The sequence below is a fragment of the Magnolia sinica genome, chromosome 17, assembly GCF_029962835.1.
Source record: "Magnolia sinica isolate HGM2019 chromosome 17, MsV1, whole genome shotgun sequence".
NCBI lineage: Eukaryota > Viridiplantae > Streptophyta > Magnoliopsida > Magnoliales > Magnoliaceae > Magnolia > Magnolia sinica.
The window spans coordinates 59,306,238-59,378,326 of record NC_080589.1 but is presented as its reverse complement, the minus strand read 5'-3'; the positions used below and the strand labels follow the sequence as shown (position 1 = coordinate 59,378,326).

Below are 72,089 nucleotides of genomic sequence, written 5' to 3'. Positions count from 1 at the left end.
ACGCAGTTGTTGATGAGCTAGCTTGAATGGCCAGTGAAGGCTGCCCAGACAGAATATTCTGAACCATTTCTGACCTTCCTCGAAGTGTCAGAGGAGCACTTGTCCTGGACAACTTAGGCATTGGTTCCATAAGAAGGCCATGATCAGGACATCTCGGTTTTTTATCGTCTTCATAGAGGACCTTTTGGATCCCTTTTTTTTTTGTTTTTCTTTAGTCTTTTGAGAGGTGACACGATAGGAGAGGTCCACAAACTTTTTGTTGGGACCCTCCCAAAATTCTGTAAATTTCTCTGATCAATGACACTGATGTGGCATGAATCCACTTTAAAAAAATAATAAATAAATAAATAAAATAAAATAAAAATCGAGTGCCCATGTGATGTGAGTGTGTGTTTCAAAAATAGAAAGTAAGAAAGTTGAACTACGGTCATATTACAAAGTAAAACTACTGGGTGCATGGAGAGAGAGAGAGAGAGAGAGAGAGAGAGAGAGAGAGAGAGAGTCTTTAATACAAGAATAAGACTAAAAATCTTTAATTATGATAATAAGACTAATATTATTACATGAATTATGCAATGTACTAATATTATTATCTACCAGTCAAAACCGGAAAAAAAAAATAATAATAATAATAATAGCTATATGCAATGTACTGGATGTTCTTACGAAAGCAAAGTTACATAAGCTCCTAACTTTTGGTGAAAAGGAAACTTTTCTATAAAATAAAATAAAAAATAAAAAAACTAAAAATTGATAAAGATGCTTGAACAAAGTCAAACTCAAAAACCACTATTGGCTAACCTGAACCATGACTTTTAGACAAGACTTGTCACTTAAAAACAATGAAAGTTTAATATAATGAAACTTGCTAAAAGTGGATTTTTTGACTAAAATGAAAAATTGATTGACCCTGAGGGTAGAAATCTTCTGAGGTTCATTGATTATTGTTGGGAGGGTAATAACTTTCCAAAAACATTTTATCTATGAACCCCAATAATCAGTGGCAAACTCATGGCCGTCGCAGGTTATAGTGTGTCTTTAGACTATTTTTGCCTTGGATCAGACTTTTTAGCCCAACTTCATCTAAACCTAATCATTCATGAAGTTGTATACAATTCATTCTAGATAAGAATGTATTATTAACCATCTGAAATTTCAAATCCAAGTTGGACCACTCATTAATTTGCTTTTAGCCATCCATTTGATAGCAAATAATTGAATTGCTAGGACTGCTTGATCAGTGTGATTTTAGAGATGTGCATCATCCATAATGAGACACAATTTGAATGGTTTGGATAATTGTACATGGAAGCCATGTATGAGGAAGATAAGTCACCACCATTTTGAAAATAGAGCTAAACAAACAAAGGAATCGAGCCCAAGAACTATTTGTTTCTGTGCATCTCCTCGCTCACAAATAAATTATTATTAAAAAACATCATTAAATAGGACGATACCCCTAGTTATTATAAGGGTCCCATGTCATTCCAACACCGCTAGCTAATATTAGGCCCATGTCCTTCTAAAGTCCAATAAATGCCAGCATATCCAACTATTTTGGACGCTTGTGTAATGGCACTGATGCTTACATTACTAAATCCAAGTGTGGCCCACCTGATGAGTGGACCAACCTTTTTTTTTTTTTTTGGCCAGATGATCCTCATGGTGGGGCCATATGTTTGTGCAGTTAGGATTTCCCACAGAATGAAATGTTGGTAGGAAATAGCGGCATGCATGGCAAGTTATGCAATACCATCATGTGTAGGTCATTAGTTCTCCTAATCCAATCGTTAAAAAATGCTGCTTAAATTAAGAAATTGTTTTGTCAATGAAATATTATTATGCAGTCTGGCCCATCTAATTCTCTCTTATTTTATTATTATTATTATTACAAATTTTAAAAGACCACTTGCTCATTAAGAGGTTGGTTGGCTTCGTATAGCCGGGAGCATTGACTTTTATGGCCTCAAGACTGAGGCCGTTTCACATCGCAGATGGGACACAACATACAAAAACAAATGGAGAGCAAGGAGGAAAATTTGTTAACTGCCAGTTTACTCGTACATATTGGGGCCCACGTGGGAGTGAAACGGCTCGGCGGACTTGAGAGTGAAACAGTCCCAATAATTCTAAGCTGAAGATCTAAATATATAGCGGAGCAAACTCGACAGGAAGCCCAGCCCTTGCACGTGGTCTATATTTTGCCATATGTGCATTTATGTGGCAAGGACTCAGATATCCGTGGAATTTGCAGGGGTAATCCACAACCTAGTATGATTCTCATTTAGAATCACGGGGGTATAATGTGTTGGTAAGCTCATACTCTAAGATAATGCGAAGGCCAGAAAACTTCATTATTTGCTACAATGGTAGAAGGCCTATAGCCATGTCAAATCTAACTCGGGACACAACTAATAGAGACCTTTTCAAACTTGTTAGACATGTGTAGGGTCGCAATGTAGTAATAATCTCTGTGAGACCGAGGTCGAATCCATAGGGATTAATCTCGTGTGTTTTCTGAAAGCAACTATAACTATAACTAAAATAATATGGAAACCTAAATCTGGAATATTTGAGAGAATAATTGTGAGAAATTTAATGAAAAACTTATGAAATTCAAAGGTGGGAACTAGGGTTTCCAAGGATCCACTTGTAGAGACCAGAGAGATCTATGCTTGATTCATGGACACAACTGGAATCAGAATCCCATCTTATCCAATTGGAAGATATCTCAGTAAAACTAAATCTGAACTTCTTTTGACCTAATTCTTAATGGATGAGAGGTGTGAGAACTGTAAGTGATTTCATCACAAAACCATGCCCATGAGACAATGGCTCACAATAGAATTTACTAATCACACAATCAATCTGAGAGAATTGTGAAAGTTAGGGAGGATTCCATCGTCCAACCATGCCTAATGGATGATGGTGAACAACAAGATTTTCTAAATTCACAATCTCAAAACATGAAATGAACATACTTAAAGCTATTGTAAATCTATTGTAATTTGAGTCACCACAAACCATTAAAAACTAAAAGTATTCCTTATAATCAAACTATAATCAAAGACAGTTCAATATAAACATGAATCAAGGCAATAGAAACATCCCATCACGCTACAAGCTTCACCTCTTAGCCCTAGCTAAGAGGTTTACCAACCATAGACATGATTGAACTAAAATCTCTTAATAAAAGCATAAAAACAACTAAGAAAAAGGAAAGAAAAACTCTTGGCGAGGGCTTTTCCATGCTTTTGCTCCACTCCTCAAACCCTAGATGATGCCTAGGAGTGCCCTGGAGACTCTTATTTATAATTTTACATCACCTCTTTTTGCACCAACTTGAAAAAATCTAGAAACTGCCTCAATTTTACGCAGCTTCGATATATGAAAGTGTCTTCGATATGTCCTTTGATATATTGAAGATCAGTCTAGAATTGTCCAGCGAGTTTGGCTTGAAATCCTGAATTTCTCGATTAATCAAAGGGTCTTCGATATGTCCTTTGATATTATTTATAGGTCTTCGATATATCGAAGGTCATTCTGGTAGTTTTCCAAAACTAGACTCTTCTAGCCTTGGAATATGTTTTCAGGACAAATTTTAGGATTTCTTTTCTTCACTTCAAATCTTCAATTCTTTTTCTTCATCACTTGGTTTCTTTGGATCTTTAGCATGTGAGTTCTTTAATCTTAGTCTTCTAAGATCCATCCCTTACCTTGGTGATTCTTGAGCATTAAATCAATGCTTTTAGCACCCTTTTCAATCTAAGCTCTTAAATTCACCTTACAACATAAACATGAGTAAAATAGAACATTAAGCATTATCATGTTCATAAAACCAAGATATAAGTGGGGCATAATATGTAATATTTGACCCTTAACAAAGCTCGTCACCCATTCATAGGGCGGCAGTTCGAATAAAGTGTCCTATACCACTATAACTAACTCATAAATCTTTGTAGAATTATAATACACTAACGGTTATGAATGGACTTAAATTGCTGGTGAAAGTGGTATCTTAGATTTCTTTGAGTATTATAAAATCACCAAGCATAAGAATAATCGAGACATGTATTAGACTAATCTAATCGATAACAGAGAACCTTAGATAAAGCCGACATTGGGTGCAAAGCATTATGTGTAGATCCAATTACTATCAATCGTCCATGTTCAACTTTGGTCAACTATATAAGCCTAGGATAACTAACCCAAAGTGGCTATCCACATACTTCATTTATAGGAATACTTATCAAATGTTATAACAAGGTTCTAACATAAGAAATTTCATATTGATTATGCATTTCATTAAATATGTTAACTACTAACAATGATAATATTAGGGTTGACATACTAAAGAAATTTAAGCACAATTATCATATAAATTTTCAATCAATCAACTGAAAATCAATGTCAATCACCCTCAAGGGTTAATAAAAGGAAGTCTAGGAGAATAGTTCACACCTTAAGAAGAGGTTTCTCGATCTCCAACTGTTGAGGGTCAAATATTACATATTATCTCCCATTTATATCTTGGTTTTATGAACATGATAATGCTTAATATTCTATTTTACTCATATTTGTGTTGCAAGGTAAATTTAAAGCTTAGATTGAAAAGGGTGGTAAAAGCATAAATTTGATACTCAAGAATTACCAAGGTAAGGATGGATCTTAAGAGCCAAGATTAAAGAGTTCACATAGCAAATATCCAAGAAAACTAAGTGATGAATGAAGAAAATCAAACATTTAAAGTGAAGAAAAGGAATCCTGAAATCGTCCCAAAAAAGCATATTCTGAAACTCTCAGTCATTTTATGAAATTGCACAGAGTGAAGTCTATTTTGAGAAACTGCGAAGAGTAAAGTCTATTTTAGCAAACTGCATAAATTTGAAGCTGTTGCTAGAGTTTTCTAACTAGGTACGAAAGTTGAAGATCTATAACTATAAATAAGACTCCCTAGGATGTTCTTAGGGATCTTATAAGGTTAAAGGAGTGGAGCAAAAGGATAGAGAAGCTGTAGCCAAGAGTTCTTCTGCTTCTTCTTTCTTTGTTATTTTCATGTTTTTCTTAAGAGACTTTGGTCTAATCATGTCTATGGTTGGCTAAACCTCTTAACTAAGGCTAAGAGGTAAAGCTTGTACCATGATGAGATATTTATATTGCTTTGATTCATGTTTATGTTGAACTCCATGGATTCTAGTTTGATATTTAACGAATACATTTAGTTTTTAATGGTTTATTGTGACTCAAATTATAGTAGATCTGCAATAGCTTTGAGTATCTTCTTTTTCTGATTTGAGATTGTGAAATTAGTAAGTCCTGTGGCTCACCATCGTCCCTTAAGCATGGTAGGGTGATGGAATCCTTCCTAATCTTCATAATTCTCCTACTTTGAAATTGTGGGATTCATAAATCATGTTGTTTGTCATTGTCTCCTGGGCATGGTTTGGTGATGAAATCCCTGCCAATTATCATAGTTCTTCTTCATTGAGAATTAGGTCAATGGAAGTTTAGATTTGGTTTTATTGATATATTTTTCAATTGGATATGATAGGATTTCAATTCTAATTGTGTTACTTGAATCAAGTAAGAGGGCTCCCTAATCACTACAAGTGGATCCTTGACACCCTAGTTACTACCTTTAAATTCATAGTTTTAATTACTTTATTCACAATTACTCTCTCAAATACTTCAGAATTAATTTCACATCTTCTTCTAGTTCTACTTATAGTTAATTTCAGAAACGTACAAATTTTAGTCCCTATGGATTCGACCTCGATCTTACCGAGATTATTACTACATCATAACCCTACACTTAGGCTTATGAACAAGTTATTGGCGCAGTTACCTAGGATTGATGGTTGCGTTTTCTGGATTTGATTAGTTTTGGAATTAAGTTAAGATTAGGATTTATTTACTTTTTATTTTTAAGTTAGGGTTATTTCTAATTTGTTTATAGAAACTAACTTTTCTTTCTATTTCCAGATTTAGAAACTTTCTTATTTTTTTTTTTAGAAACTAACATTTCTTTCTACTTCCAGATTTATAAACTTTCCTAATTTGTTTTTTAGAAACTAACTTTTCTTTATATTTTTAGATTTAAAAACTTTCTTAATTTTTTTTTTTTAGAAATTAACTCTTCTTTCTATTTCCAGATTTAGAAACTTTCCTAATTTGTTTTAAAAACTAACTTTTCTTTCTATTTCTAGATTTAGAAAATTTTCTAATTTGTTTTTAAAACTTTTTTTTAAAGAAACTAATTTGTTTTTAGACTAAATTTTTGTTTTGTTTTTAGTTTAGGGTTTTTTCTGATTTATTTTTAGAAACTAATGTTGTTTTCTATTTTGTAAGATACTAACTTAGAACTCTCCAAACCGGTAAACTCCTTCTAACTTCTTCTCTACTTACTTTCTATATTACTGTAGGATTTTTCTTTTATTCTATTTTAGGATTAGGTTCAGGATTAGGGTTTCACCATGTATATGCAAAAGTGGGAACGTCAGTATGCTGAGCTAGTTTTAGAGAATATGAGAAATTATGAAGGGTTGTCAGATGATTATGTTAGGAAATAACCTATGTCTCAAAATTTTTCTGAAACCATCATCGAGAATCAACCAGAATACAATGTTCCTTATGTGATCATAGGCGGGAGAATAATTACACCCCATATATTAAGAAAACAGTACGTGATTGTTGGGGTTATCATAATTATGGAAGTGAGAACTATTATTACCCTTCAAACAAGAAAAAAATAATGAGAGATTACAGTATGGGTGATAATATGTACCAACAACCATCAGACTCTCCCACCTATGACTCGTACAACTATGATCAATAGAAATATCAACATTGGAGAGATGAACCAACAATTGATTATAATGACTATTCTCATGGATCTCCTACCTTTAAAATGCAACTAGATGTGATCCAAGAGGATTCACGTTTGAATTTCACGGACTATCAAGAACAGTTCAACCAACTTATCGTAGGCATGATGAAATCATTGGAAGCGATTGAATTGCACTTCAATAAGGTTAAAGAGGCTAGGTTATCACAATCTCAACTCAATCTAGAAACACGATGCGAGGAAAGTGATCCTAACTCACTTGTGGAGAGTACTAAAATTGAGAATGAAGAGTTGGATTGTGTTAACGAGCATACGGCTCAATTTTTTGAAGAATCAATCTCGATGACTATTAAAAGGAATGATCAAGAGGACATTGGCGTCTTTCAAATATAATGATGCTGACACGCTCCAGTCATATGACACACTTGACTTCAATGAAAAGGAAGAGGTTAGTTTATTCGATCCTCAACTCAACCTAGGAAAACAGTGTGAGGAAAGTGATCTCATCCCACTTATGAACTGTATTGAATTGGAAGATAAGTATTGGGATGATAATCATGAGTTTACAGCTCAAGATTCACTTAAATCGATTTTAATTATGGTTTTAGAAAGTGATCACGAGACACAGGACATTGTCGACCATAATGATCTATCCCACCAATCTGACACGTTTGATTTACATGTGGAGGAAGAGTCTCTTCCAAGTGAACCGCATGACTCTTTTGAGGTGTGTGTAGACCACTCCCCTAATTTACATTATAATATGAATAAGGAGATGGACAAGTTGCCCAAGATGACTCTGGAATTTGAAACCACTCAATTAAGGCTACCTTCTAAGCCGTCAACACTTGACAATATAATACCTCTACTGAGTAGTAACAATGAATAAAGTCTTTACGTCAATACGCCTACTAATCCACAATCTGTCTATGCAAGGCAGGGTAAGATGTATCCAGTGACAATTGACTCTCATCATGGAGAAAAGTAAGAGATCATGTTTCCCTCTGTTATAAGAGAAGAGTTAGGAATCATTGGGCATATCATCACAGACCTCAAAGTGAAAAATGAGCCCCTCTCAATTGACTATCTCAACTCTCTTAAAGATCGTTCGGCATATTTTGAGTTTCAAATGATTCCATAATAAAAGAAATAATGGATACCTTACAAAATAATACCTCAATGGTTGTTACTAACTGAGAGAACCCTTATTCTAAAGCCCATCCTTCCACAGATCTTGAATATTTGCCATTAAGGGAGGAGGAGCTGAAAGTTAACTAAAGCCTGAAACTTCGAAATATGTTGAGACTACATCACCTACTGATAATTTCTCTAAATTTTATTTACTTGTAGTCTCTGATTCACCATGTTGCGTTAACTCTGAAACTTTCTCTATCTCAGGTGAATCATATGTACTTTGGACACCTCAAGAGATTAAAAGAATACTTTATGCTGAGGTCCACAAATTTCTCTGAAAATTCATGCTCCAGGATATCCAAGCCTTATTGCAAAAAGGACTTTTAGATGATCTTATTGAGAAACCTATTGAGAAATTTATCAAGATATTGGCCGGAGGAGAAACTTTGCAGCATAACTGAGTAGCTTTCTCCTGTTTTCCTAGTTAGGTTTACTACTTTCAAAGAATTTAAGATTAGGATAGTTTACTTTTTATATTTTAGGATAGTTTATTTTCCGCTACTTAGGATAATTTGCTTATTATGTTGAGTCTTTTGTGCTAACCCATCTTCACACTAAGATCATTGAAAAAGTCTCAAATTTTTTTTTTTTCAGGTATTATCTTTCCATCACTTCCATTTTCTTTTCATTACCTCTTTTGCATTACATGCTTATTTCTTTTACATTGAGGATAATGTAGATTTTAGGTTAAGGGGTATAGATTAGACAAGCTAATTAGTATTTTCTTAGTCTTTGAGCAAAAATTATGAAAAATTGGAAAAATTTTGAAAAATTAGAATTACAAAATGATTAATGTTGATGCTTTGTCTCTTGGATTGTAGTCACTTGGGAGATCTCAAAATTAAGTTAAATCATTGATCCTTGATTAGAAGTTTTAAACATTAATTGAGTCATGATTTCACATGTCACATCCAACTTATATATTAAAGTGTTAGTTTGATATTGAATTGTTAACTTGATGATTACTAAGTATGGAAGGAACCAACCTGGGGAATTTGTCCATCATATTCAATAGAAAGCGTTAAAAAGAAAGAAAAAAATACCCAGTTAAAAAACAGTTGTCGCGAAAAGGGCTACCTATTAAAGATCTTTAAAAAGTTTGACATAGCATGAAAGTCATTGATGGAAAAAACAAAAGCTGGAGGAATAAAAGATGAACTGTAAAGCAAGTTTCGGTTTAAGTTTTGGTTGTCCTGAATGCTCTTTTAATTATCAATGTTATCATGAAAGTAATGGATTAAACTTTTGATTATGATAAGTCTAGACTTTAAAAAAAAAAAAAAAAAAAAAAAAAAAACTGTGCATCTCTTTTTCATTTCATAGGAATCAACACCTTTACATTACATAAAATAGGGGGCCTAATTGGAAGATTAATGCTTGGAATGTTTGGAATTGGGAGATTTATGATAAGTCTAAATTTCATTATAGACCCATGGAACTCGATGTTTGGAATTGTTCTAATTGGAAGAATAATGCTTTAAACTTGATTATGAAACTTATCAAGTGCTAGAGTTGAGGAGAAGCTAATGCAAAATATTGATGTATTTTAAAATACTATTATCTGGATTAAATATATATATATATGTATATATATATATAAACACTTGAGATTATATAAATTATTCTGTGATTCTCGAAATATTTTTAGCATACTTTGCTTCGGACTACCAAAAATGCTAGTTGGAGATTGTGTTGAGGGTCAAATATTGCATATTATCCCTCATTTATATCTTGGTTTTATGAACATGATAATGCATAATGTTCTATTTTACTCATGTTTGTGTTGCAAGGTGAATTTAAGAGCTTGGATTAAAAAGAGTATTGAAAGCATGGATTTGATGCTCAAGAATACCAAGGCAAGGGATGGATCTTAGAAGACCAAGATTGAAGAATTCACATGCCAAAGATCCAAGAAAACCAAGTAAAGAATGAAGAAAATTAAAAATTTGAAATGAAGAAAAGGAATCCTGAAATCGTTCTAAAAAAGTATATTCTGAAACTCTGGGTCATTTTATAAAATTACTCAAAGTAAAGTCTATTTTAGAAAAGCATGTAGAGTGAAGTCTATTTTAGCAAACTGCGTAAATTGGACTAGTTTTTAGAGTTTTTCAATTATTTGCAAAAGTTGAAGTTTTATAACTATAAATACGACTCCATAGAATGTTCTTAGGTATCTTTTAGGGTTTAAGGAGTGAAGCAAAATGGTGGAGAAGTTATCGCCAAGAGTTTTTCTTCTTCTTCCTTAGTTGTTTTCATGTTTTTCTTAAAAGTGTTCCAATCATGTCTATGATTGGCTAAACCTCTTAACTAAGGCTAAGAGGTAAAGCTTGTAGCATAATGGGATGTTTTTATTGCTTGATTCATGTTTATTTTGAACTCCATTAATTCTAATTTGATATTTAAGGAATACTTTCAGTTTTTAATGGTTTATTGTGACTCAAATTACAATAGATCTACAATAGCTTTGAGTATCTTCTTTTCTTGATTTGATATTGTGAAATTAGTAAGTCCCGTTGTTCACCATCGTCCCTTGGTATAGTAGGGTGATGAAATCCTTCCTAATCTTCACAATTCTCCTGCTTTGAGATTATAGGATTGGTAAATCTTGTTGTTTGTCATTGTCTCCTAGGCATGGTTTGGTGATGAAATCCCTGACAATTATCATAGCTCTCCTTCATTAAGAATTAGGTCAATGGACATTCAGATTTAATTTTATTGATATATTTTCCAATTGGATAGGATAGGACTCCAATTCTAATTGTGTTGCTTGAATCACATAAGAGGGCACCCTGATCACTACAAGTGAGTCCTTGGTACCCTAATTCTCACCTTTAAATTCTTAGTTTTAATTACTTTATTCTTAATTACTTCAGAATTACTTTCACATCTTCTTCTAGTTCTACTTCTAGATAATTTTACAAACGTACAAGTTTCAGTCCCTGTGAATTCGACTTCGGTCTTTCCAAGATTATTACTACATCATGACCCTACACTTAGGGTTGTGAACACCAGCTTCATAAGATTAGGGTTTATGAAAAAAACATTGTTTCCTAAACAAAGACCAATATCTACTCAAGTTTAATAAAATTAATCTCAAATATGCATAAATCAGAAGGCAGGGTATGATTCTTACCTCTGATCGCATTAAAGACAAAGTCGAAGGAGGATTTGATAGTGGATAGGGTTTGATTTGAAGAAGATCAGTGAGAACGAGCATCGATCTCTCTCTCATACTCACTTTCCTTCTCTTTCTCTCTTTTTCTTGCTCTCTTGTTAGGGAAAATTTGTATGAAGAGAGCGGGTGTGCAATAAAGGGGTATTTATACTGTCAGAAATGTGTCAAATGGCCCTAATGGCAGGGTTTTTTTTTTTATAAGATAACCCTATGGGACGATGATTTTAGCTTTTAAGGCTCATTGGGGAGGTGTACGGGTTGATCTATGTTGTAGGATAGTTGTTCCTAATGATGATATATGTAAGATTTTGATTGCCTCGTATGTGAACATGACAATAGATGAACATAGTTAGAAGTCAGTTCGACGTACACCGATCATCAATTGAGGTCGCGACTATACATATATATATATATATATATATATATATATATATATATATGTGATAATAACCTAAGTTACTATCCTTAATTTGATCATGATCTAACGGTCCAAAAGTCACAACATTGGAAAAGATCAAATAGGGACAATTAGTTTAAATTCCTAACGATTTATGAGGTCATGATTAACATGTCTCATGCACTTTCCTTGTGTGCCAAAGTTGAATGATTCAAAGTGTAATTTTGGCTCGATGTTTGCAATAAATGTCGAGCCCACTAAGATGAACATCTTTTTATAGTTTTGGGTTTAGTTATCCACTAACGAGCTGTTTAAAGCTGGTTCGGTCAAACCAAACATTTTTGGAATAACGTACGTAGCGAGATTTCTTGAGCATGATGAATAGGGTTTTGATTACCTAAGTTCATAACATGACCTATTCGCAATTAAGGAAAACAATTATTCGCTCTTAATTGACATAATTCCTTCAATTTTAGGCTAAATAAGGTAATTAATCGAGCTTGTATGGTTTTCCTACAGTAATACTCGTGGACGTACTAGTGTCTAGTATGATAATTTTAAGGGACGTTACACCACCACACGCTTTGAACAGGAGGGGCCCACATATTTTTTCCACTACCACACAATATTGACATTAGTGTGGTACCATATAATACCGACGTCAGTGATGTGTGCAACACCATGCAATCCAAGTCTTCCCTACAATAGTTGGAGAGGATTCCACCTAGGAACCTACATCCAAAGACATCAATATGATGACATGTGAAGAGGCTTGTTAGAGTACATTCGGGAGTATTGCAATAGAATACCTTATGACTTTATACCTTTTAAATCTAGACCACCTTCAAATGATCTACACCATTGATATAATGCGTCTCACCTTCTATGTGTGTGTAGATGACAAGTAAACACTCTAAATTGAGTATTTATGTTATTTCAACCTTTGGATATTTTGTATCTTTTCCTTTAAATATGGATGGTTACTGTAACCTTTTGCATAATTAAAAGGTAGAAATATTCAATCTGAAAGTATTTTCAAACATCAATGATCCAAAGGTGTAAGCTATGTTCGAGGAAAGTTATTGTCTATCATTGGCCTCTATGGTAGAATCAGTCGAGGAGGCCCGAGAGGCACTAGTTTACGCTATGGCGGATGTTAGCGGTTCGAGTCTACTTATCATCAGCTCATTACCTTAGCCGATACAAAGGTATAGGATATCACCCAATTCTTTCGGTTCGGCAGTTTGATCTATGATTTATCATTCATGGACGTTGATAAGATCCTTCTATTTAACAGCACCTTAGGATGGCATAGCCTTAACGTTAATGGCGAGGTTCAAACGAGGAAAGGCTTACAGTAAATACCTAGGCATCTAGAGATGAGGAAGGGTATATTCCGTACCTTGCTAAAAAACCAATCCTCGTTTACCAACCACACATTGTCTAACCAAATCCAATTCTCTCTCGATACATTCCTCAAAAAATCCGATTCGTGCCGATTCTTCCCCCAACTAATGAAAAGATCTTGGCAGAATTGCCACATATGAAATTGAGCACAATTTTACAAAGAAATGACCCACTTGTTTCTCAAGAAGAGATGGGAAACATGCTCAATATCATTTGATTGAATAGTTTCCTCAGCTCCTTGTTGTTTGAAGAAACCCTCCACTTCAATTGGTCTTTTTTCACGAAAAGCAGACATGAGATAACAAATCAAGTGTTTCACTGAGATTTTGAATTGCTATCCTGAATTCAAGTTGATTAGCATGGCATAAATAGTTTGGGTCATTAAAAGAAAATTTCAAATCCAACTACTAGAGTATTGGCAAATATTATGGCTAGTGTTGATTAGGTGTTACCTTAATGTGGTACCCTTTCATTGGAGTGCAAAAGCTGTCAGAGTGGGACCATCAACTTTAACTGATCGAATATGTATTCGACCCTTATCCGACAAGCGTCTGCATGCCAATGATAAGCACACATCTAGCTAACACCTGATCTGCTCCCCATGGCATATCTTATTGCAATGCAGCTTGCCTCGTATTAGTATTACTAATCCAAGGATTGCCACTTCAACACCAGTGTGGATCACTCCATATCTACTAGTGGGCAAACGTGGAAATATTGAATGTGTGTATAGATTAGATCCTTGCATCCAGGGTGTATAGATTTACGCTCTTATGACCTTACATGATATCGTACTTCTCAATAGTCTATCATATTATTAAGGTGGTTGGCTTAAAATAATTGTTTGAAACGTTAGTTTGTTTTGTACCTTACGTTGTGCCTATTTATGACAATTCTGTGAAAGCCAATAGGAGGGTGACAAGTGCCATTGTATGAGGAATAGGAAGTGGATAAAAAGATCTTTAAAGATTTGACGCACTTTTTGTGGGCTTACAACTGATGTAAGTCTAGTTTTACACTCTAATGGATGGTCGTGGTCGATGTATAAGAAGTGCAAACAAGTTGTTTAAGATATAAAAGAAAACTGAGAGAAACCAAAATAAAACCTTGACTGATAAAAGTGAAGTAGGTGGTCAAGAGCCATTCGGAAGTGGACCTGTCTTAAAGAGAAATGTACTAAAAGAAGGATCTAGAAAAGAGAAGAATTTAGAAAGATTTTTCAAGTGGCGTAACTATTGCAATAATGGAAGAAGGATCTTGAAGAATAAACTACAATAGAAATCTATAAATTACAGAGGAATATGACAGAGAGAAAAAACCAACAAACCAACAACCATTCCAACATAATAATCAAACAAACTTATCTTATCAATTTATTTTATCTTAGCTTATAGTAAGAGTAGCAGTAATCAAGTAGCGGTAATTCTTAGTTATAATCCATAGTTGTAATCTAAGTCTACACTCATATGCTGGATAACAAACAGAACTAAAATAGCACAAAATTGGGTTAAGATTGGTCAAAAAAAAAACGACAATTAGCAATCTCATCTAAAACACTGGCCATAATCATTTTCCTCTTTCATGAGTGAAACCCAAATGTTGAAAAGGAAACGGTCATTCTCACCCTCATTCAGCACTCATAATAGCAGAGACCCTAGCCATTGTAAGCCAACCTTCCTCCAATAGAAAACCCTAGATACAACCCTCTACATTAGGGATGAAAACCCTAGCTACCACACTTCCATTGCCACCAAATCGAACTGTCAACCATCAACCACTGATGGAGAAGGTGGCAGTCAGTGCTGGCTCATGCAAATACTGGAATGAGGATAATAGCCATGGTGGTGGAGCCGAATCCAGCCACAACAATCGAATCAGTGCCAAATGTGAAGAGGAAGGAAGATATGCAGTGGCCGGATTTTTACCGTCATCCTCCATGGAATCCATGACTGTCGAACCCCAAATCACGATGTTACCATTGTTAGCCCTAATCATAGAGCCCAAATCAAGTAGTCATGCAAATCTTTTGAAGATGAGTTCACCATTAATGGTGGAAAGTGATTAGGAGATGGAAGATGAAGATGAAAATGGGTAGCAATTTGGTGGCTATTGGCCATTACTGCTGAAGATTAGGGAGATGAAGCTACAAGGCTCGAAAAAAGAGGATGGTGGCATCATTCTCATTAACATGCTTAAAGTTTTTTTTTTTTTTTTAATGAACCTGTATTACAGGAATCATGCCAAACGTTGATGAAAGATCAAGCTTCTTCCATGGTTGTCAGTGCCAACTTTAGGAAGACAATCTTTCGCCATGGCTATCGGCGCTCAAGGTTGCCACGACGAAATGACCTTTGACTATTGCTGGCATTGAGCGGTGAAGAACAGCATTCCGTAGGCAGAGATGGCCTGAAATTCGATAGTGGAATTGGAGTACATGTCCCTAGTGTCGAAATCCAGTAGCGACAACACATGGTTGGTGATCTTATGCTAGAAAACGATGCGGGCAACAAGGGTTGGACAAGGATCTAAATGGTCATAGGAAGACGGGCATCGGCCATGATGTCCGATGACTTTGAGTAAGAGTTAGTGTAAAAGTAAAATCCCGCTTTGTCAAACCATAATCAATAGAAAATCCAATCATAGCCAACGATTTCTTATTGGGATTCTTGCAAACTTAACCAATATACCATAATCAATGCATAATGTGCGCTACCAGCTGTTATCTATATATTGCAAAATAAATGAATTGTTTATGTATCAATAATGGACATCATATTTTAATCTTAAAGGCATACTTGAGCAAGAAGACATTCCCAATGCTGCAATATTGCCAAATGAATCTTGGTCTTCCACACCTTACACCCTTAAGAGAACTTCTTAATGAGACTATGTTTTTCTCTCGTATGTTGATGAGGGGACCAAGTCACATATGTATAAGAAACAGGGCCAGAGAAGTTTGCCCATCACACTTCTCCCCTCCAGGGTATCCACACCATAGGTTTCTATATCTGACATCATAATCATGTATATATAGGGACCACAGTTTAAGCATCCCGCTCTAAATCTATTTGCAATGATCATAACGGTAGCGGGGCTCATTGAATCACTCAATCTAAATAATTCAATGGTCAGATTTAAAACACTAATCATGTGTTGGCCACCTAATGAAGTCTTTTATATATATATATATAGCTGTCCTTTTTTACACGCGCGCTCACATCCTACACACACACTCAGGCCCTCACACCACAGTGGAATTTGTGTACAATGGGTACTAACCCATGACCATGGGTTGAAATCTTGTGAGTCTAACTGAGGCATAAGTAAGGACCTGATGAGCAAATCATCCTAATCTTAACAATAGGCAACTTTTTTTTAACCAACACCAACTCAAGTGACGTATATTTCATATAGAGAAAATCTGAATACACATTTAGGCTAGACCCCCACCACTAAAAAAAAGAAGGGAGGCAGCTTATCGTAAGCATACGCGGGGATAACAAGAAAGAAGAAAAAACTATAAATGACCTCTCAATATTGAGCCCAAGCCCGATCGGTCCAAACCAATTCCCCTCTACTAAGGGGTGGCAGGTCTGAAGCAATCATGATTATCGAATCCATTTGAGTGGAGCTGCCCATGCGAACCAGGCCGTCCGCTACTTTGTTTGCTTCCCGAGGAAAGTGCTTCATTTCGATGCTAATACCAGCCCTTATCTTATCAAAAGAAAATTTCCAGTAGTGGGCAGCCCACGGCGCTCTACCCTTGGTAGAAAATAAGGCCACCACCACCTTAGAGTCGCTCTCTACTTTAACTCTATAATATCCTTTCTCCGAGCATAATAGGAGCTCGTCGACCACTGCTTTGGGCAGGGAAAAACAGTTAGCAACTTAAGTCAGCCAACCTCTGACATTGGGAATAGCCAAGTCAACATTAACTTGGGGTCTTCAAAACAGCTTAAATTACGAGCTCCCTAAGTCTCCCAGATGATGAACGCTGGAAGGAGGCCTATGAGGATCCCTATGTATGTACTTGAGTTTGCTTCCGCCCACCATTGAGCAATCCTACCTGCAACTGATTGTCCTTCCAGGAAGGAAATGGAGAGGGTTCTGGAGAAAGAACGCCACGGGAAGTTGGCAAGAGACCCTGGCGCAAATAGATGGTCTAGGGATTCCTCTTGACAGGGAGAAAATGGAGCACAACCAACACAGCAGGAGGCCATGATTGCTCCCCTTCTCTTGACGTTGATGTCGACTGGCACTACATTGTTAAAAAACTTCCACAAGAACATAGAAACTTTAAGAGGCAGCTTGGCATTCCATATCCACTTTGCCCATTGACGAGTTGGGGCCGGTCGATGAATCAATTTCACTGGTGATTTAAGGGAGAAAGCTCCTGTCTTATCCCTAATCTAGATGACTCTATCATCACCTTGGCAAATGGTAATACCTTTTGAGCGGATATGGTTGAGAATGTGGATCAGAAGCGAGGGAGGAAAAGGAACGTTTTGCCGGATACTTGCAGGGCCAATCAGGTCTCTCACCCTCAGGTTCTTCTGATATGGAGGAATGGGGTCCATGGATGATGTAGAGAGGGTCGTGGATAGTTACATGGCCAAGATGGATCAAAAAAGGCCTGGTCGACCACAAAAGTGATTTGTACTATTGGACTTTAAATCAGGCGTATCTCGCAATCCAGAATGAGTTATCGGACATAAAATATTATATGATTTTGTGGTAGAACGAGCTACTTTAGCCACCCAACCCCGCTATGATAGGTTGCCCAAGCCAGATTTGCGAAATACAGCCAGATCGACAATCTTCCTCGTTTTAATTTGATTTTTACTATAAATAATAAGTTTTAGTTTGATTATAACTCTTCATCTGTTGAGCTTTAGGAGTTGCGCATAATGCGAAAAGATCTTAGAAAAATTAGGAGAGCAACTTGGTGAAGCCAAATAGGACACTTACTATTTTTAGCCGAAAACCTTGCGCACTAGTAAACATCACGACCATATATAAATAGTAAGTTTACTATTTATAGTAAGTCATGAATTCTAGGAGTTTTAGTCGTAGTTTGATTTTGATTTCTCTCCCATTACTTGGTGTCCCTATTTAAAGGATTGTGAACTCAATTTTTTTAAATTAATCAATCAATTTTGAATTTATTAGAATTTATTTCTATTTTCTTGCTTTCTTTCCTCGCGGTTTCGAGAAGTTTCTGTAAGGAGTCTAGAGAAGTTCCGTGGATTCAGAATAATTATCCTCTTGAGGAAGACGGTGCTCCACCTCACGTCCTCCCCTGCGTCAGTTTGGTATCAAAGTGAGCTTTTCCCTTGGATCGATGGCTTCTAACCACCGGGCCTTTTCTGATCCATCTTAGGCATGTAACTATCCATGACCCTCTCTACATCAATGGCGCATTCAAAAAGAGGGCCAAGGCCAAACGAGTCGCTGGACTAGAAATTACAGCTGCCCTCGCCCGGAAGATAGCGAGAGTTATCTTCAATCAGTTGGAATCGCCCCCGGATTCTCTTCCATATGGGCAAGTCCGACGGCCGATTGGCTGGGATGACATGGGGTTTGCCCTCTTTCATGTACTTGGACTGCATGTATCCAGCCCAGAGGCTGGCCTTGTAGCCGAAATTGATCGTCCAGGCCCTCCTCAGCCTCGAAGCTTCCAGAACTTCTATTAGAGACCGGATCCCCAGCCCTCCCTCAGCCTTTGTCAGATATCTCACACACTTCTGAATATCTCACACGCTTGTCATGTAGAAAAGCAGGCTTCGAATCACCACCTCTATATCTCATCTGCCACACCATTTCTACTCTCTTAAGTTTATTCTACTTTTACCATGATTCCTACCTACCAGTCAAAACTGGAAAAATGTCAAGGCGAGTTAGTTGATAGTCATTGTACAAAGAAAATATGATTCCTATCTACCAGTCAAAACCAGAAAACTGCCAAGGCGAGTGGGGCAGTTGATACTAATGTAAAAAGAAATTATACGAGTGGCATTCATTTGCTCAATTTACACATTCTAAATTGTGTGACAGCGTATATATGCATGCACCAAAAAATTATATAAGTGGCATGCATTTGCTCAATCTAAACCATCTAAATTGTGTGGCCCACAATGTTTGTTCCGGCCCAAAATTAGGATAGTCCAATGTTGAAAATTGCATTCAATATGATTTCTTCTTTTAGTTAATTCAACCATTAAAATGGCTTATCTTATGCGTGTATATTAAAATTAAAAGATATAAATGGAGGGAAGAAAGAGAGCTTCCGCTTTAAGAACACTCTTCTTGCTACAATCTTTCTTGCATCAATTAGAATGCATGTAATACTCATACAGTTAAATCATCCAAGCAGGTCAACACACATAAGTTCGAAAATGCTGTGGTAGACAGACTCTTTCTCAACACTAAGATAATGTAATCGAGTGCCTATGTGGTGTACGTGTAGCTGAGATCATGAAATCGAGTGCCCATGTGGTGTATGTGTAGTGTAGCTGTTTGTTTCAAAAATAAAAAGTACGTGTTTGTTTCAAAAATAGAGAGTAAGAAAATCAAATTTGGGTTAGACTATAAAGTAAAATTACAGGGTGCGTGGAGAGAGAGAGAGAGAGAGAGAGAGAGAGAGAGAGAGAGAGAGAGAGAGAGAGAGAGAGAGTCTTTGATAACGTAGATAAGAGTAAAAATCATTAATAACAAGAATAAAACTAATATTATTACACGAATAGTTGTTTGCAATGTACTTTTTTTTGTTTCTATTTTTATTTATTATTTATTATTATTATTATTATTATTATTATTTTTTAAGAAATGGGCTCTTTCCACGATTTCATTAATCACGAAATTTACAGTCCTTCGGGTGGGTCCCAACAAAAAGAGACCGGCCACACCTATCATGTATCTTCTAAATGAGCTAATTACACTCCGTTTGCAATGTACTTAGATGTGCTTATAAAACCAAAGTTACCATAAGCTCCTAATTTTATGTGAAAAGGAAATTTTTCCAAAAATTTTAAAAAATAAAATAATAATAATAATAACAACTAAGAATTGTTAAAGATGAAAGTCAAACTCAAAAACCACTATTGGCTACTTGAATGACAACTTTGGGACAAGACATGTTGCTTAAAAACAATGAAATTTTAATATCATAAAACTTACCAAAAGTAGAAAGTTTTGAACTAAAATAGAACATTAATTGACCCCGAAAGTAGAAATCTGCTGAGATTCATTGATTATTGTTGAGACGGTAACATCTTTCCCAAAGCATTGTATCTATAAACCCCAGTAACCAGTGGCAAACTCATGGCCGCCACAAGTTATAGCGTGTATTTAGACTGCTTTTTGCCCTGCATCAAGCTTTTTAGCCAAACTTCATTTAAACCTAGTCATTCATGAAGTTATATACAACTCATTCTGCATAAGAATGTATTATTAACCATCTGAATTTTCCAATCGAAGTTGGTTTTGCTTTTAGCCATCCATATGATAGAAAATAATTGAATTGCTAGGACTGCTTGATCAGTGTGGTTTTAGAGATGTGTGTAATCCATAATGAGACAGAATTTGAATGGTTTAGATAGTTGTATATCAATGCCATGTGTGAGGAAGATAAGTCACCACCATTTTAAAAATAGAGCTAAACAAACAAAGGAATCTAGCCCAAGAACTATTTGTTCCTGCATCTCTCGTCACTCACAAATAAATTATTGTTTAAAAACATTATTAGATAGGACGATACCGCTAGCTAATATTGGGCCCATGTCCTTCTAAAGTCTAATAAATGCCACCATAGCCAACTATTTTGGACGCTTGTGCAATGGTACTGATGCTTACATTACTAAATCCAAGTTCACCTACATGCCATGGCACCCAAACTTATCATGCAGGCCTGTCATTCTACCTACGTATCGTTTTTTAAAAGACATCCTAACCATGAAAAGGCAGGATCCATCTTGAAGATTATTTTCTTAGAAAATAGGATAATCTGCTCATTAGATGGGCTGTACATGCATGTTGAATTAGTGTATTGGTTGTTTATTGATTTAATAGTGTGGCCCACCTGATGAGTGGACCAGCCTAGTTTTTGGCCAGAGGATCTTCATGGTGCGGCCATATGTTTGTGTGGTAAGGATATCCAACAGAATGAAATGTTGGCAGGAAAGAACGACATGCATGGCAAGTTATGCAATGCCATCATGTGTAGGTCATTAGTTCTCCTTATCCAATGGTTAAAAAATGCCTGTCATTGAAATATTATTATGCAGTCTGGCCCATCTAATTCGCTTTTATTTTATTATTTTATTATTAATTTTTAAAAGACCACTTGCTGATTAAGAGGTTTTTTGGCTTCATAGCCCTGGGAGCTCTGCTCATTCATGTGCAAGCACATGTGACAATATGGAACACCTGTTCAAAGATCCGACCATTCCATCACCTGTGCGACACTGTTTTCCTCTTATGGCCTAAGAGTGAGGTCCTTTCACATCTCAGGTGGGCCACAACATACAAAAACAAATTGAGAGTCAGGCGGAAGATTGTTAACGGCCAGTTTACTCTATATATCGGGGCCCTCATGGAAGTGAAACGGCTTGGTGGACTTGAGTGGAACAGCCCCAATAATTCCAAGTTTTTTTTTATTTTTTATTTTTTTTTCTGGATTCAAGATCATGATAGTCCAAGGGACACCTGAGAGCTGATTGGAGGTCACCATTCTCCTTATAACTACTAGGCAATACATGATATGCAATAGCACGGGGCATTATACCCATTTTCAGCATGGCCTCGTTCAACATATCATAGCATTCAGCAGGTGCCCTGACTGGCCTTTATAAATAATAATAATAATAATAATAATAAAAAAAAAAAGAGAGATTTGTATTAATGGGAGCTTGAGATGTACAGCCATTCAGGCGGGCCCTAAAAACAATAGACTGAGGCCATGCCTATCACATAGAAGACGAGCATGCTATTCATGGGAGACCAAAAAAATAGGAGACATAGACAAAGGGTCTGGCAGCGAGCATGGATCATAAACAAAGAGACTACACTGCAATCCCAAAAGCGATAGAGGCTACACTACAAGAAAAGGGGGTTTTAGCCTCGGTTCAAAACGGTGGTTACATAGTGAGGCTAAAGCCTTTAGCCTCAGTTTTACCTTAGTTATCCAAACCGAAGTTGAAACCCCTATGGCTAAAGGCTTTAGCCTCAGTTTTAGCAACCGAGGCTAAAATGACTTTTATAGCCTCGGTTCTTCAAGTGAGGCTAAAAACCTTTTTAGCTTTAATTTTCTCGAAATAAGGTTAAATCAAAATTTTAGCCTCCATTGTTTTCAACTAAGACTAAATCCAAATTTTAGCCTCAATTGCCTCCAACCGAAGCTAAATCTATTTTTAACCTCGGTTCTCAACAACCGAAGCTAAACCCTTTAGCCACGGGAGTTATAGTCTCAGTTTAGGTAACTGAGGCAAAACTAAGACTAAAGATCAATTTAGTCTTTATTGGCATCAACTGAGGCTAAATTTATTTTTTAACATCATTCTACCCAAAGCAAAAGCCGACAAAGATTTAGTTCACCATATAAAGTATAAGTATATCACTAAAGAGAAATCAAAACAATAAAACACTAAAAAACCACATACCACATTGGAATCAATGGCTTCAGAAGAAGGATCTACTTTCAGATTATGGACAACACCAGTTAAGGCAATGTCTGCCCCATATCCTTTGGAAACAACAAAGATGGAAGATCACCAAAGCTTTTACTATTTGCTGTCAATCATTCAGCATCAATCAAAGGAATATGCTGAAACAAGACTCAAACAATACAACATCAGTCTGACCACCAAACAACAGATTGTCTGTATCATCAACAACTCCCATAAAAGGAGAAAAGAAAAAGGCCTCTCTCAACCCTGCTCTTTTCAGTTAATGACAGTAGCAGCTCTACTTGAAAATTCCATAACCTCTATCGCTTAAACAGGACACCAGGAGGAAAAAAGAAATGAAAATCAGAATATGATGGAACTCCAGAGCTATGGTTTGCCATCATGCTTTATTGTCTCCAACTGCCTCCCTTTGGCAGCAACGACAACAATCAGATCATCGAATTTCTCAGTCTTCCCCAGCAATACCTCAATCTATAACAAGTAAGAACAAAAACATTACAACTGCAAACATCATTGTATGCAAACAGCTACCTCCCAAAAATAAAAAGTAAACAGGAGTCTGGTTGTTGAGATCAAGTAACTAGTGTAGCCAAAGAGAAGAATTATATATACTTGTCTTTTTGAAAGAAACGGAGGGGGGTGGTTTGATAAAACCGCAGAAATAATCAACCATGTTGGTTAAAAAAGCATAGGTATTTGAATTTGATCACTTCAAATAAGAAAAGAAGAAGAAGAAGGTAGTAAGGATGATTAATTTGACATGACAAATATTAAAAACTAGCATTAACAGTGCCAACCTTCGCTTTTGGAATGAGACGGCCCTTGGATTCATCCTTCATGTCAACTGTAGACATCAAAATCCCTGCTCATGATGGAAAAACATATTATTATTATTTGTAATTCGCAAGTGTTGACAAGGGAACATGATAGGCAACAACCCAAGTTGGGCTTACTCTTCTCAATAGCCAGCCCTTTTTTCTTCAGAATCTCTGCAACTGTGACGGCGGCTGTGAGCGCTGAGGTAGAAAAAGCAAGCAAGTTGAGCTAACATAATGGTGATAATAAATAACTCAAGAATGCTTTTGAATCTCATAACCTGTATAAATGATTTGAACCCATTTATTTGGTTTTGTTAATCATGTTAATAACCTATGAGGATTTTATTTTATTTTTTTTAAAAAAAATCCTACTTAGTTCTATTAATCATGTTAATAACCTATGAGGATTGTTTTTTTTTTTTTTTTAATAATCTCCTACTTGCATATAATCATTTCCACTTTTAAGATCCCACTTTTAAGATCTGTGTATAGTAACCCGATGCATGCTTAGAGGAAACCTATGCTTCAAAAGGAATCTAGTTGATTTTAAAAGGCTTTAATTGGCCCCTTAAACAAAAGATTGTGGTAGTATTGCAAGAAAATTGGGATAAGGTGAGGTGAGCAAAGGGAAAATACTAACCCGATCCAACTTCCTTTGGGCAATCTTGCTGTCATGTAAACCTCTCAGAACATTCTTACATGCATCAACACAACAGCTTTATAGACCTGTATGATAAAGGAAAGAATTAGAGGTAACTAGACTAAAGAATACAAGAATTTAAGTCAGCACATGGATGTACACTGGATTGTTACCTTGCCAGGAGTTGAAGTTATTGAGACCACATACCACCTGAGTTTCAACCTATCAAACTGGCTTAGCTCAAAGGATACGTCATATGTTAATCCTAAAGAATCCCGGACTGTAGTGAAGAGCCTATTTACAAGGGCATGAGAAACATGCAAGATAATTAGTTATACCCACCAACATCTTGAGATGATACAAAACTGCTAGTTGTTTCTGGCAAACATAAAATCCCAAACTCTAGAATTGTACATATAGTTATCTTATGATAGTCAAGTAACATATACAGAAAAGCATAACAAGAATGAAGTTTTCCGCATGAGAGTGCCAGTAAATAATTCCGTACCGAGGCTTAACCATACAAGCACGCAACTTACACAAGTGTTGCCATTGGCATGACAGGCATTGTTTGATTCAACATTGTTTGTGATGGACTGCGAGCCACACCATTCTGAGGACCACGGATGGAACTCCCATTCTTAGACGCATCAGCTGCAATTCATAGATTATGGTACCCTGTTCAATATTGAAAAATGTCCATGTAATGACAGGGAGGAACATTTTTGATAAATCTACCTTCTAAAGAATCTTTCCCACCGCTTGCCTTCTGTTGTGTGTCCTGCACATGATGAGTGGAAATTATGAATACGAAATGTCTGGGTAGTGTTTACATCTAAAACAGTGACAATGATGCTTTATGCATATGCTCCAACTAAAATTGCATTTCTAAAAAGCCATTGGACTCACAAAGTCATATATGCACTCATCTTTTACTGAAGTTGAAAACTTCCATATATGCACTTCCTTCACTGGAACCTTCACTTGCACTACGAATTTCAGGTTTTGTTTCAATTATTAGCTGTAGTCAATATGCAATTGAATGGGTGCGAAAACATCTTAAATAAATTATGATGATGGAAATAATCTCCTGGGTATCAATAATACCTTTGGGAGACAAATCCATTCCCAGATGCTCCAGATATTTTACCCGGCTCACTGTTATCCATGCCCATAAGCATATTCAAGCTGCCTAAACTTCCTTTTGATCTCTTCATGGATCCCTTTTCCTTACCTTCAGATGACTTACCATCCATTTCCATGCCCTATGGAAAAATGTGTCATGATCCATTTATACAAACAACATTTCACATATCTATTATACCACACATATAGCATGCCTAACCAAAAAAAAAAAAAAAAACACAAATAAATAAATAAAGGTTGGTTTAAGCATGTAACTAACAAAAGCCTCGGTGTTGCCATTTGGTGAAGGCATAACACATGGACTGAATGGATGAGACCCCTAATTCAAAGTTTATAGAATCACACCAATAGTTAGTGGCATCCAAAACTATAGGACTGGGGCAAGGAATTGTCTATGATCACAATGAGAAACTCCAGAAGCCATGATCACAGGTACTAACAAGAAAAATACCCGCACATGCATTTTGATATTTTTTTCTCCTCATGTTCTGTTTTCCTAGGCAGCCCAATTGATCCCACCCTACTTTCCTATGATAAGATGAGCATGACCTGGATTTCTCTTAATCCAGTTCACCACAGGAGGGCAGGGAACTTCCAAGTTGATTGGCCTTTTATTCATGAGAATTACTAATTCATATTGTATCCTCAATTATCCAACATCTCAATACAAGGACTTGTTCCTGAAGGGTATGAAAAGGGAAAATGATGACCCTGTTACAAAAACACAACCATTTAAAATAAAACACAAATATGGATATCTGATTAAGGGATAATGCATGGTACGAAAACAACAGTCTGTGAACTATTGCAAGTGTCCTAAATAAACAAATTAACATCAAAACCACAAAACCATGGGATTTAAATGATTATGGAGGCTCTTTTGTTCACTTAGTAAAATACCTTGAAAAGCATATACGGTGTTCCAGTTTCTATCTGTGATTTTAGAATTTCAAACCATAAGGTCTGTGCCTGAACAACTTTTCTTGCCTTGCCCAGAGTCCAACAAATACAAAGACAATGTGTAACATTTTCATTGAATGAAAGTACCAAAATTTTCAAACTTCAAGCTCCAGTCAAGCTTACCTCTCTTTCATATCTAGTGTATAGTTCTTCAAATTCCTCACGCCAACAATCAGATGAACCTGGAGCCTCATTTAGGCAAAACAATGACCACTCCCCATTGCTGTTCACCCTTTTCATGAAAAGGTCAGGAACCCAAAGGGCATAAAATAGATCCCTAGCTCTGTGTTCTTCCTACAAGAATGCAGCAAAACAAACATTGATAAGGCAGCTCAGAACACCACAATAACCCTCCCAACAATTAAAAAAAGAAAACTCCAAAAAACATTCATCAAAGCCTAGAGCAGCATGTGTAAAAGAGAGGGTTCTACCACAACAGACTATCCAACTATGCAACCATACAGATCAACATAAATTAGGTAGACAAAAATGCAGAATAAGTATTTTAAAATGAATAAATATACTTCTTGTTGAAACACAAAATCAGGCATTCTAATGAAGCACTTTGAACTGATTCAATCCTGGTTTACTCACCATTGAAAAGAATGTAATTGACTGTTAATATTATATATATATATATATATAAGGAAGGAATTTTAGTAATCTATCCAATAAAGAAATAAGATGAGTTCCTTTCTTGGATAGGGTCAAAGGAATATGATATACAAACCCTAGATCAAGGGAATTCAAGCTATTGGACTTGGATTTAAATAGCCCAATTAGAAAATTTCCTTATTTTTCCTTTCTTATTCTACTAAACTATTGCAAATGGTGCACTCACGTGTAGAGGGATGCAATGGTTTTCAAGATGTGGGAAAGAGGGTTAGGGAAACGGTTTTAAATAGGAGTTATTTAATACTCTAGCCAAGTATGATGGTTGATACTTGGACGCTTTGAAATTGTACATGTGGCAGGTGAGCTATGTTGAAGAGATAGTCAACTACAAGGCACCTTTTTTTTTTTTTTTCTTTTCCTTTTTTCAGTTAGCTTGTTAGTACACACAACATTGTCTGTTCAAACTTCACTGTTAGTCACCCCCACCAGGGAATCGAAGCCAAGACCTCAATGTTGAAAACGAGGTATTTTCACTCAATCTACCACTTGAGCTATGGATCTGGATATGGGTTTTTTCACTCAGTCTGCCACTTGAACTCTGAGGCACCAAATTAAATTACAAAACCCATAAACATCCACACCATGAATGATTGCCATCACAAAAAAAACTAAGTGTACATGTGGTAGCTATGTGACATTGAGGTAGCTACCAACATGTAAAAACGATCATTGTAACAATGCTCCAATGTGCGATGAGGATTTAAATTTCTTGTGCAAGACTCGGTCAAGACAAATAAATATAAAAGTAAAATGAATTATGCATAGGCCTTTTTATTTTTTAATAATTGTGTGGACTTTTAGAGCCAATCTAGGTGCATGCAAAGTCATGTAGTGCACATGCCATCCTGCATAGACAACATGTACGTAGTGCACATGCCATCCTGCATAGACAACATGTAAGTAGTTTCTCAACTCCAGCTTTCCATTAAAGTAATGGATTTGAAAGTGCATAGCAATCTATCTTATCGTATGTATTCAACTTTAAGTCTGGCACAACTCATCTCTCAATGTACCTCTTATAGCACAGATGGGTCTTCAAAAAATATAGATCAAAGTTTGATTAGTCTATCAAGTCCACCTTGGTTGACCTGGCATTCATAGCAATATAAATCATCATCAACATTATTATCATTGGCCTACAACAAAAATTATAATAACTTCAAATAAAATGAAAGCTAAAACATTGTGCTTATAATTAGTAAAGCCATTCATAGCAAGTAACTTAAAACTAATTTAATGGAGAACTGAGAGTACCAGCATGAATCAAATTTGAAAAGTCATTAGATGAAGAATATATGCTTACTATGATTCCATGTGCCCCTCTGTAGTAACTGCTGGTTATGGTCCTGAACCGTTCTTGTCCTGCAGTGTCCCACTAAGCAAACAAAAGAGAATAAATAAAGAGGGAATGAGGAAGCCCAGCGGCAGGAAGCACAATATGGTGGCTTTCATTGCAAATGGATAATTCAGTAGTTCTCTTCTAGCCAATCTTTTCCGGTACGAAAGCACAATGATGGGTAGACAAAAGTCTTAAAGGGGATGTTTTTCCTTGCCAAGTAACTTTTACCACAACCTGTTGTCGGTGTTGTATGGAAGAAATGGAAATCCTGTTCTTTGAATGGCAAAATGTGCTTAGGGCGATGCTCAACCAGCAGTGGGATCCTTAGTATTCGGTTCCTTTCTGCTGATATGAACCTCATTCACCTCTGATCAAGTGACGTGAACTAAATATAGTTCTAAAACCACAAAAACAATTACCAATTGGATATCTTGCAGCAGTTACATGTATATGTGCCAGACTGCCAGCTAATTTTTTTTCCTAATATATGACTAATACAAAAAGAAGGGGAAAAGATGTACACCGTGTGACCCAACAAAACAGGCCTGTTATGTTTATTAAAAATCAGCAGCCATTCAACTAATCCATCACACAAAATCAAATTATTGGCATGGACAGCAGACTTGCATTAGGTTTCACATAGATGGAAATTCCCATGAAAATTTTCTTGAGCATACAGGCTTCCAAGTACTTAGAATTTCTCATTATTTGCATAACAAAGGGATTCTCATGTGGCACTGTGGGCCCCATGTGTTCCCCCAGATAATTTTCTAGGAAACTCCATCCAAACGAAGCCTTACCTGCAATTTGAACCGGCATCCTATCTTGGACAAAGTGCCAAAAATGATAAGAGCAAATAACTAATGAGTAAGAAGTGATAAGATATGCCTGTAGACATGAATATAAAGATTAACTCTTGGAGCCAGAGTTAACTTACCTACTAAAATTTTTTACAAGAAAAAAAGAAAGACAAAAAGGACAACATCCATTGGAATTCAGTTAGATTTACCAAAGCAAATATATTGGCATCAAGAAAACCCAATAACTTAAACATTCAAGAGTGAAATAAAATCATATAAATAGCAGAAATTCAAATGGATATTCCCAAATTACTCACAATCTGCAGCTTGATTGTCTTCCCATCGAGCTCGACGTCCTAATGTTCTGAAGATTAGACAAATAATACAAAAATAAATCACATTACCAAAATGTGTCTGTATCATGTATATTTATGCATGGCATGAGTTGGGTAGGTGTGTTTGTATGTATAGATAGATAGATATAGAAACAAACAAAAATAATACAAAAATAAAACATATCACCAAAAAACAGAGTCAAAATAGTAAGGAAATGGAAGATTTCAATTTGCAGAGCAGCACAACAACTAGAAATTTGGCACAACTCTGGGAAGAAAACTGGGGAAAAAACCAGCTGGGAAGACAGATAAATCTAAGATCTACAAGGTTAATTAAAAATAGATCACTCCTGTCATGCTACAGCTAGTTATCCACAACCGCTCCCAAATGCAAAATTATCTAAATTGAAGATGAATCACATCCATCTCCAATGAGGATCATTTTCTGCTAGCAGAGGGAAGTGGGATGCAGGAAGTGCATGCTCCTAAAAAACATAATACATAACAAATCTTTCTCTATTCTCCTAATCTGATCACTTTTGAGATCGAGAGAAAATGAGCGGAAGGAGTGAAATGAAAAGAATTGAGCTTACCTTGAACTGATTTGGATCTGGATCTGAATGATAAGGAGGTCTTCTAGCAGCTCTCCTTCTTCCAATTGAGAGAGAGAGAGAGAGAGAGAGAGAGAGAGAATGGATTTGGATCTAGATCTGAATGATAAGGTCTTCTAGTAGCTCAAAAACATGCGAAAAGAATCAAAATCTGCAAACAAAGAAATCACAAAGGTCTTCTTTATGAGAATCTAACAGAATTCCATAAAAAAAAAAGAAAAATCTTTGCATTCCTCTCTAAGCCAGACGATCTAGGGTTCTCGATCGAGAAAAAATAGAAAATAGCAAAGAAATTCCAAAAAAATCACGAAAAATGAAATTGAGAGCTAGAACATCCGATCTTCGATGAGATTTAACGAGAAAATGCGGGAACAAGAGTAATACCGACCTGCACGTCTGATAAACAAGAATTCCGAAGCCCTTTTGACATCAATCGATGAAATGGTTGGAACTGAAGAAAGAAATGGCGATTTTCGAGTAGAAATTGAGAGAAAAGAGGGTTTTGGGAGACTTGCTTGGACTCACTGAGAGACCTTTTGGCCGAAAAGCCAGTGGGAGGGATGGCGGCTTGCTTTTGTAGCTAGACTTTACCGGAAATAACAAAAACGCCACTATAACTTTAGAAAGTCGAAATTACCCTTGCTACTTTGCGATATTGGCCTCAGTTTTCAATAACCGAGGCAAAAAGGCTTGGTCGGCCCATGAAGCAAAGAGCTCCGTAGGGCCCACCATGACATGGCATCCGCTCCATCCATCTCTTATGACAGATTATTTTAGAATGGGACCCAAAATAGTAGGCTGATTAAACACTCTAATGGGCCATAATACATGGATTAGTGATCATGGGACCATTTACCTTTGAAATCTTACCGTGGCCCACCGTGATGAGTTCGGTAGCCTCAAGAAGGCTTCAATGATGGACGTCTTCGTGAAATAATTTTTCGGCCCACTTCCAAAAATGATGGACAAACTTTGAGCCTCGGTTACTAACCAACCGAGGAAAAATGACAGACTTTTGGCCTCAGTTACTCACCAACCGAGGCAAAACGGTAGACATTTTGCCTCAGTTGTTCACCAACCGAGGCAAAAGGGCAGACTTTTAGCCTCGGTTGCTCACCAACTGAGGCAAAAGGGCAAACTTTTGGCCTCAGTTTCTCACCAATCGAGGCAAAATTGCTGACTTTTGGCCAGACAAAAGGGTAGACTTTTGGCCTTAGTTTTCAATAACCGGGTAAAAAGGCATGCTTTTGGCCTCAATTTTCAATAACCGAAGCAAAATGCAGACTTTTAGCTTTAGTTGCTCATCAACTGAGGCAAAAGGGTAGACTTTTGGCATCAGTTTCTCACCAATTGAGGCAAAAGGGCAAACTTTTAACCTCAGTTGCTCACCAACTGAGGAAAAAGGGCAGACTTTTGGCCTCAGTTGCTCACCAATCGAGGTAAAAGGATAGACTTTTGGCCTCAGTTTCTCACCAACTGAGGAAAAAAGGCAGACTTTTAGCCTCAGTTTCTCAACAACTGAGGCAAAAGGCAGACTTTTAACCTCGGTTGCTCACCAGCCGAGGTAAAAGGGTAGACTTTTGGTTTCAGTTTCTCACCAACTGAGGCAAAAGGGCAGACTTTTAGCCTCAATTTCTCATCAACTGAGGCAAAAGAGCAGACTCTTGGCCTCAGTTCTCAACAACCGAGGCAAAAGGGCAGACTTTTAGCCTCAATTGCTCACCAACCGAGGCAAAAGGGCAGACTTTTGGCCTCAGTTGCTCACCAACCGAGGCAAAATGGTAGACTTTTAGCCTCAATTCTCAACAACCGAGGCAAAAGGGTAGACTTTTGGCCTCAGTTGCTCACCAACCGAGGAAAAAGGGCAGACTTTTAGCCTCAGTTTCTCACCAACCAAGGCAATAAGGTAGAGTTTTGGCCTCAGTTTCTCATCAACCGAGGCAAAAAGTGAATTTTTAACCTCAGTTCCTTTACAACCGAGGCTAAAAACCTTATTTAGCCTCCTTTTTTTAAACCGAGGCTAAAGGCCTACTTTCTTGTAGTGCTAGAGAGGCCTGAGCAAAGGGAGTGCATCTGGGGCATAGGCGACGAATAAGGGAGTTAGCTTATCCCTGTCTTGTGTTTGCTGTGCCGAATTTGACCTACACTTGCCATGTCTAGAAGCAAAGAGCCTTTGATACACGTTGGAAGGTTAGCTAAATTGAGGAAGATTTTGTCAGGGGCGCTGCTACTAGCAATTTTGGCGAGATATATCTGCCACAAAATTACCTTCCCTAAATGTGTGACTAAAACTGAGGTTAAGGGACTGTTTGAGTTGATGGATCGATTCAATGACGTACCACAACTTCTAACCACAGGAGGTTGATCGGTTGGAGATAGCTTCAAAGAGGACACGAGAGTCGGTTTCAACGATAATTGATGTGAGCCCCAAGTCCCTGCAAAAATTGAGGCCAACAACCATCGCACGGGCTTCAGCTTGCATGCTCGAGATCTGACTGAACAAGTAGTGAAAAGCAAAACTGAAGTTGCCGATGTGGTCCCGACAAACACCTCCACCACCATTGGGGCCAGGATTTCCTTGCGCAGAGCCATCAACATTTAATTTAATCTGGTTCACAGTTGGATATAGCCAGCGGATGACTGTAGCCTTACTGGCTGCCAAATGGGAGGGGGGCAAGAACCTAGAAAATCCTTCCACAACTAGCTTGGACCAAACCATGGGTTGAACGTTCAAGAGATAGGAGCCAATTTCAACAAGCCATTTAAAAACTCTGTTAATAATATCATATGTTATATATGAAAGGATGGTTTTCAAACTTGGCACCATTCCTCCCTAACCAGATTTTCCAGACGATAAAAGGCGGGGCAAGGCCACAAATGGTTCGTCGAAGGGAGGAAGAAGAAGCAGCTGCAAACCGTTGGTTGATGCGCTCCTGGATGGTTTGAGAATGGTTGCATTGGATTCAGTATAAATTAGTAAAGTGGTTCCAGACGAGAGTCGTGACGTGGCTACGACAGAACAGGTGGTTGATATCTTCAGCTTGGTTGGTGGGGAGGACCAAAGCTATGCTGGAATTGTTGGGATTGGGGGGAGGAGGCCGTTGGTGGAAGGAAGGGTTGGGAACGAGTTGAGGGTTAATGCTAGTTTGGGCATTGATGTGTCTGAAGATGGGGGATGGGGGGGGGGGGGGGGGGTGGTGTGGGAATGGGATGGTGGGGGCGGGGCTGACGGAAACAGGGACCGAGGGATGCACCTGGAACATAGGGAGTGGGTCAAAAAATTTGGAGAGACTAATTAAGAAAGGTGGGTTGGCAACCGTGGGTGAATCTGTAGAAGGTGGGGAATGGTAATAGGCAGAGGATATTATCAAGGATATGTCACAAGCTAAACTGTAGCACACACAGCAGGACACCAGACTGATCCCAATGTGTTAGATGGCCACGTCGATAGGGATGACTTTGTTCATGATTTTCTAAAGAAAAACAGAAATTTTGGGAGGGATGCATTTGTTCCATGCCCAAATGGACCAGCGCTACTTGGGCCTGCCTACCCGAAGCGAGTTCTAGGCAGATTTTGTGGAGAAGTTTCCATTGGGAGAGATTCCAGGAGTGTTTGTCCCTTTTATTGGATACAAAGATACCGCTGTCTTGGATCGATTGGATAATCCGTTGGGGGAGGAAGCTGTCTGCTTCGGTCAGGTTCCAGGTGTCAGATGAGTCCCAGAAGTCTGAGAGAAGAGCTGTTCTTCCATGAGAATACAGTAGGGGAGATTTCATGCTGATGAGAAGGCCCTGCCCTATCTAATTGTGAAGCCCAAACTGAATATTGCCTGAACCAACCAGCCATCCAGAGTTAAGGATGGTGAAGGGGAGGGAAGCTCTGATGTTCTTCCGAATGTTAGAGCCGTAGTTTCTAGCAGGGCTGGGAGAAAGCAGAAATTTCTGGAGGTATCTGGCAGCAAAAAAATTGGCCCTTTATGATTTCCCTTCAATCAGCCTACAAGCCATCTTACTGCAAAAGGCCTGCATGGTGTCGTTGATCCGACGTATCCCTAGGCCACCTTCAGTTTTGGGGTAACAGATCTCAGGCCAGCTGACCTAGTGATGTTTTTTTATCCCTTTTGCTGACCCCCATAAGAATGAAGCCAAGGATTCTCTCTCTGTTTCGAAGCTAGCTTTGGAATTTTGATCGCTGAGAGGATGTACATGGGCATGCCTAAGAGAACATGATTGATGAGAGTCAATTTGGCTGCCTGGTTCAATAGTTTAGCCTTCTAGCCAGCGATCCTGAGATCGATCTTATGGAGAATGGGGAGAAGGTGCTGGTACCGGATTCTCCCTTTGGTGAGAGGAACTCAAAGGTAGGAAATGGGGAGGGTTGAATGTTGGAATCCAGTGATGCTTGAAACTTGTCTAGTTTTTATCAGGGATGCCTTCTTAGGGAGAATGAAATAGCTCTTGGAGTGGTTCATACATTGCCCTGACGCCTTCTCATATGAATGGATGAAGGAGAGTAAGGAACGGATCGAGGAATTCCTGCCATTCGAGAAAAAAATTATATCATCAGCAAATAAAAGATGGGATATGATGGGGCAACTTCTAAGGAGTTTATAAGGAAGTCAATTCCACTTGAGGAAGAGATCTTTAATGCCTCAACTCAGAACCTCAGCAATGATGATGACTATGGCAGGGGATAAAGGATCTCCTTGGCGAAGGCCCCTAGAGGATTGAAGGAAGCCAAACGATTCCCCATTGATAATGATGGAGAACCAGCTCCCTACTTAGCATTGTTTGGCTAACTGGATCCAATCTGGGTGAAATCCGAATTTGAGGAGAACAGCATCAATGAAAGGCCATTCCATTCTATCATAGGCCTTTTCCATATCGAGCTTGAAAATGACGTTCCCTCCATAAACTTTTCGGTCGATATCATTAGCCATTTTAGAGGCTATGGAGATGCTTTCGACAATGGACCTGTTCTTGATGAATGCGCTCTGTTTATCGAAAATAATTAATGGGAGGATCTTGGCTAGCCTGGTAGCTAAGTGCTTGGAGAGGATCTTTTGGATACAGTTGCACAAATTGATTGGACGATAATCGAAAAAAGATGAAGCGATTAACTTCTTGGGGATGAGAAAAATGGATGAGTAACGAAGAGCTCTTGGGGTTGGGCTTCCCTTGAAAAATTCGATCGCAGCTTAAAGGATATTATCTTGGATTATGTCCCAGTAGGAGGTGAAAAATCCTCCTAAGAACCCATCCGGGCCCGGCACACTATTCGAAGGGATGACAAAGATAGCATTCTTAACCTCATCCAGAGATGGAGGGTGCAACAGGTGAGCATTCATGGAGTTTGAAATTAAGGACGGAATGCATTCAAGCAGGCTATCATGAATTTGAGAAGTTCTGGAAGTGAAGCTGCCTGAAAAAAATTTATTTACTTCTGCATCAATTTCAGTAGCAGATTGAATTGTTTGACCCGAGGGGGAGAAGGATGAAGTTTATGGATGTTCTTCTCCTCTTATTAAGAACTGAAGCATGGAAAAACTTGGTGTTGCAATCACCATCTTTTAGCTATGAGATCTTGGATCTTTGTTCTAGAAAATCTTTTCCCAGAAGAGAGCTTTCTTGAGGGATGCATGAACCAAATTGAGTCTAATTCTGTTTTCATCAAATCTAAAGTGAAGCAGGTTGGCCTCAGATACAATGATCTGATCTTCTATGATCTTGATGTTTTGGAAAATGTTGCCAAATACACTGTGGTTCCAGCCACACAGGGCTAATTTCAGTCTGTTCAATTTAAGATGTAATTTGACCAGCGGAGCAGCTTGGATATCTTACTGCCATAAATCAACAACTAACCTGTGTAAATCATCATGAAGCACCCACATGTTTTGGAATTTAAAGGGTCTAGGGTCGTTACCTCTCGGCGCTTTGATGGAGAGAATCAATGGGGAGTGGTCGGAGAATACCCGAGGTAAGTGCTCCACTTTAGTGGTCGGATAAGATTGAAGTCAGTCTGTGTTAAAGAGCATATGGTCGAGGCGGGCCCACCAGCGACTTTGGCTTACTCTGCTATCGCACCATGTGAATTTGGATCCTAAAAATCCTGCATCAATCAAGCCCGCATCTCTTATGGCAGATCTGAATTCTTCCATGCTCCTAGTCTCTGAAGCTTTGCTGCCAATTCTCTCATCAAGATTGGTAGTGGCGTTAAAGTCACCACACACAATCCATGGACCGCTGATGATTCTGGACATAGCAAATAACTCGCCCCATAGACTAAAGAGTGTAGCAAACTCTACGGAAAACCCAATCTATATTAGCATATGTGCAATTATGTGGTCAAGATTTACATGAATGTGGAATTTGTCGATGTAATCCACAACTAGTATGATTCATGTTTAGAATCACCAAGGTCTAGTGCACTGGCAAGCTCATACTCCAAGATAATGTGGGGACCAAAAAACCTAATCTTTTGCTATGGTGGTAGAAGGCATATGGCCATGCCAAATCCAACCTAGCACTTAGTAAACACATTAATTTACAAGTTGGTCAGACAACCTCAATCACCACCTGTAACGCCCTAAATTTTAGGAGTCAAGCACGAACTTGATTTCCAATATTCTGTGTGTCACTTTCACTTTGCAGAAGTGTGATTAATTTCTTTTTACAGTTAAATTAATATTCAAACAATCATATGAGTTAAACTATACAATATATACCAATCTGAAATATAAGTATATATGAGAGGATAATCCAAATTGTATGTCCATACATCCATCAGATCATAGAGTCCACTCGGTTGTGGAATCAACATACATGTCCAAAAATGATCAAGTGTAAAATGTAACGTGTAAATGTTCATGTCCAAAACCATCAAACATCACGGTGATGGAATAAGTTGATTTAGAACTACCCATTTGGTGATTAAAAGTATGAGATCCTCCATTGGGTCCACATATGCATTCTCTAAGGCATCTGCCTCTTTAGTAACCGCATCGAAAAAATCATTTGGTTGGTATTTTAAAGCACCGTCTTATGTGTGAGTGAGTGATCAACTCAATGTTTCCATTTCCTAACTTACATATGTTATCAACACAATCAAACATAGACATTAATAACATTATAAAATAAGCAATTTCTTAAGTTGGTTATTTAGGTGCATGGATGGCTTGACATGTGAATGTATGGCCTAAGAAGAATAACGATTGTAGCAATTTCTCATCAACAAAATAACCAATTAACTAAATAATGATTCGCTACCAACGTAACCAACAAATGCCTTAAAATGTATGATCGGCCAAGTGATTATTAATCCCAATTAAAGCAGCAAATTGAGAAAGTTAAGATACTAACATTCTATCACGAGTCTCTACTTGAATCAAGTGGCCCGTTGTGGCACTAAAAGACTTTTCACTAGTGTCCATTAATCCAATTTAAGGTTTGTTGCACAATAATCCAAATTATATAATCAAATAATAGTAATGGTTCATCACTCAAGGAGAATCACAAATAAGGTAAGAGCTCGTTAGTCAACACAAATCAAAGTGAAAAGGACTCATTACCCAATTCTAATAATAGCATGCTTGGTCATTACAAATATCACCAACAACTAAATATTGTAATGTGATATGGCACGTCAACTCCATTAGTGCTCAAAGGATATTACGTGGAAGCTCGTCACTTCAGAATAGGCAAACAACTTGAACATGATGTCATCACCATGCTTAGTTCATGAGTCTTTCTATGGTCATAACACACTAACAGTTATGACTGAACTTAAATTGCTGGTAAAGATAATATCTTAGATTCCTTCGAGTGTTACAAAATAACCAAGCATAAGAATGATCAAGCCACACATTAGACTGATTTGATCAACAATGGAGAATCCTGGATAAAGCCAACATTGGGTGCAAAGAATCCCGTGCAATTCCAACTACTGTTAATCATCAATGTTCAACTTTGATCGACTATAAAAGTCTAGGACAACCCAAAGTGGCAATCCACTGACTCTATTTGCAAGACTCAACCCACCAGAATAAAAATATAGTGTATCAAATACACCAAAATAGTCATACAACAATCCATTATTACAACAAAGTATATTAATTCAAGGCCTTTACGAATCATCATAATCAAATATACATTAACACATTTCTAAATGTATCAAGAATCACATATTTATACCCCATCAAGGTATATCATTAGAATAAATGTATGAAGCATTACAATATAATGTAAATCAATGCAAGCCAATATGCATCAAAAACACTTATCAAACATCATAACAAGGTTCCAAAGGAAAAATTTTCATATTGATTAAGCATTTCGTTAAACATGTTAACTACCAATAATGATAACATTAGTGTTGCCATAACAAACCAATTTAGGCACTATTATCATATGAATTTTTAATCAATCAACTGAAAATCATTGTCAACCACCCTCAAAGGGTGATAAACGGAAACCTAAGAGAATAATTTGCACCTTAGGAAGACATTTTTTAATTTCTAACTTCATAGCTAGGGTTAGGTGTTCACTCCCCAAGTATAGGGTTGTGATGTAGTAATAAACTCGGTAAGACCGAGGTCGAATCCACAGGGACTGATACCTGTACGTTTCCTGAAACTAGGTAGGTATAGAATTAGTCTAAGATGCGATCTAGACAAAATAGAATTTAAGAAATAATTGTGGAATAATTATCTAAAACTTTAAGGAATTCAGAGAAAGGAAACTAGGGATTCAGAGGATCCACTTGTAGAGATCAGGGAGATCTTATGCCTGCATCAAGAATTATGGAATTTAAACTGAACTTACTTGATCTGGTTTTTAAGAGATGAAAAGTATATGAATTAGAATGGATTCCATCATCTAACCATGCCCAGGAGACAAAGCAAACAACAGGATTAAACTAATTACCAACTAATCAACAATGTATGAAGATCAGGAAGGATACTGTCATCCTATCATGCCCATGGGACAATGATGAATAATAGGGCTTCCTGACTTCATAAACATAAAAAAAGGGAAGGAAATACTCAAAAGCCATTGCAAACCCCATTGTAATTTCAGTCACAACAGACCATAAAAGACTAAAAAATATTCCTTGAATAATCAAACCACAATCAAATTCAGTTTATGAATTAAAGGCACAAAGTAGAATTTCCCATCTTGCTACAGGCTTCACCTTGATGTTTTAACGGAATCCGCTCCGTCCATCTGACTTCTCATCTAATTTAAGGAGATGAGACCAAAATCAAGGCATATCCAAAGATCAGGTGGGCCCCAAATCGCTGTTCTATGGGCTGATCTAACTGTTGGGCTACTTCCATAGTGACCTGAGGGCTTAAATTTGATATGTACGGTTAATTTATGGCCCTCAGGCCATGCATGCAGTTTTGAGCCAATCAGATGGTGGGAACCCTATGATTTTGCATTCTGGACACTTTTTGGGCCACCTGAGCTTCAATTCCTCAATTTTCTTGGATCCCTAGCATGCACATCCGTCGATCTTGGTCTCCTGGGGTCCATCCCATGCTTTGGTGTCATCAGAGTGTTAAATCCATGCTTTAAGCATCCTTTTTCAGTCCATTCTCATAAATACACTCTGCATCACAAACACAATTAAATCAGGCCATTAAACGGTATCATGCTTGTAGATTCATGCAATAAATGGGTCTGATATGCAATATTTGACCCACAACACAACCCCCAACCAGCATCTTGCTAGTCCCGAGCAAGATATGCGAAAATTAATTTCAGAAATAAAGGGCAATTCCTATAAACCCAAGTGACTTGTGAACAAATAATTGAGATGTGAAAATTCTTACGATTCATGAATGTTAGGCATTATTCTCTCATAGGCTCAAGCACATAATAAATTTCATAATCAAGTTCAAAATATTAGTCCATCAATTAGAACAATTCTAAATATTGAGTTCCATGGATGTATAGTCCAATCTCGTCTTATCAACATTAAGATTCACCTCTCTATTTAAGGATATCTTTGGTAACAACTAAGAGAATTCACGATAACTCAACTTGGCTTACACATTATCTTTTTATTCTTTTAATTTTTGATTTTTTTCATTAGAAGTAACGCCAAGAAGAGGGATCAGATCCTCACCTATAGGGAGCAAACCTAAGGTAAAGACTGTACACCCAACTTTTTCACATATCATTCATGGGGAATTGAATCCTCACCTATAGGGAGCAAACCTATGGTAAAGACTGTTCGCCCAATCCATTCGATTTCTCAAGTTGGTTCCTTTCATGTTTAGTGATTACCAAGTTAATCCTTTAATATCGAACTAGAACCTTAATATGCAAGCGAGATGTGTCCTGCGAATTCATGTCTCAATTAATGTTTACAAATTCTAATAATGGATTAACAATTCAAACTTAGCTGTGAAATTTAATAGATAACTGAATCCAAGAGTCATAAAGTACCAACATCACGTATCTTGAAATTCTAAGTGCCCTAGATGGCCGTCAAAATCACTTCGACTTCATCAGAAATCCTGAAAAATTAAAAATTTTCACAACTTTTGCTCAAGACCAAGAAAACACTGATTAGGAAACCTAATCTCCCACCCCCAACCAAAAATCTACATTGTCCTCAATGTAAAAAGAAATAGACATGTAATGCACATGAGACAACGGAAAAATAGGAGTGATGGAAAGATAGTACCTGGACGAAAGAATCAAGAGGCTTTCCAAGGATATCTACGTAAGAGTGGGTCAGCACAAGAGAGAGCAACAAAAATAACAAAAATAAAATCCTACCTATACCACTTTCGTAGGTGCTCTCGATTGCATTTAGCGTATGCAACAAGCCTTTAAACCCCTAGGTTACCCCTAGTGGACGAGTTGTAGTCTCGTGAGGGTTTGCAGTAATGTTACCCACAAACATTGAACTAATGAATGAGAAAAGTGAAATGGAATGAAAATTTGGGTTGCGTCCTAGGAGCGCTAAGTTTAACGTCTTCAACTAGACAAGAATGGACCATGAATTAATCAATCTTGATAACCTGGGTCCGCCAAATGACTAGGAGATCAATCCTGGTAAACAGGATCAGTCAGAAGCATGGACATGTCCTCTGAATCAAATTTCTCGACAAATGGTTTCAATCGATGTCCACTGACTTAAAACTCCTTGCCATTGTCGGGATCTCTTATCTCAACGGCCCCATGCGGAAAAGTAGTGACAACAATGTAAGGGCCGGTCCAACGAGATCGAAGCTTACCCGGAAAGAGATGTAATCGAGAATTGTACAAAAGGACCTTCTGACCAGGCGTGAATGATTTTCGCAAAATGTGTTGGTCATGAAATGCTTTCATCTTGTCCTTGTAAATTCTCGAATTATCGTACGCATCATTCCGGATTTCCTCCAGTTCATTCAATTGAAGTTTGCGTAGCGAGCCAGCGTTGTCCAGATTGAAATTAAGATTTTTGATCGCCCAGTACGCTTTATGTTCCAGCTCCACAGGCAAGTGACAAGCTTTCCCATAGACAAGTCTAAAGGGAGACATTCCAATAGGGGTTTTAAAGGCAGTACGGTATGCCCATAAGGCATCGGTCAATCGGATTGACCAATCCTTACGGTCAGGGTTAACCGTTTTCTCCAAAATGTGTTTAATTTCCCTATTAGAAATCTCAGCTTGCCCACTTGTCTGTGGGTGATATGGGGTGCTCACCCTATGAGAGATACCGTATTTCTTCATTAAGCTCTCGAATGGTCTATTACAAAAGTGTGAGCCCCCATCACTAATGATGGCTCGAGGCGTTCCGAATCGAGAAAGGATGTTTTCTTTTAGGAATTTAATGACCGTGCGATGGTCATTAGTTCGACACGGAATCGCTTCGACCCATTTAGTGACATAATCCACAGCGAGCAAAATATACAGATTTCCAAACGATTGGGGGAATGGTCCCATGAAATCGATGCCCCAGCAATCAAATGCTTCAATGATAAGGATGGGATTCAAAGGCATCATATTTCGACGGGACAATGCTCCCAATTTCTGACAACGCTCACAAGCTTTGCAAAACTCATGAGTGTCCCTAAACATAATGGGCCAGTAAAAGCCACACTGCAGAATCTTGGCCGTGGTCTTTTTAGCAGAAAAGTGACCACCACAGGCCTGTGAGTGACAGAAGGAGATGACGCTCTGATGCTCATCGTCTGGTACACATCTCCTTAGGATTTGGTCTAGGCAATATTTAAATAAGTAAGGATCATCCCAGAAAAAGTTGCGCACCTTGGTGAAGAATTTCTTCTTATCTTGCGCAGTCCACTGTGTCGGTATGGCACCTGTAGCAAGATAATTAGCAATATCAGCGAACCAAGGTGAATGGGAGACTCGGAACAGTTGTTCATCAGGGAACATGTCGTTGATATGAGTCGCCTCAAGGGAATCAGAGGTATTAAGGCGAGACAGATGATCGGCCACTACGTTCTCTACTCCCTTTTTATCTTTAATTTCCAAATCGAATTCTTGGAGTAGGAGGATCCATCGTATCAGGCGGGGCTTAGAATCATTCTTAGAAAGAAGATACTTAAGTGCCGCATGATCTGTGTAGATAATGATCTTGGATCCGATCAAGTAGGACCTAAATTTGTCCAAGGCGAACACTACAGCTAAGAGTTCCTTTTCCGTAGTCGAGTAGTTCACCTGGGCAGAATTTAAAGTTCTACTTGCGTAATGAATAACGTAGGGCCGCTTATCTTTTCTCTGGCCTAGGACCGCTCCAAGAGCATAATCAGAAGCGTCGCACATAAGCTCAAAAGGTAGGCTCCAGTCGGGTGGCTGCATGATAGGTGCAGTGGTTAACGTGCCCTTAAGCTTGGTGAAAGCTTCCTGGCATTGCTCAGTCCACTCATACGGAGCATCCTTTTGAAGAAGATTACATAAAGGACGAGAGAGGAGACTAAAGTCCTTTATGAATCGCCTGTAAAATCCTGCATGTCCTAAGAAGGATCGCACGTCTCTGATGTTTTTGGGTGGAGGTAGGTTAGAGATAAGATCGATTTTTGCCTTATCTACCTCGATTCCTTTAGACGAGATGATATGCCCAAGGACAATTCCCTTCTAAACCATGAAATGGCACTTCTCCCAATTAAGTACCAAGTTCTTTTATTCACATCTTTTCAGCACACATTTAAGACTTTCCAAGCACTCGCTGAAAGATGGACCGTAAACAGAGAAATCATCCATGAAGACCTCTAGATATTTCCCCACCATATTAGAAAAGATACTAAGCATACATCACTGAAAGGTGGCAGGGGCATTACATAGTCCGAATGGCATCCTTCGATAGGCGAAGGTGCCGTAGGGACATGTAAATGTGGTCTTTTCCTGGTCTTCAGGGGTTATCTCTATCTGGTTGTAGCCCGAATACCCGTCAAGGAAACTGTAATAGGAATGACCAGCTAACCTTTCCAGGATCTGATCAATGAATGGTAAAGGAAAGTGGTCTTTCCTCGTGACGGTATTCAACTTCCTGTAGTCAATGCACATTCTCCAACCAGTAGTGACTTTAGTTGGCACGAGTTCATTATTAGCATTGGCTACGATGGTGATTCCGGACTTCTTAGGGACCACTTGAGTTGGACTCACCCATTGACTATCAGATATAGGGTATATAATACCCACATCCAATAGTTTAAGAACCTCGGCCTTAACCACTTCCTTCATGTTTGGAGTTTAGTCTACGTTGTGGTTGCCGAGTGGTTTTTGCATTATCCTTAAGATATATGCGGTGAGTACAAATCGAGGGATCGATTCCCTTGAGGTCCGCTATCGTCCATCCCAGGGCTCCTTTATGCTTAATGAGAGTAGATATGAGCATACTCTCCTGTTCTTTCTCCAGGTGGGCAGAGATCACCACCGGGTATGTCTCATCTTGACCTAAATAGGCATATTTCAAATCAGAGGGCAAAGGTTTTAGGTCAAGCTTCGGCGGCTTGAGGTTAGACGGTAGAGGCACTACATCGGTTTGTGGCAATTCTTCAAATTGTGGCCTCCACCGGTTAACTTCAAGTACCGGTGCAGTATCAAGCAAGGCACACGTCTCCCTAATCATGTCATCATCAAAATCATGGGAGTGGGCCAGGCACGTCTCCAGATGGTCGGAGGATAAGGTCAGCGGTGTCATATCTTCCACGAAAGAGTCAATCATGTTAATGTCGTGGAAATCGTCATCATCCTCTGAGTTGCTGCCGTTATTGAAAAAAATGTTTGTCTCCAATGTCAAATTTCCAAAAGACATAGTCATAAGACCATTCCTGCAATTGATAATCGCATTTGACGTGGCAAGGAATGGGCGACCAAGAATGACGGGAATCTGAGTGCTCATGTTATTGATGGGTTCGGTGTCCAGGATGATAAAATCTACAGGGTAGTAAAATCTATCGACCTGGACTAACACATCCTCAATTATCCCTCTTGGTACACGAACAGAGCGATCAACAAGTTGTAGTGTGGTTAGGGTGGGTTTTAATTCACCCAAACCTAACTGTTTGTATACCGAGTAGGGAATTAGATTGACGCTCGCTCCTAAGTCAAGAAGTGCGTGATCAATTCGATGGTTCCCGATTACACATGATATGGTTGGGCTACCGGGATCCTTGAATTTCTGCGGCACGTCTTGCTTCAGGATGGCACTCACTTTCTCAGTCAAGAAGATTTTCTTTTGAATAATTTTCCGTCTTTTGGTCGTGCATAAGTCTTTCAGGAATTTGGCATATGAAGGTATCTGTTTAACGACATCAAGTAGAGGAATGTTGACTTTCACTTGTTTCAACACCTCTAGGATATCCTGAGAGTTAGAGAGAGGTTTTGGTGAAACCAACCGTTGAGGGAATGGAGCAACTGGCTTCTCTAGAAGTTCCGGTTCTACTTTTTGTGGGGCATCACTGGATCCATCATTGTTGTCCTCTTCTGGTTCTTGAGGCTTTTCGGGCCTAACCGGAAGAGTTTTATCAATGATCTTCCCACTCCTAAGAGTGGTGATGGATTTAGCATGCCCCATTTGATTTGAAGAGCTGGGATCATTACTCTCGTACTGCGGTTTAGGATTGGGGAGAGGTTGTGCAGGAAGCATCCCCTTTTCTATAACCGTCATATGAGAATCTATCTTTTGCATAAAATCTGTGATTCCTCGCATTGGCTGAGCCAGCTCTTGTATGGGATTTTGAACCGGTTCCTCTTGAGGTTTCACTTGATTTGGATTTTGATTGAAGAAACCTGGAGGAGTCGCCGTTTGTCCATTCCTCCAACTAAAGTTTGGATGATTTTTCCAGCCAGGATTGTATGTGTTGGAGTTAGGTCCAGTAAAAGGTCTTTGATAATTATTTACGGCATTGGCTTGTTCATTCAACACTCCTCGAAAGGCAGGTATTGTAGGAAGTTTTCAGTTGTGTGAATGTTACAATCACAGATGCCGCAAACAATTTCATTGACCTTATCCTTCTTTCCTTCCATGGCCTCAACTTTCCTTATGAGCGTAGTCACTTTACACTTAAGATCATCCTCTTCTTTCAAGAGATATAATCCACCTTTCTCCTTTAATTGAGTCGGCCTAGACGTGGTGTTCGCCATTGGGTAATAGTCCCATGATTGTGTTTTTTCAGCGAGACTATCGAGGTAATCCCATACCTCGTCAACATCTTTATTGATGAACTCTCCATTACACATTGTCTCGACCATTTGGCGCATGGAAGATGTCAGTCCATCGTAGAAAAAATTTGTAATGCGCCACGTTTCAAATCCGTGTTGTGGGCATGGACTGACCAAATCTTTGAACCTTTCCCAACATTGGAAGAATGTTTCATCTTCCTTTTGGGTAAAGTTCATGATTGCTTTTCTGAGGGTAATCGTTTTATGATGTGGGAAGAATTTTTTTATGAATTCCCTCTGCATGTCGTTCCATGTGCCAATGGATCTAGGATGCAGTGAATGTAACCACGTCTTAGCTTTCTCTTTTAAGGAAAAAGGAAAGAGTTTCAGCCTAATTGTATCCTCAGATACATTAGGAAAACATAAAGTAGCCATAATCTCATCGAACTCTTTCAAATGTAAATATGGACTTTCTGATTCAAGTCCATGGAATTTGGGAAGGAGTTGGATAACTCCTGGCTTGATGTCCATTTGTCCTGTGTTTTCAGGAAAAATCATGCATGAGGGCGTACTCACTCCCGCCGGTTGTAGATAATCTCGTAGAGTACGAGGCAGGGGTGCCTGTTGCACCTCATTTTCCTCTTGGGTATCCTCCACCCTGGGTGGAAGTAGAGGAGGTTGGTCTTCAGCCATAACTTCAGTTAACTCAGGGGATTTCGAGCGGTGTCTAGTCCTGCGATGGATAGCCAACCCCTCAACCAATCCTCCTTCAGTCAAGAGACGTCGAGTGTTGTCACGGGCCCACTTGGGCATGAAAACACTCGTAGCCCTCAATTAAAAACTTAATCCTAAGAATCTAGAAAGAGAGAGAGAGTTGGAAAGAAATTACCAAATTGGAGTCCTGAGTTAAAACCTGCAAAATAAAATAAAATAAGTTAGATTTTTAAAAAGAGAAGAACAATCCTTTAAAAGAAAGATAGAAGTGAACTAGCTTCTAAAAGAAAGAATTCCTAAAAGAAAATGAAAATTTCTAAAATAAATTAGGAGAATCCTAAACTAGAAAGTAAATTACTAAAAGAGAATTGAAAAATAGAAAGTAGAGAAGGAGTGTACCGAATTAGAGATTTCTATCTTAAAGGCCTACAAAATAGGAAGGTTAGTTTCTAAACAAAAATTCTAAAAATAAATTAGGAAACAAATTAGATTCTAAGAGAGTTAGAATTAGAAAGTTACTAAAATAGAAAGTTAATTTCTAAAAAGGGAAAGAAATAACCTAATTTCTAAAAATAAACTATTTCCTATAGAAGGGAGGGTACTAGAAAAAATTTCTAAAATTTTAAACCCTAATTCTAAAAAAATAAGAAAAAAGTAGAGAGATTAGGAAGGAATTACCAATTTAGAAACTTATGTCAGGATCCTACAAAACAGGAAAACAGGTTAAGTTCTAAAAATAGAATAAAATAAAATAAAAACTTTTATCCTAAAGTAAGTAAAATCTTAATCCTAACCTAATTCTAAAACTAATTAATTTCAGAGAATCGTAACCGTCAGTCCCCGGCAACGGCACCAAAAACTTGTTCACTCCCCAAGTATAGGGTTGTGATGTAGTAATAAACTCGGTAAGACCGAGGTCGAATCCACAGGGACTGATACCTGTACGTTTCCTGAAATTATGTAGGTATAGAATTAGTCTAAGATGCGATCTAGACAAAATAGAATTTAAGAAATAATTGTGGAATAATTATCTAAAACTTTAAGGAATTCAGAGAAAGGAAACTAGGGATTCAGAGGATCCACTTGTAGAGATCAGGGAGATCTTATGCCTGCATCAAGAATTATGGAATTTAAACTGAACTTACTTGATCTGGTTTTTAAGAAATGAAAAGTATATGAATTAGAATGGATTCCATCATCTAACCATGCCCAGGAGACAAAGCAAACAACAGGATTAAACTAATTACCAACTAATCAACAATGTATGAAGATCAGGAAGGATACTGTCATCCTACCATGCCCATGGGACAATGATGAATAACAGGGCTTCCTGACTTCATAAACATAAAAAAAGGGAAGGAAATACTCAAAAGCCATTGCAAACCCCATTGTAATTTCAGTCACAACAGACCATAAAAGACTAAAAAATATTCCTTGAATAATCAAACCACAATCAAATTCAGTTTATGAATTAAAGGCACAAAGTAGAATCTCCCATCTTGCTACAGGCTTCACCTTGATGTTTTAACGGAATCCGCTCCGTCCATCTGACTTCTCATCTAATTTAAGGAGATGAGACCAAAATCAAGGCATATCCAAAGATCAGGTGGGCCCCAAATCGCTGTTCTATGGGCTGATCTAACTGTTGGGTTACTTTCATAGTGACCTGAGGGCTTAAATTTGATATGTACGGTTAATTTATGGCCCTCAGGCCATGCATGCAGTTTTGAGCCAATCAGATGGTGGAAACCCTATGATTTTGCATTCTGGACACTTTTTGGGCCACCTGAGCTTCAATTCCTCAATTTTCTTGGATCTTTAGCATGCACATCCGTCGATCTTGGTCTCCTGGGGTCCATCCCATGCTTTGGTGTCATCAGAGCGTTAAATCCATGCTTTAAGCATCTTTTTTCAGTCCATTCTCGTAAATACACTCTGCATCACAAACACAATTAAATCAGGCCATTAAACGGTATCATGCTTGTAGATTCATGCAATAAATGGGTCTGATATGCAATATTTGACCCACAACATTAGGATTTAAGGGAAATACTTAAATTCCTAAACAAACACAAATATCTATATAAGATTAATGGAATTAATCTCCAATAGGCATAAATAGGAAGGTGGGGTATGATTCTTACTTCGATCATAATTAAAGACAGACTTGACAAAGGCCAATAGTACCTAGAGTTTGATTAAGGAAGATTGGTGAGAACGATCATCAATCTCTCTCTCTCTCTCTCTCTCTCTCTCTCTCTCTCTCTCTCCCCTTCTCTTTATCTCTTTCTCTTTCTCTTTTTTTTTTCTCTTACTCTCTTGTCGGGAAAAATTCGTATGAAGAAAGATGGTCTGCAAGAGAGGGGTATTTATATTGTTAAAAATGTGCTAACAGGCCCTAATGGTAAGATTTTTACTAAGATAACCCTACAAGAGGTTGATTATAACTTTTAAGACCCACTAGGAGGTGTAAGGGTCGATATATGCATTGTTCCTAATGATGATCTATTTAAGACTTTAATCGCCTCATCATTCAAACATGACAATCAATGAACATGATTAGAAGTCAGTTCAATGGTCACCGATCATCAATTAGGGGTGTAGATATATGGACATGTGTCGTATATTAATTTAAGTTAATGTACTTAATTTGATCATGATCTAATGGTCCAAAAGCCACAAGTTTTACAAAGATCGGAAGGGAAAACTTAGTTTAAGTTCCTAACAATTTCTAAGGACATTTGCATGTATCATGCGCTTGCCTTATAAGCTAAAGTTGAATGATTTAAAGAGCAATATTGGCTCGATGTCCGTAATGAACATTGACCCTGCTAAGATAAACATTTTCCATAATTTCAGATTTAGTGGTCCACTAATGAGCAGTCTAAAACTACTTGGGTCAAACTAGGCATTTAGCAGAATAATGTAAGCAGCAAGATTTCTCAATCATGATGATTAAGATTTAAATTAGTTAAGTTCATAACATGACCTATTCGCAATTAATGAAAACAATTATTCAGTCTTAATTGAACTCATTCCTTCAATTTTAGGCCAAATAGGATAATTAATTAGGCTTGTATGGTTTTCTAACAGTAATGATCATGGACGTACTAGAGTATAGTACAAAAATTTTATTGCATGTTAGACCACCACACACTTTGAGCACGAGGGACCCACATATTTTTTCTAGTACCACACAATATTGACATCGATGCAATACCACACAATACCAACATTAGTGGTATGTGCAACACCACACAATCCAAGTCTTCTCTATAATAGTTGGAGAGGATTTCGTCTAGGCACCTACATCTAAAGACATCAACATGATTACATGTGAAGAGGCTTGTTAGAGTACATTCAAGAGTATTGCAATAGAATACCTTATGAATTTATACCTTTTGAAGCTAGCCAGCTTCAAATGATCCACACCAATAATATAATGAGTCTCATCTTCTATGGTGTGTAGATGACAAGTAAATGCTCTAAATTGAGTATTTTGCTTATTTCAACCTTCGGATAATTTGACTCTTTTCTTTTAAGTATGGATGGTAACCGTAACTTTTTGTATAAACAAAAGTTAAAAATATTCAATCTAAGAATATTTTCAAACATCAGTGATCCACAATAACTGCATGGCATAAATAGTTTGGGTCATTAAAAGAAAATTTCAAATCCAATTGCTAGTCCTGGCAAATTTTATGGCTAGAGTGTTGATTATGCATGTGTTACCTTAATATGGTGTCCTTTCATTGGTGTGTAGAAGTTGCCAAAGTGGGCCCATCAACTTTAACTTATCGAATATTTAACCCTTCTCTAAAAAGCATCTACCTGCCAATTATAGGGCCCCACATCTGGGTAACACCTGATATGCTCACAATGGAATATCTTATTGCAATGAAACCTGCTTCATGTTAGTATTACTAATCCAAATATTGCTACTTCCATACTTGTGTGGATCACTCATCTACTAGCAGGCAAATATGGAAATATTGAATAAGTGTCCTAGATCATAGCCTCCCATCTGGGACATACACATTTAAGCTCTTGTGACCTTACAGGATATTGTACTTCTTAATAGGCTTCCATTTTAGCTGGCTTGAAATAATTGTTTGAATCATTAGTTTGTTTTATACCTTATGTCGTATCCTATTTCTAACAATTATGAGAAAGCTAATACGAGGGTGACAAGTGGTATTGTATGAGGAATGTGATATAGATAAAAAGATCTTCAAAGATTTGGATCACTTTTTACAAGCTTACAACTGGCGTAAGTCTAGTTCAATACATCAATGGATGTTTAATGGAGTATTGCAGTCGATATACAAGAAGTGCACTTGAGAGATGTTCAGAAGTGGAACTGTCATAAAGAGATACATATTAAAAGAATGATCTAAAAAGGCTTGTCGACTGCTGTAACTATTGTAGTAATGGAAGATCGATTTGGAAGAATAAGCTACAACATAAATTTATAAATAGCATAGCAATGTGACAAAGAGAATAAACCAACTACCAATCCAACAGAACAATCAAACAAACTTATCTTATCAATTTACTTAATTATCTCAGCTTAGCCTAAGAGTTAAAATAATCAAGTAGTGATAATTCTTAGTTATGTTCTTTAGTTGTAATCCAAGCCCATGCTCATACATTAGCTTTATTTTTTATCCAACATCAAGTAGTTCTTTTAAGAGGTGTATTCTTGTCGTTGCTACTAGTGATCAATTGTGAGTTTTCCTTTTGTTTGATTTGAACTGGTATTTTGAAAGTCCTTTATTATGAAAGGCACAAACTAACCGATATTCAGAGGAAGAACCCCACCCTCTGATTATCGATTGATAGTCAACAAATTCTGCAAGGGACCAAGTAGGTGACTGATCTTCTCATAATTTAGTCATATACATTCGTATTGGACATATCTGCTTATTTTGACACTTAAGGTCAAAGTTAATTAGTTTGGATCGAGCGTTGTATCGATTCTAACATAACCACATAATTAAAAACAAACTGAATAGCTAACATTTTTGTCATGCCTCATGGGACTACAAGCTACTAATTAGTTGCAATAACATTTGGTTGACTCAAGTATATTGGCTACTGACGTAATCATTCAGAATCATGAGCTAAAGGACTAGTTGTAATACTTCAATAGCCGATGTTGTGGCTAACGAGCCTTCTACTCATGAGAATGAGGTGCAAGTCCAATAAGTGCCCAAGTAAGGGGATCCACCACCTAGTTCATTGCCTGTTCCTCTAAATCTATATAGACCATCAACATCCCTAGTTGAACCTCTTGAGATTATGTCAGCCAGGTGGTTGATATACAAAGGGAGATTCAACACATCGTAAATCTATCACAAGTTTAGGCAGAACACTCATGAGTTCAGCCTAAGGGTTTCAATAGGTAGCTGGTCAGCCACACTGAGAGCATGAATCGGTTAGTGGCTTTATTTGTTGATAGAGCACTTATTCCACTTCAACAACAGGCCGATGCAAGTTCTGTTGGAAATCGGGCACATGTACCATCAATCCAGCCAATGCTATAGTGCTACTAATTTTATTAGGTTGCTTGGATGGTCCAGTCATCAATCTAACCTATCCATTAAGTTTTGAACACTCTCATGGGCTACCATGCCCCAATCACACTAATCAGATGATCCAATCCATCCTTAATTTTTGCCTTTGCTTTTGTAACCATCCTTTTCCCATGCCATGTATGGGATGGTTAGTATCGCCTACCAGAAAGATTATTTAGGACTATAAGCTATCTTTGACCACCCTAACCAAAAGATGGATCAAAATGTTGATTTTACCTATTTTTGCATGAACATTCTTGACCATCTACAATAAAAGTTGATTAGATGGTTATGATCATCTGGTCATGTAACATTTTTACTATAGACTGCTAAATTATGCAATGGATTGGACCTGAAATGTCCCATGTAGCCAGGAACATTGTTGGTCCCTACTCACGGCACAGTAGTAGAATCTGTGGGTTTCAACAGAGATCATGAGTTCAAGTACCCATGTGTGTGTTTGATGGGATTGTGTTAAAAACAAAATGAAAAAAAAAAAAAAAAAAAACTCAAATATGTCCCATGTAACTATGAGCATTCCCTGGGCTTCAACAGAGAAATCATGGGTTCAAGTACCCATATGATGTGTTTGGTGCGATTGTTTGTAATTAATTAATTAATTATTGTAACTTATGAGTTATGGCATCAGGGACAACAATCCTTTTCTTTTTCAGAATTAAGTTTAAATAAAAGGGAGTTTTACTAGAAATTTCCTTGTAATTAATATTTTACCATAAAATGCCTTTTTACCTTATATATATATATATATATGCTTCCTACTTCAAAACTGCAAGTGGAAAACAGTTACAACTGGTTGCACATGGCCAAGTACGTACTGGCCCCACACCTCATACACATAAACAACCTTATGAATGTTTCCTTGACATATAAGCATCCTCGTGAGCTTCAGGAGGATTTCAAAGGTGTGTTGTTGGAGATGCCTGCCCATTTCCATCTGTGGTCTAGCTTGGCTAGATGGGAATTGATGTTCGAGGGAGCAGAAGTCTAGGGAGGGGTATAGCTCATGGTAGTCTCCCAAAGCTTGATCTTCACACTGAATGGGGACAGTAGTAGAAATAGACCAATAAATTATAAATCTATCTCTGTTAAGAAATGAAATTATTGTTACAGCAGAGATTGAATATCCTTCTCAAAAGTGTATCCTCCCAGCCACTAAGAACCTTACAAGACCCATTTGGTGTGGAACAAGAACCAACCCTATTAGATATGAATTGGTTCTCAAAGCTTATAGTCAAAAGGTTATAGTCCGTTCCGTTGGATTTCCTATCATGAGCTATGCAAGGTTAGTTCATCGACTGAAAGGAAAGGAGAAACATTTCCAACAAAAGACATAAAGAGCTTTGTGAGAGCAAAGGTGTCCGCAAGATGGTATGGGACCATAGTGATGTGTTTCTGAAATCCACTTGACCACCAATTGCATGACCTAATTTTTAGCATACAGCATAAAACACCATCCTCATCTGTGATTCAGGTGGACCACATGACTGGAAATAGTGTAGTGATGCCCACCCTACAAACTATTTCGTGTAGCTTACCCAAATCATGAATTGTTTAAATTTTTAGCCCTAGGCCTAAATTTGTGTGTGGCATCTTAGTTTGAATGGATTTCACATAATTGTCATAATGGATCATGAAAAAAGTTGAACAATTAATATCTCTCTCATAACTATTTCCTTTGGTATGGCCCATTTAAATCACTGGACAGCTTACCTTTTTGGCCTTGGGCCTTCATTGGATTAGACATCTGATGGGGATTTTACATACATTGTAAAGTATGTAAAATCCATTTAGTCAGTATCATTATTAACCACTATTTCAAAGAATTATAGGGACTCATTCTACTTGCAATTGGCATTCATATACAGAGCTATCAAATTTTGTTCACATTACAGATGAAGCATACTCTAAATACAATAGATATCTCTCCCAGTGTTCATTAAAGGCCTCTTGTCTTTGAACTCGGCAGCGGTCAGAGCTATCAGGCATTCAAAATAGCAGTGTGGGCAGTTTCTTGTGTCTCCTTTCCAATGCTTTTGTGCAGTCTTTTTTAAGCATTCATTGGGGCTGTAAATCTGTTTTGTGTTTCTAATAAAATTAATATTTCTAGCCAAAAAAAAAAAGAAATACCATAGATACACACTGATATCCTCACCACCAAATTGATATATATCAAATAAATGGTTGAAGGTAAAATAGTTAGTGGTATGAATCAGAAGTGCAACATCAGATGGTTGCTATTATATCTTCAGTGTAATTTTTGGGTTGTCATCCAACTTGGGTTGGTTTGAACGATCTTGAGTGACTCAAGACGAATCACCACCAATTTATAAATCGTGCAGATTAACATGTAGGTATCTCCACGAGTCCGTTCTCAATGACGAATGCATTTTGCTCTCTAGCTGGTGACATGCGAAAGGCATTTGCCGCGTAGAGTGACTGAAAAAGCATTTCTTAGAGCTTGTACTGTGCCAACTTGAAATACATGTGAAAAATTGAATAGACTCAGTTAAAAGCCACCTTCAAAGCGTGTACAAAAATAATAATAATAAAGAATTGATGGCCATCCTTTTTCATCCGTCCATCCACCAAACAGCTGATACTGCATACCTGATGAGTGAAATATCCTGATCTTGACAACAGAGAACCTTCACAGCCAGGCAGCGACTCACAATTTCTATATCTCCTCACGCGAACTGCCACACCATTTCTACTCTCTTTCAGTGTTCGCCACTGTTACCATTGATTCTTGTCTTGGAGTCAAAACGGGAAAAATGTGATTATACGAGTGGCAACCCAATGCACACAGTCTAAATTGTGTGGCCCAGTAGATACAAGAAATTATATATGAGTGGCATGCATTTACAGATTCTACAACGTCTAAATTGTATGGCCCACAATGTATGCGTTCTCCCCAACATTAGGATGGTCCAATGTTGCCTAATCTATATTGCATTCATGCCATAGAAGTTCTTCTTTAAGCAGTTAATTCGTGCTACCAATAGAATGGCTTATCTTTTTTCTTTTCTTTTTTTTCTTTTTTTTTAAAAAATTATTAATAGAATGGCTTATCTTATGTGTGCATACTAAAAGGCTATTATAGCATTAATTAAGAGGATAAAAGGAAGATAGTGACTAAAATTAAAAGACATGTGGAGAGAGAGAGAACTTTGCATATCAATAATACTTTTTGGGCACACAATCTTTCTTGCATCAGTTATAACACAAGCAATGCTCACAAAGTTAAATAATTCATGCAGGTGCACACGTAAAAGTTAGAAAATGGAACTAGGGCTAAACTGGGATCGATGTTGGTTTAGCACCATTTAAAAATGGTGACAAATGGAGTAGTTGTACTGACATCTAGACCATTCAAATTGTCTGACAAGCTGTGGCTGGAGCACAACAGAAAAATTACACTAGCCATATTGCTAGTGGGTGCATGGAGAGAGAGAGAGAGAGAGAGAGAGAGAGAGAGAGAGAGAGAGAGAGAGAGAGAGAGAGAGAGAGAGAGTCTTTAATAATGAGAATATGACTAAAAATCTTTAATAACGAAATTAAGATTCATATTATTAGTTGTTTGCTATGTAATAGGTGTGCTTATAAAAGAAAAGTAACCATAAGCTCCTAATTTTAGGTGAAAATGAAACTTTTTCAAAGAAAAAAAAAAAAGAACTAAAAATTGATAAAGATGCTAACCTAAATGAAGACTTTGAGACAAGACTTGTCGGTTACAAAATATAAAATTTTGATATCATGAAATTTACTAAAAGTAGAAAGTTTTGAACAAAAACGAATTATTGACCCGTAAATAACCATTTTGGAGAAATCTGCTGAGGTCGATAGATTATTGTTGGGACGGTAACAACTTTCCAAAAACATTATATCAATGAACCCCAATAAGAGGCGGCAAATTCATGGCCTTCGCAAATTATATTATGCATTTAGACTGTTTTTGTCTTGGATCAGACGTTTTAGCCGAGCTTCATTTAAACCTGGTCATTCATGAAATTGTTTACAGCTCATTCTACATAAGAATGCATTATTAGCCATCTGAATTTTCCAATTCAAGTTAAACTCCTCGCTAATTTTCTTTTAGCCATCCATTTGATAACCAATAATTGAATTGTAAGACTGTTCGATACATGTGTTTTTAGAGATGTGCTTCATCCATAATGAGACACAATTTGAATGGTCTAGATAGTTGTGGTGCATAATGGAAATGGCCATTGAGTTAGGTAGAGGGAGTTCTTTTTTTTTCTCTCTTTTTTCTTAATTTAGTTAAAATGACTATCATGTGCAAAAAATTCAAAAAATAGTGTTTTTTTTTTTTTTTTTTTTTTTGTTGCAGAAATTTAAAAATGGTTTAAAACCATTCCTACAAACAGTCATTAGAATGGTTTTAAACCATTTCTATTTTTTAGTGATGCCCTATTTAAGAACTGTTTAGGACCATTCTTAAATTATTCAAGAACGGTTTCTAAACATTTTTAGTGTAGTGTGTTTGGTAAAACTTAAATTTTAGACTTATCACTAAAAAATGCAATTTTTATTGATTTTGGTTTTTCAAATTGTTTTGTAACTAAAAAAATTTTAAGTACTTAATTGTAAATATCACTTAAATTTTGAGAATTTTTTTCCGCCACTGCAACTTTACTTAAAACTTATGGCAAAATGCAGTAAGTCATTTTCATTTAAATTTTAAACTAAAATATCCCTGCCAACTTTTTAAAATAACAGAATTACCCTTTAAGAATTTGCAAAACTTTATACAATCCTCCAGCAAGAAGGGAAAATTCCTATAAATCCGCAAGCCAAATTCTTTTCAAATCTCTTCTTTCTATAATTTTTGTTTGATTTGGAGGCGAAGTTGCTATAGGCCCACCTTGATGTTTATTTGACATCCATACCGTTCATAAGGTCACACTCACTTGGATGAAGGGAAAACAAAACTACCAGCTTGATCGAAAACTATTCTGTCCCAGAAGCTGTAAAAGATAGACGTTCAATCCCATTGCTTTATGTGGTATGGTCCACTAAAATGATATTACCAAATAGATGGAAGGTTTGGATATAACATACATCCATGGTAAGGCTCACAAAACTTGTGTTGTTGAAGGGAGTCAGTGGACGTGTGGCACACAAAACCGGATGCGGAGGACACGGATTTCCTGCAAAAGCCTTTCGCAGGAAGTTCCTGCGCAAGGAATCTGGGTGGGGCCCACTGTGATGTTTGTGAGAAAGCCACACCGTCCATCCGATTTTAGAGATCATTTTAGGATATGCGGCAAAAAATAAGGTATATTCAAAACTCGAATAGACCACACGAGAGGAAACAGTGGAGATTTAGTGACCACCGTTGAAACATTTATATGGCGACAAAGGTTTTGTCTCGGTCTAATTTTCGGTATTTTCACTTCATCCCAGTGCAAATGACCTTGTAAACGGCTTGGATGGAATATAAACATCAAGGTGGACCCTAGGAAGGTTTCAACGGTGGACATTCCTTTCCCACTGTTTCATCTCGTATGGCCCACTTGAGTCTTATATCCTCCTAATTTTTAGTCATCTGCACTAAAATGAGCTAAAAAAACGGATGGACGGGTTGGATTTCTCATAAACATCACAGTGGACCCCACCATGCCTACTGATATTGCCCTAAGCCAGGTGGCTACTGGAGAGTGCTATGTGGGATGCACCATGATGTATGCATTTTAACCATGCTGCCCATTCATGTTGGATAAGTATTTAAGGGCATGACCAAAAAAATCAGACAGATTCAAGTATCATGTGAAACCAGTGGTGATTGAATGTCAACCATTAAAGACTCCCTAGGGCTCACTGTAATGTTTATTTGCCATCCAACCTGTTAATCAGATCACACATATGTGAATGAAGGGAAAAACAACTATCAGCTTCATCCAAAACTGTTGTCCCCCGGGAAGTTTTTAATGATGGGCGTTCTATCACCACTTTTTCTTATGGTGTGTTCCACATGAAAGTTGGATCTGCCACACTTTTGAAATCATACCCTAAAATAATATGAGAAAAATGAATAAACAACGTGGATAAAACATATACACCATACATCATACATCATGGTGGGTTACACATAGCACTGGCCAAGCAATCTGCTGCTGCTTCCAACGGACATCTGCGAAAGCGTGGGGTGCAGATTGGGTAACTACCCCCACCACGATCTAACTAGAGACGGACGGTCCTGCCAGGGATCTGTGGGGCCCACTGTGATATATTTGTTTTATCCAAGCCGTCCATCCATTTTGAAAGCTCATCTCATGGCATGATCTGGAAAAGGAGGTAGATGGAAGGCTTGAGCGGACCACATCACAAAAAACAGTGGTGACAATGACTTACACAGTTGAAACCATGCCAGGGCCCAGCGTGATATTTATTTGTCATCCAATCTATTCATAAAGTCACAAATACCTGGATGAAGGGATGATATTTATTATCTTGATCATCTGATCACCAGGATGTTTATTAAATGATCTGATGGCTGCTGCTTCAAATCCCTCACACGTTAGACCACCTTAGCTAGCAATGAAGCTTTGTCCATGAAAATCAATTGTCAGAAACGATAGATTCATGCTGCCCACATAGCTGCATGATTAGATGATATAAATAGTTTAATAGATCCCTACATCAATCAGTTCAACTTTTCTATCCTCATTGAATGTTACAAGTTTTATTTTTAATAGTGGGTTTTACTCACAAATGCAATCTGATGGTTGGATCATCAACCAATGCAACCATGAGAGTCCTATACGAGTATCACATTGGTTTGATGTTCTTAACCATTCGATGAGCTACAAATGCATAATAAGGACCATTGGATAGGAGGAAATGACACTAATATTGGTTACTAAGTGGACTCGATCATCCCGAGCATATGATCATTTTGGATCATCAAGCTATGCTCGGATTGGTCAGGTGATCCACCAGATCCAAGTGGTAATGATGATGAATAATCAATGAACCACAGTGCACTAGACCATTTTGGATCATCAAGCTATGCTCGGATTGGTCAGGTGATCCACCAGATCCAAGTGGTAATGATGATGAATAATCAATGAACCACAGTGCACTAGACCTACACTGATGCAGCAATGGACGGGATGAGGTCAATTACGGTCTTCGTCAATGGGATAACTACTCCAAGCCACGGAGTAAAAAATAAAAAATAAAAAAAATCAGAAAATAAAAATAAATTCTAGAAATTTAAAAATTGATTGATAAATGATAAAAACAAATTTACAACCCTTTAAATAGTGATACCAAACTTTGATAAAAGTTTTAAATCAAACTCAACTCAAACTCCCTAAAATTCATAATTACTAAAAATACTAAAATTCTAATTTTAATAAAAATCATAATTATAATAAAACTCTTACAAAGCCTAATTTCTAAAAATAAAAATTAATTTCAAGTAAACATTTGTTAGAAGAGTCCTATCATGATTACACGTTATTGCTAAAAAATAAGATAATTTAAAACTCTAAAAAATTATATATATATAAAATTCAGATGGCCCATTACAGTAATGATTGATAGGTTATACGCCCAGAAATGATACTTGGATCAAAAGTTATGAGCAATTTACAGTTCACATTCTTTTGGTCCAACTATGCAAGGAATGTATTTGTTTCATGTTTTACATCACACACACCCTAATTTAGCTAAAAACTTGAAGTGTGTATATATATATATATATATATATATAGGGAAAAGGTTCTATATGGTCAAGCTGTGTGGGCCCCACCATGATGCATGGTTACATAGGGCTTAAAAATCAAGTCAATCTGTGACTTGTGTGGGCCACACCACATACAAAAGTTGAGAGGGGTTACACTCCATTAAAACATTCATAATTATTTTTTGGGCCCATCGAGATATGTTTCACAAATCCAGCCCATCCATTATGTGTGTTCCACTTGGATAAGGGGTCAAACCAAGTTTCAGATGCATCCAAATTTCAGTGGGCCCCACCAAGTGCTTTTATATGTATTTGGCATGTCTTCACATGAGTTTAGATGCTATGGCCCACCTAAGTTCCGTTTACAGCTGATTTTTGGGATATCCCATAATTTAAAGGGGACCCATCAAATACACGGTGTTGATGTTCGACATACATCATGGTGGGCCCACACAGCAGGACCTCATGGGGAGTTCCCATGAGCTCGTACAGAACCTTTTCCATATATATATATATATCAAAATCAACCTGCTCAATAGGCTTCTCAGCGGGGAATGCATTTGCACTCGCTGGTGACATGCAAAGACATTCGAGTGGGGAGTGACTGGGGAAGAATTTCTTAAAACATTTGCCAATTCAGCTAAACACGACTCAGCTGAAAGCCACCTTGAAAGCATATAAAATTAATAATAATAATAACAGAGAATCGATGGCCATCGTTTTTCATCCGTCCATCACTGAACACCTAATACAGCATACTTGCTTTATGGACCATCCTGATCTTGACAATAGAGAACCCTTACGGTCGTCCCAGTATATAAATGTCTCAAATATCTCACACGCTTGGCAAGTAGGAAAGGAGGCCTCAAATCATCACTTCTATATCTCATTCGAACCTCCACCATTTCTACTCTTTCACGTGTACCCACTGTAACCGTTGATTCCTATGTGCGAGTCAAAACCAGAAAAATAATAATGATGATAATAATAATAATCTGCAAGTCAAAACCGGAAAATAAAAATAATAATAATAAATAAATTGTAAAGGCAAGTGTATGGCAGTTGATACTCATGCAGAAAGAAATTATACAAGTGACATACATTTGCTCATTGTAGAAAGTCTAAATTGTGTGGGCCAGTAGATACGCGTGCACAGATAAATTTTATATATATATATATATATCAAACCAACAGCAAAATTATGAACAGCTTCGGCGGACACAAGCAAACAAAAAAGAGGCCCGGCTGCCTATCATATCTCTACACACACTCCAGACTGGCTAAAACTAGAGACAGGAAAATCATGACTCCCTTAAAGCCCCCAGCCCCACTTTGTCAAGAAGGAATAAGCCCCAATGAAATGAGGGAGGGTATTCATCTTGTCCGTCGAAAACTTCCCCTGATTAGCCGCTCCTTCTCTAGCAAGCCCATCAGCCGACTCATTAATTTCACGGGGAATGAGGGATATGGAAAAATTGCCCTTCTCCTGCACACGTTTTACTAATAGGCTTTGAAGCCAACAAGCTATGGCCACGCATACGTTTTGAAGCTGGGTCGCTTACGTTTTTCTGCTAAAAAATGGAGTCATCACGCTCCCGCGCAAGTACTAATCTTTTTTTCATAAAAAGGAAAAAAAAAAAAAAAGTCATTCAAACCGATCACATCTCGAATGGAATTGTCCAGTCTTGCCCCGGAGTCATGGTAGATCCTATTGAATGACAAAGGATAGACTGGACTGGACCAAATTTACCAATGAATCCAGAGATTTCTCTGACCTGGGCCCTTAATTCTTGTCAACCAATAATTCCATTTCCAGGCAAGATTTGAGGTCCCCTTGAAGGCCTCCACCACGAACCACCAGTCAGACTCAATAAGCACTTGGTGAAATCCAAGTGAAATACTGGAAAGCATCGCATATGAAGAGCCCGAAGTTTTGCCCTATTATTTGAGCCTTCGCTATAGCTAGAATAGAAAGCGAAGAGTAGATCGTCATCTGAGTTCCTGTAGAGGCCACCACCCCCAGACGGACCTGGGTTCCCAGCTGCAGCACTGTCAATATTAAATTTCACCCAGCCCGCAGGAGGTCTGGCCCATTTCACAAATTTGAAAGACTTGGGAGGAGGAGTGGCTGGAATTCCAAGCATGTGGAAGATTAGATTATGAGTAAAATTAAAAGGTTTTGTGGAGGGAGGATCATAACATATTTTACTAAGGAGCCTCTTGATGCGATTTATCACCATACTGTTGTTTCGGCTGATCCCATCAAATTTGGCTGAGTTCCTAGCTTTCCAGATTTCTCATATTATCAAACAGGGAGTAATTTGGTGAAGGAAAGGTGGCCCGCCACCAGGAAGACTGGAGTGCCACCTGAGGAAGAAACGATTCCCAATCAAGGATGGAGAATTGGTCTAAATGTCAAAGATGTCACTGAATTCCTTCCAGACTTTGGACGCCAAGGCCCCTCCGATGAAGAGGTGTTCCAGCTATTCAGATTGAGGGGAGAACTCCTGCACATTGTCGCAGTAAAGGCTGGATGCAAGGGAGATTCCTTGCGATTGGATCCTTTCATCAATTGGAATGGCACTTGAAAAAGCCTCCAAAGAAAGATTGAATTTTTGAATGGAATTTTAGGATCCCATATGCGTTTAGCCCATGCTTTTTCCTTCCCAACTATCCTACAAACACCCATACAGACTTTACTGAGAAATTACTAGATCAGTCGTGCGGCCAGACTTGACGATCGGGTTGATCTAAGGTGCAAATACTAGCCTTGATGATGTGGTCCAACACCCCAGCAGGAAGTAGCACAATTGTAGGCGAATGAGGATTAATGCCATCCTAGGAGATAATGTCCCTGATGGAGATGTGGAGCATGTCATTTGGAATTGGGTGTTCTACCCAATCGGCTAGTCGGCCTATTCTCATCCAGTTGTTTTGCCAAATGTTGAAGGAACCTCATCCCACCTTCCACTGCAAATTTTTGTCCAGAACCGGGAGAGAGAATGCTCTTCCAGATGGGCGAAGCATTGGCTGAAGGGGTGGTGGCAGACAAAACTTGATGGAGAGGGCCATATCTAAAAGCGTTGAAATCAGCCCAAAGGCTACTGCTGGTACCAAATTTTGCCCACCATGCCATTTTCAATCAAAGGGTTGCCATAACATCTTTATGCTTTCTTATGCGTAAGCCACCTTCTTCTCTTAGCATGGATATTTTGTTTCACTTTAGCCAATGGCATTTTCTATGCCTCTCATGCCAACCCCAGAAAAAATTCGCAAAGCAAGATTCCATCCTGTGAAGAATCTGAGTAGGAATAGTGGCACCAGACATCGCACGAATGGGAATACCGCAAAGAACATGATTAATGACAGTGCACCTACCGGCTTGCAATAATATTCTGGCCTTCTAGCCACGGATCTTATTCTTGATTTTTTCCCAATAAAGGATGAAAAGTTGAAATCCTGGTCTGCCTTTAACCAGGGGGATCCCAAGATAAGTGAAGGAGGCCGAAGAGCTGGGGATCCCAAGAAGACACTGGATGTTGTGAATTTTGTTTACAGGCATTTTAGAGGAGTGATGGACGCAACTCTTCTAATAGTTTATCCGCTCACATAATGCGACTTGGTAGGAGGAGATCTGTTACGACTTTCAAGGAAGATCTACCATCATTTCAGAAGAGAACTGTATCGTCAGCATATAACAGGTGGGTGATTTGTTTGTTGCCGTGTTTGAGCTTGAATGGATGACATTTCTAGCTATTGATAAGGCCTACAAAACCCCTACTAAGAACTTCCGCTGCTAAGATGAAAAGGCTTGACGATAGAGGATCCCCTTGGCGCAACCCTCTTGAATATTTGAAGAAACCTACTCCCGTTCCATTGATGAGAACTGGGAACCAATTGTTATCTCTGCATTTTCTACTATGTGTATCCATGATTGGGAGAAACCAAAGCGCGCAAGAACCTGCATAAGGAAATTCCATTCTAAGCGTTCATACACTTTTTCCATGTCCAATTTGAGGACAATATTATTCCAACCTCTAACCTTCTGGTCGATTTCTCTAATAATCTCTTTACCCAGAGCAACACTTCCAGCTCTACCCTGTCTATATTGTGTGGGCCACAATGTGTTTTTGCTCAATCTACACCATCTATATTGTGTGGGCCACAATGTGTTTCTGACCAAAAAATAAGGATGGTCCAATGTTGTCTATTCTATATTCTATATTGCATTCAATAGAATTTTTCTTCGAGTAGTTAATTTGATCATTAAAATGGCTTCTCTCATATGTGCATACTAAAAGGCTATTAACGCATTTATCAAGAGGAAAAAGAAAAAAAAAAAAAAAGAAGATATATAGTTACTAAAATTAAAAGATATGTTAAAAAATCAAAAAATAATTTTAAAAAATAGAGAGAGGAAAAAAGGCACACAATCTATCTTGCATCAATTATAACACGAGCAATGATCACACGGTTAAATAATTCATGCTGGTGGCCACACACATAAGCTATACTGGGAAGTTATTCTAGCAACATTTTTAAACGGTGGTGAGTTTTCAACCATGCACGTGGCGTAGTTGTACTACAATCTAGACCACCCAAATTACCTTAAAAGCTATGGCTGGAGCATAACAGAAAAAGTACACCAAGGATGTAACTAGTGGGTGCATGGAGAGTAGTCTGTAATAAGGAGAATAAGACTTAAAATCTTTAATAACGAGAATAAGATGAATAGTCGTTTGCAATAAGGAGAATAAGACTTAAAATCTTTAATAACGAGAATAAGATGAATAGTCGTTTGCAATGTAGTGAATGTGCTTATAAAAAACAAAGTTGCCATAACCTCCGAACTTAACTTGAAAATCAAACTTTTTCTAAAAAGAAAAACAAAAAATTGATAAAGATGCTTAAACAGACTCAAACTCAAAAACCACTATTGGCTAACCTGGACGACGACTTTGTGACAAGACTTGTGGCTTAAAAACAATGAAATTTTGATATCATGAAACTTACTAGAAGTAGAAAGTTTTGAACTAAAACGAAGGTTGACCCTGAAAGTAACGTTTCTCCAATAGAGAAATCAACTGAGGTTGATTGATTATTGATGGGACGGTAACGACTTTCCAGGTACATTCATGGAGCTGAGGTTGATTGATTATTGTTGGGACGGTAACAACTTTCCAAGTACATTGCATCTATGAACCGAATGACCAGTTGCAAACCTAACGCCGTGGCAGGTTATAGCGTGCATTCAGACTGTTTTTGTCTTGGATCAGACTTTTCAGCCAAGCTTCACTTAAATCTAGTTATTCATGAAGTTGTATGCAACTCATTCTACATAAAAATGTATTATTAACCATCTGAATTTTCCAATCCAATTGGACCACTCATTAATTTGCTTTTAGCCATCCATTTGATAGAAAATAATTGAATTGCTAGGACTACTTGATCACGTGGTTTTAGAGACGTGTTTAATCCGTGACGTACACGATTTGAATGGTCTAAATAGTTGTATGATGTAGAGCAGGACACAGACCTATTCTTGACCCAAATGGACCCAAAAAAGTCCAAATGGAAGCGGATATAATCCATTAAATCTAGTCGCAGTCTTACATGGAGAATGATATAATTGGTCCTCCAGATCAAAGAAATTCATTCCGGATTGAGAAAAGTAATCATTCAAAGCGTAAACTGTAAATCAACCATAAATTTTGATCCTGAATGAGTTACAGGACGCACAACTTATGAATTTAAATTGGAATTTCGTTTTGGGGCCAACCAACACTTGTAAGCTTGTCATGTCACTCTGTTTTACGAGAAAACGACTCCTTCCTACTCAAGTTTCTCATTTTTTGAAAAACTTACTAGTTTTAATAAGTTTTAGGTCAGACGTAACTTTTTATTAGTAGAGTTTTAGCTCTTGATGTCTTCTTGTGATATCCTTCTTATCATGCCAGGAATGATCCTATGTAATTAGATTAGAACTTTCTATTTTTAGTAAGTTTTACTATTTTAGGAAAATTTTAATTTATTTGCATGAAGATTCTTAATTAGAGTTTCATTTTCTAATTTAAAGCCTTATAATCTCATTTGAGAGATAGATTTCAATAAAATATTTTTGAATTTTTTTAAACTCTTGTGGATTCAAAGTCTTATTCCCTTGAGGAAGATGGTGATCTTTCTCTTTATCCCTTCACGCTCTTCCCCACGTCAATTAGTATTAGAGCGAGGCTTTTCCTCAAGGTGATGGTATCTAATGAAGGTGTGGGCAACAATCCTACGGGTGGTGTTGTAGGGAATAGCCCTATGACTACGACAGTGTTTGAGGCTTTCCCACAGGAGAATATTCAAGTCATACAAGGGTTGAAGCTAGCAATCGATTGTATAATAGAAGTCTTAGGGCATGCCCATGTTCGTAATGATGAGCGACCTTCGATTGTTGTTGAGGCTCGTAATCGTCATGTTTATGGGGTGGTTCATGTGGCTAATCGCAAACCATTGCCCAAAGACGGTGCATCTAACAATGAGGAGATTGATTATATGATTATCCGGCAAAAGAATGAAGGCGCATCAGGCCAAATCAAGATAGGAATTTTTGAATGAAGGTCGATCTCCCTAGCTTTAATGGCCAACTTCACATTGAAGATTTCCTCGATTGACTTTCTAAAGTTGAGTGATTCTTCCACTATATGTGGATTCCTTAGAAGAAAAAGGTCAATCTTGTGGCCTATAAATTGAAGAGCGGGGCCTTAACTTGGTGGGAGTAGCTCCAACTAACTTAAACCAAGCAAATGAAGGCACCCATCCGCATGTGGTTGTGGATGAAGCAATGATGTGAACAAAATTTTTGCAGAGTGACTATGATCAAGTATTGTTCTAGTAATACCAGAATTGTTGACAGGGTAGTCAATCTATGAGGGATTATGCAGAGGGATTTTATCGCCTATCCTTGAAAAATGATCTGGCCAAGACCATCTCACAACATGTCATCAGATTTATTGGTAGCATATGGAGATCCAAGATCGGATGCAAATGAAACCCGTCTGGACGATGAAGGAAGCCATCAAATTGGCCAACTGAGCAGAGATGCAAGTTGAGCGTTCCAATACACGAAACTTGTTTCAAACAAGGTAATCACTTCTAGACCATCGTAGGATGCATCACAATCATAGGGAAAGGAGCCTATGGGGGCATCCTTGACCTCCTCTAAATACGAACCGAGATTTAGGGAGCTACCAAGGTAAGCCATAGAAATTAAGCAACAACCATTACTATCGGTCCAAGTAAAATCCATAAACCCTACGATCCACTTCTACTAGAGAAGTGTTATTGATGTAACCAACCTAGTTACCAATCTAACACGTGTCCTCAGAGACAAATGTTAATCTAGCCATCAACGATGAGGGAGTAAAAGATGTAGAGGATGATCCAAAAATAAGGGTGTACACGAACCGAGTTAGCTCGATTAGCTCACTCGACTCAACTCAAAAAAGCTCAATTCAACTTAGTTCGAAACTAAGTTTGAGTTGAGTCAAATTGATTTTTTTAGCTCGAAAAAATTTCGAGCCGAGTTCGAGCTTGCCCAAGCTCGAGTTGACTCGGATCGAGCCAGTTTAGTGACTTGGTTATTTTGATATTGATGTTGCTTAGCAAGTGTTTGATGAAATGACTCAACGAAGTGTCAAATGGTAACAAGGAAGCTATGGATATGAAAAAAAATACCCTTGTATCATGATCTTTATGTTGCCCACTGAGTGTTTGATGAAATACCTGTAAACCGATGATATTGCTTTACATTCCATGAGAAATTGAAGGTGCACTCCATGTGTTTGAGAAAATGCCGCAGAGGCTCGATCTTAGCTCGAACTCAGCTCGAACTAGCCCGAGTTGCTGACCGAACCGAGCCGAGCCAGCCAGTCAGGCTCGAGGACAAGCCAAGACGAGTTCGAGCAAGGGTCAGCTATCGGCCAAGCCGAATCGAGCTATGCCAAGCTTGACTCGGTTCGACTTGTGTACACCCCTATCCAAAAATTAATGACACTGAGCATGCCGAGGATGACGGAGAAGGAGATGAATGGACACATGAAGATTAAGGCAAATCTCTGGTCATGAGGCACCAAAGAAGAAAGTAAATCCACAATGGCATAATATCTTTCAAATGAAGTATACGGTGAACAAAAAAGTATGTGATCTTATCATAAATGACTAGATCAGTTAGAATATCATGTCAAAGATTATGGTGCAGAACTTCCAACTTACGATAGAAAAGTACCCACCTCCATATACGATTGGATGGATCAAGAAGGTCAACAAGACAAGGATAATCAAATGATGTTATATTTCACTCTCCATTAAAAAATGTTATAAGGATAAAGTAATCTATGACATAGTTGACATGAAGGCTTGTCACATATTACTTGGTCAACCATGGAAGTATGACGTAGATGCTACATATAGAGGTCAATATAATGTATATATTTTCTAAGGATGATAGAAAAATTATACTAGCCCTTTTGGGACCAGATACCTAACCTGAGACTTCTAAAGTGAAGGAGTGGTCCCTCCTAACCATACAAATTTCGTGAAAGAATCAGAGGGGACAGGAGAGGTATATGCGCTAGTCGTGAAAGGGGAAGATGTAAAACTCATGAATATTCCTAAGAACTTAAGACCAGTGTTATAGGAATCCAAGGAAATCATACTTGATAAACTCCCTGATGGGTTACGCCCCATGTGAGATATTCAGTATTATATTGACCTGTAACACCCCGATTCCCGAAACTCGAGTACACTACTCGTTTTTCAAAACCCAAGTGTTAACCTTTAAAGACAGTCTAAATTTCGTGTAGCCTTTTTTCCTTTATCAGAGTTGGTAAACTAGGGGAATAGAGACAGATCAAGTATAAGAGGGATTCCAAATATACATAACTAAATATTCTTGTGGTTGTCTAAAAACTTATACAAACCAATGTCTCATAACTAAAGATTTAACAACCAAAATAATAAAAGTAGATTAGAAATTAGAGCCGCATAACCATCAATCTCCCCATGCGACAAACCAGAGTTAACCCATACATCATCCACATATCCTGCACACTGAATATGGTTTGATAGCGTCAATGGCTATCCTAGTGAAGTATAACCCCCAAGATTTATCATATCATCAAGATAATTAAGCATAGTTATCAAGAACAGTGTATAACAAATATTTCACAATGATTATCATAGTAATCAAATATGCATTCATTAAATAAATTCCAAAAAGATAATCTTGTTTAAATGCATAGATGCATGCACATGCACACAGGCCTAAGGATGCACATCCAGTTGGCAAAAGGTCACCTAAGGAGAACTAGTCACCATGAAAAGTACTCAAAGGTATGCCCTAAGGAGAACTAGCCACCTGAAAAAGATCATGCAACAAGGACACCCAAGGTGAACTAGTCTCCCAAAAAAGTACTTAAAGGTACACCCTAAGAAGGACTAGCCACTCGAAAAAGTCTATATAATAAGGACAACCCATAGTGGTTCGAATGCACACAATAATAATTTGGGATCACCTGGTAAAATACTGTATGGTACAGCCCATAGTGATCCAAGAAAACTCTGTGTCTTGTATTGACCACCTGGTAAAGTCCGTATGCCATGAAGATGTATGATTACTCCAACCATTATTATTCCAATTTCAAACAACCATTTTAAGAAAACTCAAAGGTCACTATGGGGGGTTCACCTGGCATAAGCCGATAGCTCAGGCATAGTGTCTCATTCTACCATCCCTGACTCATGAGACTAACAAAAAGGATGTTTAAAGGTAATTTACCCAACTAGTGGCCAATTATAGTTATACAAGTGAAACTTACCATCGCAAGGTCGTACGAAATGGTTCGTCAATGCCTTATAGGAAAATATTCCATCAAAATCATCTGGACAAATAGTCCGTCCTAAGGACGCGATAAAATTGGGATTATCCCTAAAAAGCCTTATAGGCACAAATGACCCACAAGATGGTAATTCCACAACCAATGTTCTATTTAATCTTATTAAGATAAATGACCACTGGTTCAAGGACCTCCCAAAACACCATAAGATAATCGCAAGTGGTAAAATAAGCCATGTGCAATCTGAATAGCATTTGTACCATAAAATGTTTATCTTAACCTAAATAAAAGTAATTGAGATCCATAGCATGAATTAAAGTCCAATCATCAATCATTTGTAAATAATTACACATGTACAGACTAACATTTATCATCATTTCCTCATAATACTATATTAAACAATCAATTATTATAAATAAATAATGCTAACTATCATGATGTAGCAAAGCTTGAAGGGTAATCCTTACCTTTCAAGAGTTAGTTCGTCTCCTGATGATGCTAGAGTTAATCATACATGGTCTAGGATAAAGATCTAACAAATTTAGAATATTTTGAGTGGTTAGATTTCAATGTTATTAAACTTGTACGATTAGAATCAAGGCTTAGGGTTTAGATCATACAAGTTTAGGGTTTCGTCATGTAAATTAATTTTAAGCTTAGGTTTTAAAACTCGAGTCCTAATTTTTGTGCAATGAATAAAATAATATTCATATTAAAAGTATTGACTGATAATATTAATAATGGTAACTCACAAGTTGATATTAATATACTAACAATACCTAATATTATTATAGCATAACTAAGTCTAATAACTGATGTAAGTAGTATAAGATTAACAATAATAATAGAATAAGTACCGAAACAGTCTAATAAGAACTAATGTTAATAATCATATTAACAATGATAAGGATAACTCATAATGAAAATAATAATAATCATGGTATGATTTTAAAAATATTATTATACTAATACTTTAATAATTATTAATAACGTAACATAAATGGAAATAATAGATGAGATTTGAGACAAGACTCACCTAGTTGTGAAACTCGATCCATGCTCGGCCCAACTCATTCTTAACATAGTGAGTCAACTCACTGAGTCAACTCAAGTCACGCTCCAAACTCGGAAACCGGGCTGACAAAATTTTTGATTTGCCGAATCCAGCGCCGATAGCCTCTGTAGTGCCCCATTCTCGAATTCCGACACTCACTTGCTAGATTCTGATCCTAGGATCCTACAAAGAGAATTTTCAGTACGAATTTTTTTTTGTAATGGAGCATAACCACAAGCATAACCAAGTCACAAAACAACATTACTACATAGCCACTATATCAAAAACTTTAAGTACAATGCGAAAAGAGAAATATAAGGTGATCAAAAAGCTCCAAAATAGTCAGATGCACACTCCTGCCTTAATGTTGCTGCTGTCCAATGTTACCTACACGCAACGGTCGTACATAAGCTTACAAAAACTTAGAGGGTGGTGCAAGTGTGTACGCAAGGCAAGTGCCAAGTATATATAATATCAGAGTAATGTGGAAATATGTGGATAAGTCCACGAATGCTATCAGCTGTACCAAAGTTATGTAATGCAAGACATGAATGCTATCGGCCATACTAAGGTCATGCGATGCGAGGCCTATGTAGCCAAATGTCATATGCGAGATGTAGAGTAAGCATGCTAGTCCTCATTAAGTATACATATCAGTACAGTTCTCTCTAGAATATCATCGGGGTCTAGTACACTCCACACTGACTGCCGCCTCCCTAGCTGCACAGCCCAACGAGCGGAATAGACCTCACTATCCGCCTGACCAGTAGTCTACCAATACCTACCCGGCTCGTCGATAGCGGACTCATTTACGATCTGGTCAAACTCAGCCTAGTTTATAGCCCCCTCACTCGGGTGGATAAGGTCACACCTCCTTCCAACCAACCACGACATAGTAGGAGACGTGACCTACTGGTATTTGGCACTCGGGCACTCATGTATCCACTTGGTCTAAATGTTGGAGCAACTACTGGTACCAAAAAGGTTCTGGGACTTTCACCCAAGGACATCTTAAGTGCCCACAGTGCTAGAACAAAGTATTTTCAGTATCTGGTACGGTCATCCATGATGTGCCTGTGGAGCCACAACCCTGATGTCACTAGGGCGTACAATGATCATGACATATGAATGCGAGATGCATAAATCACACTGTCCAGTCATGTAGCAATCCTGCGCATACCGCGTGATCATGTGGGGCGCTCCGTCTCATAAGGAGTCCCGTAGATGTCTCAGCCTAACCGGCTTATGCTATGATCAAACATTCCTCATATCAAGCATACATATTATGCGTATGGGCATGAGTCATGGAATTACACTAAGCATGTTATATGGTGATGAACTATCCTTCCAATGAGGATGGGCCTAAACGGCCAACACATAACAAGTATGGGCCTATCAATAGGCCCTAAGGAGAGTTATAATGCGGACATCTAACCAACATTAATCTTACAATGTGGATGTCAAACCAACATTGCTCCCAAGGC

General features: G+C 37.8%; 1 protein-coding gene and 1 non-coding gene across 6 annotated transcripts; one reads left to right on the top strand and one right to left on the bottom strand.

Moving 5' to 3' along the window:
- Positions 1-22,835: 22,835 nt before the first annotated feature.
- LOC131231417 (bZIP transcription factor 16-like) lies at positions 22,836-30,167 on the bottom strand. 5 transcript variants are annotated; one of them, XR_009164350.1, is made up of 10 exons: positions 29,396-29,547; positions 25,266-25,423; positions 25,068-25,147; positions 24,897-24,939; positions 24,698-24,812; positions 24,332-24,452; positions 24,159-24,244; positions 23,654-23,716; positions 23,498-23,562; positions 22,836-23,171 (listed from the first exon to the last, which is right to left on the bottom strand). XR_009164350.1 is itself a non-coding variant. In XM_058227588.1 (8 exons), exons 2-7 carry the CDS (start codon positions 25,418-25,420, stop codon positions 24,203-24,205), a joined length of 513 nt encoding a protein of 170 aa, XP_058083571.1. In that variant the 5' UTR covers positions 25,421-25,423; positions 29,396-29,548; the 3' UTR covers positions 22,836-23,171; positions 24,159-24,202. The 5 variants fall into 5 exon arrangements, 1 of the variants encoding a protein (XP_058083571.1); XR_009164349.1 differs by having other exon boundaries at positions 25,309-25,423; XM_058227588.1 differs by lacking the exons at positions 23,498-23,562; positions 23,654-23,716 and having other exon boundaries at positions 25,309-25,423; positions 29,396-29,548.
- A 15,629-nt stretch (positions 30,168-45,796) lies between these two features.
- Positions 45,797-45,903, top strand: LOC131232171 (small nucleolar RNA R71). Its single transcript, XR_009164785.1, has one exon. It is a non-coding gene; the product is annotated as a small nucleolar RNA R71 (small nucleolar RNA).
- Positions 45,904-72,089: the final 26,186 nt, after the last annotated feature.

What these genes read in the sequence shown, in the direction of transcription:
- LOC131231417 (XM_058227588.1), bottom strand. Translation starts at nt 25,420, where the DNA reads ATGGAAATGGATGGTAAGTCATCTGAAGGTAAGGAAAAGGGATCCATG. An exon ending in ATGAGTGCATATATGACTTT is followed by an intron (nt 24,940 to 25,067) that starts GTGAGTCCAATG and finishes CATCATGTGCAG; the next exon opens with GACACACAACAGAAGGCAAG. An exon ending in ATGCCAATGGCAACACTTGT is followed by an intron (nt 24,453 to 24,697) that starts GTAAGTTGCGTG and finishes CCTTGTAAATAG; the next exon opens with GCTCTTCACTACAGTCCGGG.